The sequence below is a fragment of the Camelus dromedarius genome, chromosome 3, assembly GCF_036321535.1.
Source record: "Camelus dromedarius isolate mCamDro1 chromosome 3, mCamDro1.pat, whole genome shotgun sequence".
Taxonomy (NCBI): domain Eukaryota; kingdom Metazoa; phylum Chordata; class Mammalia; order Artiodactyla; family Camelidae; genus Camelus; species Camelus dromedarius.
In genome coordinates, this window is record NC_087438.1 from 55,195,349 (window position 1) to 55,267,437 (window position 72,089).

A 72,089-nucleotide genomic window follows, 5' to 3' on the forward strand; every position below is an offset into this window, starting at 1 on the left:
TAACAAGACAACTTTCAATGAATCAGGACAACTCACCTCTGTGACCATGCTTTTACAAGCCAACCAATCAGGATCAATCCCTTTCTTCAAAAAGTTAGCCAATCAAAAAGGAACTCATCCCCAAAAAACATACCTTTGAGTACCAAGGCACCAATTAGCAGCAGTCTCATGGAGCAATCTTGCTTCTACTGATAGAATTCATGCCTTTGAAATTCTGCCAATCCCTGAACTTCATGCTCCCCAAAACTGTATATAGGATCAACCTAACAGTCTGCTCTATGCTTTGCTTGGAGAGGCTGTGTGTGGGCTGTGTAGCTCTCCCTGACCATAGTAAGTAAAACAATTGAGCTTTACCTTTTCATTTCTGAGATGCTAAAGAATTAATTAGTGGACAGTAGTGAGTGGTGGACAGTTGGACTGAGAAGATCCCATTGAGAAGATGACATTTGAGCAAAGACAAGAAAACTAGAGAGTTGGCCAAGCAAATATCTGGAGACAGTTCTAAGAAGGGATGAAAAAGGAGTCCACTTTTCCTAGATCAGTTTTTGAGTGCCTCTCAGCATGAGGTTAATGTTTAAAGACATGGTCCCTGTTTGCAAACCTGCTGCACTACTTGGTGTTCAGTCAGAGACACAGTGATCTTTTCCGATACTGAAAGGAAAATTGACAGTGCTAAACGTATTGCGAGATAGACTGTGGGTCTCCAAAAATGTACCTCTTAAGGAATTTTGGGGAAAATTTGATTATATTTAAATATCATATGACTTACTGCCTTTCAAATGTTATTGCCAGGTAACATGCAATTCCATTTGTATGGAAGCATAATGTAACTAACACTATATTCCAGGTACAGTTAAGTATGTTAATGTATTTAATCATCATAATAACTCTACAAACTTACATAGATGCACTCCTATATACATGCATATATATCCTACGAAGTTTTCATTTTACTTATGAAGTAACTGAGGAACAGAGAGGTTTAGTATTACACATTTGGTAAAAGCAGAGCTTGGGTTTCAAATCCAGGGAGTCTGGTTCTGGAGTCTCAACTTCCACAAGGCTAGGCTACAGTGCTCTATGAATGCTTTTATGACTAAATATTGACCTTTGAAACTCAAAATGGTTACTTTTTTTCTTTCCCAAGCAAAGGAAAAGTTTCTTCTCATCTTCTGCCAGTCAATTTGAAGTCACTGAATTCACCAGGTAGCCAGAAAGGTGGTTACGTGTTGAGAGATTCAAAAGAAATGTTGAATGTTATAGACCCCTGATGTTGAGAAAAATGAAACACTCTTTAAGAGAATAGACAGACCTTCCTTGGCCTCCTCAGGTGCATAGAGATGGCACTTTCTGGGAATTAATCATCAGCTCATTCACCATTCTCCATGCCCCTCTGCACTGGCCCCATGCACCCTGCCCCTCCTAATGGGAGCACCTGAGTGGGTAGAACGCTGCTGTCTTACTTGTAAGTTCCTGGGTGCCTAGTACAGTATTTGGCAGATAATAGGGTCTCAAAATTGTGTTGAATGAAGTAATTAAATGAACAGAGGAGAAAAAGAACAAAATTGTGATTTAGATGATTGACTTTTTGTTCTTTTTTATATCTATGTATGAGTCAAATATACAATCATATATTATTCAGTAACCTGGAGCTGCTGCTTGTCACTTTCATGGAGGTAAAATGCTGTCCTGAAAACACCCATCACTTATGTCAAATCTTCAGATGTTTATCTCTAGGGCCAGTGAACTGTAGGTGACCTAAAGCAATTTTTGGAAGCAACAGAAGTGCTACTAAAACTAGTAGAAGGTGGTGGCTCACTTTCATGTGTATGGTACATTTGCTGCTTTTATTGTCTTCCTCAGAATGAGGAAACGTATGTGCTTTTAGACCGAAGAGTGGAGATAATGGAACGGTGAAAGAGAGGCCAAATTCTTTACTAGCTTCTAATGATTAACAATAAAGACAGTTAAAGTTCAAGGGTGTGCCCTGTGAGGCAGAGTTTGGCACCCCAGGGCAATCTTTGCTTCTTTGTGAAACTAAACTGGCTAATTGGTATCCTCCTCTAAAGACGCCCACACTGGGTCCCCAAGAGCCGTAAGTACCCAGGGCTCCCAGCTATCTAGCAGTAATGGGGACAAGAGGGGAATAAATTATCATTAAAGACTCACTGTCCTCCGAAGCTGGGAGTTTCGGCAATTGAAAACATCAAAATGTGCTAGGTCATTTAATAATTCACTTCCTGAAGTGTGGTCTAATTCTAATTGAAATGTATGTTCTAATTAGCACTTTGTGGGAAACTTAAAATACAACCACCCTTCTAAAGGTATCTCTTTGAGAAAGGCTGGCTTTAGCTTTATTGAATAGCTTTCCCTTCATCTTTATAACTTTGTAGTTCATATAGATTTTATAAAAATAACTTTTCTTGTAAATCTAGTAGAAGGTTGGGGTTTTTTTTCCTGCTAGGGTTTGTTCACTCTCAGAATTCAGAATCCAGACTCTGAAACAGAAGGTGAACATGAGTGCTTTGCAGATGAGTCTTACGTATACCTATGGCTATTTTGTTGTACATTTTACACATTATATTTAATGCAGTGAATTCAAGTGCTCTCCATGTATTTTTTTTTCCCTCCAGTTCCATGTGGGTTAGTTCTTCCTCTACTATTTCATAACCTGGAGGGATACATTAATAGGCCAAAGAATGACCACATACCAGCTTCTAGTTGTATAGTTAGGACTCCTCTGGCTGCAAGTAAACACATGACAGCTTAAACCATTAGGACAAATATTGCCTCATCAAAGAGAGAGATCAGAGTCAGGGCAAATTCCAAGTTTGCTCAATAGCCTAGTAATGTCATCAGAGCCCTAGGTTCTTGCTCTCTCTCCACTCTGCTGAATTCAATGTCAGTGTCATCCAAACGCTGGTTCTCCTGGTAGTGCCAAGAAGGCTGACAATATTAATCAAGCCTTTACTCTTTCTTATTCTTGTCCAGCAGGAGGGAGAAAAGAGAAACTTTGCCCACAGGCAAGGTCTCTGCCGTCAGCCTGGGCCATCTTGGGCCCCAGACCAATAAGAGTTGCCAAGGGAATATAGTCAACTTAGATATTCAGTGACCAATATGGTGGTCGCTGGCCATAGTGGCTCCTGAGCACTTTGAAATGTGACTAGTCTAAGATGATATGTGCTGTAAGTGAAAAAGACACAGTGGGTTTCAGAGACTTAATATCAAAATTGTATAGCATATCTCAATAATTTCTATACTGATTATATATTAACAATATAATCTTTTAGATGTTAGATAAAATAAAATAATTATTAAAGTTAATTTTAATGGTTTATTTTTACTTTTTATACACTGTGACTACTGGAAAATTTTAAATTACATATATGACTCTCTGTATTTCTATTGGACAGAGCTAGCTAACTAATTGGGATTTCTCCTAGAGTGGGGTCGGGGTGGATGGGCAGGTACACACAAAATTCAGGGTTTTCTTAGAAAGAGGGAAAATTAGTGTTCAGTTAACAATATGCCCTACCACATCTGGAGAATTACTTCTTTAGTTACTCTCTTGCAATTTTTATTCTAATTTCTAATTGGTGGCTAGCGGATATAGGAATCTGTAGCTACAGGTGGGTTTCATTTGGGAAAGGGCAGTTTCCTCTAAGCATTTTAAAGCTACAGTCACTGTATGGTCTGGAAGTTCAGAGATAGCAGAGATTTCAAATACTGCCTCATTTTCCTGCAAAGCCACTTATACCTGGTAACAAAGCTGGATTCATCTCCCAGGCTTGAGTTCTCTTCCAGTACTTGGCCTAGAATGATTTTATTTTGTTTCATTTGCAGTACTTATTATTATTAAAGCTATATGTCACATCAGCATCAAATGCATAAAATTGATTAAAAAACCTTGGGGATAGGAAAATCTTTAGTAGATGTTGTTGCCTGCTTTTCCATTCTCCACCATTTCTCTTTCTCTTCTCCTGTTTTCTCTCTCACACCCACAGGTGGATGGTTCTTTTCTCCACTTGCCTTACTAGGAGTTTATCTCTGTCTCTCTCTGACTGCTAATAGTACAACTGTTCTAAGAATGAGCATATTTGTAGAGTAATCTGGAGGCCTGTAAAATTTATCAGAGAAAAGTCACTGTGAATTCTCAACAAGTATATGTTCTGGTCAAGATTCCCAATCATAAAGTGATGCTCTTCCTTTGAGAAAGGTTTTCCCTCTCTCTTCATTCAAGGTGTGCACATGGGCAGAAATATGTTCTATTTTAGAGTCAGCTGATTTTCATCTGGTGTAGAGTATAGCTCAGGCTGTACCATGAGTTACAATATTGTAGTACTTCTGTAGTAATCAGTAAGTAGCCATGGCCTCAAGCCCCCAGATGACCTTTGGGCTCTCCTAGTCTCTCCCCTGCAACCCTGCAGGGCGAGGCAGCAACTTCTGGCACTGAGGGGGCCTCCAGTACTCTTTTAAACAACCTTGTCCATTGGTCAATGTTTTCATCCTGTCTAACACAATTGATTCGTTTTCCTTTTAGCAAAGAGAGGAAAGCAAAATGTTTGGTAGAAAATTAAGGTGGCAGCTCAATGCTTTCTCTTTGATAAAAACCAAAACTATTGTCTTTTTTTAAATTACATTGTAATTCAAGACCACTCTTGAAGCTTCACAGGAGAGCAGTGAGAAGACCACTGAACTTGGTGACACAACAGCTGGACTTCTGTCCAGACCCCGATACCCACCACCTGTGGGAACTGGGTAGTTAATTTCCCAGAGCCTCAGTTACCTTATGGGCGAAAAGTAATAATGACAGTTGCTGCTTTACAGAGTAATGAAAGTAGAAATGAAATAACAAAATGTGAAAGCACCCAACCCTGTCCTTGGTACACTGTCAATGCTCAGTAAATTCTAGTTGAATTAGAATTTGAAAAGCTAGAGAAAAACTGCTTGAAAAGACTTTTTGAAATTTTTCTTGAGGTAAAACATGTGCAGAAAAATGCGTAAATCATCAGAGTTTACTTCAGTGAATTCTCACAGAGGGAACACGTGTAATCAGCACCCACATCAAAAATAAAACATCACCCATACCCCGGGAGCCCCCACCCCCTTCCAGTCACCCAGCTCCACAGGGCTCTTGATGCTGAATTGATGGTCTGGTTTTGTGTGGAAACAGAGACTACTACACACGCCCAGAGAGGCTTTAATGCTGAAAAACAAAAAAACAAAAAAGGGCTGAAGTGAGTTGCTCTCCAGTTTGAATAGAGGACCTGTGATAAATTAAGCAGAGGACAGTTCAAGATTAGCATAAAATCACTCACTCATTCTGAAAATCTCTGTTGACCTGCATATCTGTGAACAAGACTGTGTTAGGGATCATGGCATTTGAAAACATGGTCCATGTTCTCCAGGATTTTCACAAAAGGAGCAGCATTAGCAAAATGGGAAAATCTATTATCAGTGGATCAGTGAGCAGTCTGTTTTCTTCTAGTCTACTGGTGAAACAAGCCTGGACTGGAGGAGGCCATGCATGCCAGGCTAAGGGTATTGGTGGGCTCAGTGGAGCACAGGGTGGCAAGGTGGAAATATGCTTATTGCAGAAGATGGAGGGAGGAACAGAGATACTGGTCACAGGAATTAATTAGAATGGTCTGGGGAACAGTGTTATCCAACGTCACATCAGAATCACCAGAGGACTTGTTAAACCGCAGGGTTTCTGATTCAGTGGGTGTAGGATGGAATCTGAGAATCTAGATTCTGGTCCTAAAAAGTTCCCAGCATGCTGCTGCTGTTACTGCTGGTCATGGCACCACACTTTGAGAATCACAGGTCTGAGCCAGTGGCTCTCAGACTTCACGATACATTAGACTCACCCAGAAAGTTTTTTTAAATACCTACACTAACACTCCAACTCTAAAACAGAGTCTAGGGAAAAGCTAGGCACTGCTATTTTCTAAGAGTAATTCTATTTTGTAACCAAATTTAAGAACCACTCATCTAGAGAGTGATTCTGAAATGTAGCTGCTTATCAGAATTATCCAGGGAGTTTATAAAGCAGATTCCCGGATACCGCCTAGCACATTCTAGTAAAGAGATTTGGAGTAGGGCCCTGGCATTCATACATCTACTCTTCACAGACTGGTCATTCTGATGCAGCCAGTTTCTGCACTGACTTTTAGGAGCTGCTAGACTGGAAAGAGAAGGAAAGACAAATCCTGGAAGCAAAGTGGGAAGAGTGGAAATAACAGAGCGTCCGTAGGATTTGCTGACTAGTTAGAAGGCAGATCAGGGGGAAGGGTCACTAGAGAGTGGAAATCTAGTAAAAGTCACAAGAAAGCCCTGGATGGCAGTCAAGGTGTTGCCATGGGAAACTGTGGGTGGCACAAAGAGCCAGTACTTGAGTGAATTCTCTTCTTGCTATCAGCCCGGCACACCCAGACACCCATCTTGTTGGACCCTGACAATCAGTGGAGCCCACTTCATGTGGAGCCCCAGGAGGCTTGAGTCTCTAACACAGGGTAATATTTGTTCATTGTCAGTGGGAAGCAATGATGACAAAGATAGCCAAGCACTTGTATCTCCCCCATGGGTGAGTGACATGGAAAGACAAATTATAATTAGAAGCTTGCTGGGTAAGCATGGAATCAGAGCAAAGGAATTAATTGTATGATTCAAATGTTTAGAAGCATCAGGTTGTGATAACTGATTCATCCTTCCTTACAAGCACATATTGGATGGGACTGACAAGACACACTCCTTGGTGGATGGTTCCTAATGGGTACAGGCAGTATTTACCCCAGTGACTGCCGTGTTTATTAAGCTCTGCAATCAAGAACAACAACAACAAAAAAAATCCATTATTTCTTTAGCTACATGAATACCCTCGATCAGATGAGTATCCCTTGCTTACTCATGGACACTATGTCTCTTAAGGTGATTTTGTGTGTCTCTCACCTGAGCAACAAGGTACCTATGTAATAGTTTAGTTCTTGGAGGACAATTCCATTTTCCTTAATTCTTCATTTCTGGTATAGTTCCTCAACTTCACTATTGCCACATGTAGTTCATTTTTACTCTCTTGATAGTGGTTGGACTCTTTATATATCAGAATTTTATATATCAAAATCAATATTTTAAATAAGAATTCTTAATTTACTTCCAAGGTTAAAAGAGACCTCATTAATCATGAGCATATGAAGGCTTCATACTCAGGTCATGAGGCTATAATGGCTGGTCAGTATTCACTGAGCACTCACCTGAAAGAGTGGGCAGGCAACTGTAATTAAAGGAAAAGAATTAAGCTCTACAGGTATGCATGCCAACCTAAACCTGCCAAAGCTAAAACCACATTTTAGCTTTACAGTTAGATTGAGAATGAAGCAACTCTTTGTGAAAGCCAAGAGTAGAACAAAGCACTTTTATCATGCTTGATATAGACAACAAAAGAAATAAACCCAAGCTACAGCATTGGGTTGACCTTTTTTAGGGGTGGAGGTGGGGATAGGGACTGTTGAATGTAGACACTCCAAATGCATAATGGTTGCTTATTAATATAAGGAGCAGCTTTTTACTAGAAGGGGAGGAAAACGCAGGTGGGGAAGGCTTGAATCTGCTTTCTATAGGAACAGACAGGATGTGTCTTCTCTGACCTCTTGCTACGCTCCTATTTATGTCAGGCCTTCTGGGTGATTGTGCTCAGGTTCTTATTTAAATCCAATTAACTCTGAGACTTGAGTAAACACACATGTATATCATCCAGAAGATAGTATTAAAGGATTCTGCATTTAGGCCAGAGCAGCTGTATCTTTTCTCTTATTTTAGATCTGTTCTTTTTCTTAGGCTTTTTTGGGGGGAGGAAATTGGCAGTAAATATTGGAGGTTTTAATTTCATACAAAACCAACGTGTTCCTCTTTGCTAGTCTTTCCCTCTTTTTGGTCTAGGTCAGACTTGTCTTAAAAGAGAGTTTCTCTCTTTCCAGAGGCTCCCATCACCCACAGAATAAAATCCACCCAGAGAGACTTCAGATCCCCTTTATGATCTGGTCCCCCCTTGCCTACCTTGCCTGATATCCTACCACTTCTCACATGGAATATTCCATCCAACCCAGACTCTTGCAGCTTCCGCAGCTCAGAGCTATTTCACACAGGCACGCTTTACCACCTTGTTCATCTTGCCCGCATTATCATCATGTGTGTTTGTGTGTGACTGATCCTCAGCCAGCCGGTGAGCTCTGTCAGGGATGGTCCCCCTCCCAATTGCCTTACACTCCCCAGTGGGTAGCGCGGTAGCGAGCGCGTGGCAGATGTTCTGTGAATGCCCGGTGAAAGAGTAAGGAACCATGTTCCTGACGTATCAGAGTCTATAGACCCTCTTTCATTGTTACTGAATAGTTTCTGGAAGGAAGATGATTGAGGGCTACCCTGTGAAGGGCAAGACTGAATTTACGATACTTGCTTACTCACTTTCTACCAAAGTAAACGATAAAAAGTCATGAGACATTACGGGGCTTGAGTTGGCATACAATGGCTTTGTACTTCATGGACAAAGATGTAGAGGGTTCTGATTAATTGAGAACTAAACTGGGAGCATAACCATTCTGAGAGCCAGCTCGGGGACCTTGGGCAAGCCACTTAATCTCAGTATCATCTAAATTGTAAATTAGGAGTGATGATAGACTATTTGCACTGCCTACCTTAGGAGAGAGGATGTAAGAAAATGAGAAAGTGTAACTTTTGTGGACACTTCTGAAACTGTAAACTGACAAATATAAGGCAATTTCCAGTGAGGAATGATTTTGCTTCCCTCCCCCACTAAGGGTTATTTGGCAATGTGTGGAGACATTTCTAGTTGTTGCAACTGGGAAGATGTTACCGGTAGTGGCCACGAATGCTGATTAAAAAAAAAAAATGCAATGCACAGGACAATCCCCAACCCCCTAGAAAATAATTATCGGGCCCAAATTGTCTCGAGTGCTAAAGCTGAGAAATCTCATGTAAGGTGCACTGTGACATTTCTTAACATTCAGTTCTGTTAATATTTTTTCTTAACATTTTTATCAAAGATGACAAAGGGTGACAATAATCCTTAAGTTTTACAAACTAACTTGGAAACTCATGAGGAATTTATTGAATTGTGGGTCATCGACCATTCTCTGCCACCTTGGCTCACTAGCTGTCAGTATTGAGTCAGATTCTGTTCTAAGCACTTGACCTGTATTAACTCATTGCATCCTCAGAACAACACTATGAGGTAAATACTTCATTACCTCTATTTTACAGATGAGGAAACTGAGGCAAAGTGATAAAGCTGGGTTGGAACCCAGTCTTGTTCCAGGTGTGGTGTCAAAGATTCAGCTAAAATGAAGTCTCTCCGTAATCCACCAGGAGTATCTCACTTCCTGTCTTAATTTTTTTCTAAGCTTGTTTGATTTTCCTTTCCCTGTCACCTTTGGCAGGGAAATTGACTCTGGTTTCCCAGGTCTTCTTAACCGAAGACTGACAGGTTTGAGATGTTAGACTGAGTGGAGAGGAAAACAACAAAAGCCCAAAAAGGGGCATAAGGAAACAAACCTCTCGAGAATCTGGGATTTGAGCCTGGCAATCTATGTACAGCTCTTTGCAAGTGGCAGGGCAATGGTTTTCAAACTCTGTGTATTCAAGAATCACCAAGGGAGCTGGTTAAAAATGCTGATTTCCCAGCGTCACCCTAAGAGCTTCTGACTCAGAGAATCTGAGAGCTTCCCAGGAATCTGCCTTTTTAAAAAACTCCCACATAAGCCTGATGCAGGCAGTCTAAACGCACACCTTGAGAAACACTCTGGTACATGCGGGACTTGGGGACCAGCCGCTAGCTGATCCCAGAAGAAGGCTTTGGTTTGCCTGCACGTTAATTCAAACCACCTGGGTGGGAGTGTATTTGTGCGTTCTGGTCCCTGTAATTCGCTAGCTTTAGGCCAAGGAGCTTGATTGAGAGGGCAGGGATGGGGAGGACGGAAAGGAGAAGAAAGGATGGGGCAATTACAGCCACTTCCAGGGAGGTGATTGTTTCTCTGTGGACAGAGAAGGAGTTGTCACCGGAGGCCCTTCTTCCTTCAGTGTCCCCCTAATTGGCTGTTGTGACTGTCATTCTGCCCCGAGGGAGTTTAATAGAATCAAGAAGAGAGAAGAAAAGGTTGCCAAATAACTTGGAGTAGGAACAAAAGAGGAGCAGGGCTCATTTCCACCAGCGCTGAGAGAAGCTCTGATTGGTCCCTTTTCCCAACGTCCTCTTTCACACCATCTCTGTGACCTTTCCCCTCCTTTTTCTTTCCTCCCTCCTGGGGACCAATAAATGCAGGTTGTCTGGACAAGCAGAGGTTTATAATTATCCAGGGAAAATTCCGATGGCCCAGAATTCTGCCATAAAGTAATGCCGTGCTATTGCAGCAGAGCAGGGACGTTTTAACCTTCTCGCCGAATCACCTTCTTTTGGAGATGAACACTAGGCAGAGGCTCTTGTATTCTGAGCATCTTTCCGGGCGATCAGAGTTACTTTGATTTTACTATCTGAGCATTATACGATATGCATTAACAATGTGGGCAACTTCCCTTTCCCTAAACTGACTCTTTTAAAGCCATTTCAGCAATATAGTGTAGCCTAGTGATTAAAACTGCCTGGCTTCATTCCTAGCCCTGCAAATTACCAGCTCTGTGACCTTGGAGGTTACTTTACATCTCTGAGTTGCAGGTACTAATCTGTAAAATTGAGATAATAGTAGAACCACACTCCCAACACACACACGCACACACACACTTCAGTGGATTGTTGTGACCACCAGATGAAACAATGTATGTAACATAGTTTCCCTCTGTCACAATAAACCCACAATGTTTGCCTCCATTGTCCAACTTTTTCCCCCTGAATTATTAATGTTTGATGTTTTAAACCTAATCTCCGGCCAAAACTTAGCAGAAAAACCCAAAGAAAAGAGAAACAATGAAAAAGGTGTTTCCACTCAATTCGTATTGAATTTCAGATGCTCATAACACACTGTAAGCAGAACAACAGATGACTTCCATCCAAAGGGAAGTACACATAACTTGAGAAGCAGACAGAGGAGAACAAGATAAATCACTCAGTTGCTTACCACACACATGGTGAGATATTAAATGTGGATTAGAAGTTTCTTACCAACAGTTGGGCCTCCCTTTCTTGAGCGGTTTTATATTTCCAGCCTGCAAACAAATGATATGTGTGGAAAATAGTATGTAATGGGCTGGAGGACACATTCAGGCAAGCCAGGAGACCAGGGGCTCTGGGGTTCTGGTGTGCTCGCTGCAGCGCTCTGCACGGAAACTGCTCCGAGCACAGAGCGCGGTGTTGCTGACAGCCGTCACCTTCACAGGCAGCTCCCTCCCGGTTGCAGCTCTAAGAGGAACAGCCCCCAGTCAGTGCTCGGGTTACCAAGCAACTTGTTTCCCATTGAGGCATTGGAGGAGAGAAAGTCTTGCTTTTAAAAACAAAAGAAAACCGAAAAGCCCTGCTGAGCAGACCTAATCATACAACCCTCCTCCGCCCCCTCTCCACCTTCTCCTTTAAGTAAATTAAACCTTAAGCTTACCTTTACCAGACAACACAACCACATGGAAAAGGAAATCGAGTTAGAAAGCAGGCTGCAATTTTATTCAGTGACTTCAAGCAATGTCGTAATTACTGCTCATAAATTTTATTTTAAAGTGGAACCTCTTATTGTGAATTAGATTGTGTGCCTCATTCCGCAACTGGATGCCTGAATGAAAAGCCATTGGCATCTGAACAATAGTTTTGGCAACTAAAATAGCCGGTTTTTAGTTTTGGACTTACAATTGCTCTACTGGGTTTTTTGGGTTTTTTTGTGTTTTTTTTTTTTTTTTTTTGGTATTATCTAAGTATACATGCTTATGGCAAAAAAAATTATATTTGAAGTAGTTAATGCAAAGATGATAACAAAGAATAGTTGAGTAGATCATTAGAGCTTCTTTTAAAAATTCCAGATTGATTTGTGCATATTTGCATCTTCCCTTCTTACCCCCTTAGGAGGACACAATGAGACATTTTTGGGTTCTGATTCTCGCTTTGCTTAGCATTCATTAAGCATTGATGTGTGCAGAGCACAGCGCGAGGCACTAGGGTTGAAACAGGAAAAGGAAACGAGAAACCTGTAATGACACAAGGCCCAACCACTCAAGCATACATTTCAATAGAAGAGATAGACTCATACATAGATAATACAAGAGGTGATGGAAGGAGGAAGCTCCTAATTATGTCATAATTACTGAAATGACTAGTTTCAAATAACCAAGTTATAGCATCAGTGTGCTAACCTTTCCTGGGATAAGGCAGGAGAGCAGTCCAGAGGGAGCGAGAGAATTAGATCTCCCAAGGAGAAATGAGCTTGGGTCTGACAGCATACTGACCCTTCCAGCCTTTTTCACATCATGGTATATTTTACAAGGAAAACCATAATTTATTTCTTCAATGCATCAAAGCAAAAGAACTTGTGTTGGAAGAGAGAGAATGGGGCACCAGTCACCCAGGTCTTGTCCAGCTGCTTCCAAGGCACACCTGTAGCCAGACATACCCCTGGGAGGCTCTGCACACTTGAGATGTACTGCTTACATGATCTCGCCTGCTGGGGAGCCAGAATCATATGAAGGAGTGTTGTCCCTACAGAGCTAACTCTGGTCTGTGTGATGTGGCATGCTTAGCCAGGCAAACCGAGCTGGATGGAACCCTAGCCTGAGCACTCACCAGTTTACATGACCCTGAGCAAGTTAGCTCATATCTCTAAATTTAGGAAAATGTCTCAGTTTAGGAAAATAATATGTAATACCCTGGGGGCCTGAAACAAAAAGAAAAATATACCCTCCTATATATATTTATCAAAATACCCTCCCCTATTTTGAATCAAGTAGAAAAAATTAATAGACGCTCTCCAGCAAAACAAACAAACAAACAAAAAACATGCCTTTATAAAAAGCCCTGCCTTTCGCAATTTGTTCACACACCATTATCAACCCTCATCAGCTGACTGGTGGGGGACGTGCTGACTGGGAATGACTGTTCCTCTTACACAATAGTACAGGGTTGTAAGATTCACAGCTCATTTTTGTTCCAAATTTTATTTTACTCCTCATGGAGTTTTTGCATTAATTTTGATTTTTAGAAATAATACATTTAAATATGTTTTTTGTTGAGTACTGAGTTTTTTGATGCCCCCTTAAATTTTGCTCCTGTAGTGAGTACAGCACCTGCTTCATGCTAATCCCGGTCCTGAAAATACAGACTTTGAAGGAGTAAAGGTGATAAAATGGCTTCACAAAATCGGTACTTAAAAAGAGTGGCCTTTGCTATCATATTTTACAATACCTGCAGAGATTCTGTGGCTGTTAAAGGACGTGTTGGCTGGGAAGCCCTGAAGCAGCAGTTTGAGATCACGCAGCTTAGTAAACAGGCTTGAAAAGATGGACAGTGTGTTCTGAGATCAGCCCCCAGATCTTGCTCATCAAGGAAATATTGATGATTCTCAACCAGGACGAACAAGAGAAGGGGGCTGGCCCAGCTAGGATGTCTCGTCTAAATTCTGGGGAGTCTCTTGTATATCCCAAGATGCATGCTCGCCTGTCACTTTATACCCTGGTGAATGATCACACTCAGATAGCTTGTAGTCTTTGTCAGCACCAAAAATCGTCTTAAGTACTGAGTATACCAATAGACTTCTAGAAAAAGCTCTGCTTCTCTCCTTTTTGTTTAGCAAAATGCTGATGGCCTCCTTGACTGTAGGCAGGCCTTCTGTCTCTCCAGCCAGGGAGGTCTTCTCTCCAGCCCAACATGGGATCTCGGTGGACAGACTTGGGGATTTTAAATCTCCCTTTGGCAGGAAGAGCAACTTCCTGCTAGGGGTCTGCCCCAAAGCAGTCCCTGTGAGTGGCACTGAGCCAGAGACAATGGGAGCAACCCAATAGCTCTTCCATTGAACCATCCCTCCCATGCAATCCTGTGGAAGCCACAGAAAATAAACCAACGTGAATCGTCACTTCCCTCTGCCTCTGAAAATGGTATTCTGGGGAAATCTGATGGTGAGCACAGTGAAAGCACCAGTGTGCTGTTAAATTTAACGAACACTTAAAAATTAGCACTTTGACTGTTTCTAACTACCCGCGTTTATTCTATAACGTGGTGTCTAGCAGAACAATTCCTTGGCACTGTCCCAATATGTTGCTGCCAGCTCAAGGAGGCTAGTAACTAGGTACTTTAGCTTTTTATTCCCTGGATTGTTCGCAAAGAGGAAAAAAAAAACAAACAATTTATTAAACGCCAAAAAATTTTAGTCATCAGAAGAGAAAGCACTTACAAAAGGAAGGCCTTGACAAAAAGTAACAGCTAGACACAACACAGGGCTTCTCACTTCTGATGAATTTGCCACCTAAATAGGAAAATACGCTCATTCCCATTTCACCTAGTTTCCACAGAGATCAGGCTGACAAACAGCCCAGCACCAACAGTTACCAGCCTTTGTCTGCCCTGGATGCTGGAGGCTCCAGGAGCAGAGAACCAGCACGTGGGAGATAAAGGATGCCGCGGTTTGCGTCCTCACTGGGCGCTGCCTCTTTCTCACTTCTGAGTCACTCAGGCGCTCTCAGATTTGCCTCATTGACTCATTTTACACTCTCGCTTTTCTCCTGTCTCCTTTCTCCTTTCTGTGTGCAGCAAAAACGGAATGCCAGGCGCAGCTGCGCTCCTCATTTGCTTGTTTAGATTTTAATTCAAAGTCCTTTATTACTTATGCTCATTACAAAGGCAATAAATGTATTCTAACCTATTCCAAGATAGAAAGATGGAAAGCAAAAAGTTAAAAAAAAAAATCATTGATAACCTCATCACCAAAAAAACCCGCCACAAGTAACATTTTGATGTAACTTCTTTCAGATTTTCCCCTGCCTCCCCCTCCTTATTTATTTATTTATTCTCTGTCCATTTTCTTCCCCTGCTTGTTTGAAATGCCACTTACATTACATAGCAAACTCACTAATACTTGTTGGTGTGTTTCTGGACTCAGTCCCTGTGATTTCTTTAGTATGGACTCATGAGAATTCTGAGCCTTTGAAATGCAGTTTAAGAAGGAGGGTGTGGAGTTGACAGTCTTCAGATTTGTCTGCTATGGCAGCTGGAGGTTTCAGGTCTCCCAGTCCTCTTAATAGACCAGTGTTTTTTTCCCCCAGGTATCTGGGCTTGTGCATGAAATTTCATTAGAATAAAGAATTGTGTGGCAAAAACAAAATACAATTAAAACTTCACATGTTCTGTTTCATTTTCCGGTCAAAGAGAAGATTGTCGTGTTATTCTTTGTAGCGGTCATCTTGGTGTGACTGCATTGATAGGACTGTTTTGAAGTGAGGATGCTTCTGTGTGGGTAACAAGCAGTCATTCTGTGTAGAACTCATCCGTGAGTACTGTAGGAAATAGATGTCCTCAGCAAATTCCTAAGCTGTCCCTGGGCACAGTTGTCCTTTTCTGATGTCCCCTGTTGACACCTCCCTCCATCCCAGGGAGAGAACAGGGTTCTCACAAGGTCTCCGTTCATTCCTGGCTGCTTGTACCATCCCCCAGTGGTGTGAAATTCAGACACACCCCCTCAGACTAGAGGAACTCCACAGTGGCGGAACCTGACTGGCTCCCCAGAGACTGCCCACCTAACACACTAGTTTTCTCGCTATGGTAACTGCCACCGTGAGAAACAGAAAACCACAGCGCCCCAGATTGCTCCTTGATGGTCTTTATAGGCCAGGGACAGATCATCATTCCTATTGTCATACCCTCCCCCCATCACATTCCCACACTCAGTACTGGAACCTCCCCCCATGACTCATTTCTGCCCCAAGAGTAACCATGTCCCAGGATTACTGAGACGAGAACTACTTTTGCTGGGTAGGAAAAACCCCTACTTTTATCAACCAAAATGTGGCCTTCCCTCATGACTAACAAGGAAAATAACAAAAAAGTTTTATGTTGGTATATATTATATAGTTTAAAGTGTGGATTCTGTCCTACCCATGATGATTTAATCATGTAAGCAAAGTAAACCAAAGGTCTGGGCATTTTCTGAGAATTCATTTGTATGTTTAATGGTCTGCCTCTCAATACTTTGGTTTCTCTCTTGACTTTACTACAGTCTTATTTGTGTACATTCAACAGATCAATTATTTAACTGTTTACTAATAGCACTTATTTGAAGATCTAAGATATACACCTCTGTTTTTATAGACTTCTTTATTTTAAATCTAGTTGAATTGACATAAAGTAGATACTACGAGGGAGTAGGTGTGGGAAGGGGCAATATTCAGAACTAATACTAACATTTATTCAATACTCTCAACAGTATATACGAATTATATGAAATTTATTAAACATAGGAAGAATAGAATATATTTTTGGAGGCTGGCTGACATAACAGGCTTTTGAAATACTTTATTGAATTGATATAGCTATAAAATCAATGCATATGTAATTTTTAAAACCCCAACAGTATAGCACTGAATAAAGTAAAAGTTCTCCACTTTTGGTGTAAGAGTTAGATATAAAATAAGGGCCAAGGATGTCTTTGGTACAAATTTCTTGGAAATTAAAAAAAAAATAACATATTTTGTACTTTCATAGGATCATTTTGGTGTGATGATGCAGAATTATCTCCGATTGGATGTCTACAGCAAAACCACACAGTTTTCATTGCTGTAGCTTTATAATACAATTGAATATGTACCAGGTCAAAGGCCCACTAATTGCTCTTTTTCAAAAACCCTCAGGATTTTAGTGATGACTCTAACTTGTTATTATTCACTTAAGAATCATTTGGTCAGTAATTGAATTAAATTCTGACTTTAGCAGCTAAGAGAAATGACAACATCTAAAGGCATGATCTTTCAGTGTAAGTCTATTAAATACCTTATGTGTTTTGCTTCTGTAAGGATCAGCAGAACCTATCTTGACCTCTAATGCTTAACGTTTGTCCTCATTGCAAATGAGAATTTGTGAACACAGTTGGTAGTTCGTTCCATTTTTACCCTGTTTTTCCCCAGGGAAGGTCTGAAAGCTATGAGCATGTCATCCTGCTCCATCAGCACCTCATGAAGGTGTTACTGGAACATAAATCAACAACGGCTCTCTTAACAGGGATCGTATGGTATGAGCTGTGGTCAGGGAAAAGAGGAGCCAAGCAGATGTGAAAAAGAGGAAGAACTTTTACATTACAAACTGGGAGGTGGGCTATTACAAATGGATTCTGTTTTACCCGCAGGCTGCTTTCTGTAATTTCAGAAGCTTTATTCAAATGCATCCAGACATGCAGTTTCTAGGGGCAACACAAACTTATCATCCGTTTCCCTTCCTCTTCTCCTTGACCCGATGTTCTTTCAGGTTGGCATGAGCAGGTACCCACTCAGAATACTCTGGTTGTGGGATTTTATTTTAAAGGTAAGTGGCAAAATGAGGTATCTTTAAGCTCTTTCATGTTACAAGGAATAGAGAGATTTGCGATGAGGGTTAAATATAAGGATGCCCACTGAAATAAGTGACAGAAAAAAAAGTTTCACACTGGTGTATATGACATATTTTTAAATGTGAGTTATCTGTCCTACCTATGAATATTTTGCTACATAAGCAAAGCAAACAAACAAACCAAAGTGTGCTTTTTCTGAGAATTCATTTGTATATTAAATGATCTGCCTCTCAATACTTTGATTTCTTTCTTGACTTTACCCTGGTTTTATGCAGTTATATTCAACTAATAAATTATTTTAATGTTGGCTAATAGCAGCTATCCATTCGGGTCTCAAGGAACTAGAACCGGATCTCAAATGGCATCAGAATATAATGCTTCCTACTCTCATATGTCTTCCTGGTAGGTCTCAAGTTATCTCTGCTTTCACGTCTTCTGGGACTACTTCACCACTTCTGCCCAGAGCTCTTTACTCTTATCCTCTTTGCTTCTGAGCATCTTCTTACTGCTGGTCCGGAGCATCTCCTTACTGCCTTCTTTCTCTGTCTCCCTCATCCCATGCCACTGTACTCTGCCAAATCTCTCTGCATATCTGGCATTCAGATTCATCCAGAGTGAGAATCTGATTAGTTCAGCCTGTCACCACCCTTACTAAAAAGCTTTTGTAGTAGCCCTGCCTTTGTATCATGCATCAGTCCCTGGCCCAGTTAACTGTGACCAGGGCAGGGTCACCTGGCAAAAAGCATGAGTCTCCAGCCCAGGGAATCCCCCTGCAGCTGCTTTTCTTAGAAAGATGTCATGCATATGGCAGGCCTTCAGAGTGGAAGGGCCTGATGAGTATGGGAAAGTTTGAGATTTTTATTCACACTCACTAAAGAGGTCAACACTTGTCCTGCCACGAATACAGGTCTTGACATTGGTCATTGAAGTGACAGAGCACCACAAAATGCAGCTCAAAGTAGCATATGCTGGCAGCGAAGATTTCTTGGCCTTCATCACTCAAATACATCAGTGAGTGACTCTAGCCAGGAGGGCGTAGCTGTTGGTGAGGATGGTATGTGACCTATATTTCCCAAGTCACACCAGCCTGGGGATGGGACATCAACATCAACATCCAAATAGTATTTGTCAAAGTCCATCATTTGGTGCTCAGAAGGAACTGCTTTTTCACCAACAGAGCTTGCATTTCCCAAAGGGTTTTTCCCATATGCTCAGAGAACTAAGCCTCTCGACTGCCAAGGCATGTCTGAATTCTATCCCTCTTTTGTCTCTACTCCTCGTGATGAAGACCCTGGCTGCAGCTGATGCCAAGAGTAACAGCTGTGCCTCCCGCCAAAAACACCCTTGCAGCTGCTGCTACTGCTGCCCCTGCCTTCCAGGCTGAAACTGCTCCTGCCTGCAGAAAAGGATGTCACTAGATGTGCACCCAGTGTAATTATGCCCAACCTCAGAGATGTAACATCCAACCACAGCTGCAGCCAACTCTGCTTCCACTCATGTTGCTGCTTTCATTGTCCATAATGTCACCACCATCGGTGCCACTCCTATTGCCTGTAAGCCTGATGCCTTGCACTCTTAATGCCCCAGAGGGATCTAAGGGGAAAAAGAGCTTTTTAACATTCACTTGCTCTTTCATTAAAATTTTATCATCCAAAAACTTGGTCATGAGTCCACAGGAGCTGGGCCAGGCATACTCTAGGTGATAAATTGTGTTCAGAATCATCCCTCCGTTCCAGTATCAGCTCGCTGGCTCCTCTGTATCTCATTTCTTTGGAATGAGCTCTTTCCCACAAACTTCTTAGTGCCTCATGTATCTAGGAATAAGATAGGCCTCAGGCATCCCCCAAGCTGCAGCGTAATTAGCCACTTGAGAGTAATTAGCTATACCTTGTTATATGATTAAGTAATTTAGAGGTCACCCAGACTAAAAGATAGTCTATAAATATGTGTTTAAGGTGATTTAAGGATATCCTAATATAAAAGGATGTGAAGAAGAATTAGAATCTTACCAGCTGTATTCTCCCAGTCTAAATAGAGAGAAGGGAGGTGGCCTTCCTGGATTATAGAAATGGGCAGACCAAGATGCAGGCAATTTTTACATTTATTCAACGTCATGTAGAGGAAGAAGACACTGAATGTGGCAGACAAAAATATCCCAGTCATTACTACTGTGTACTCTATTTTGGCATAAAAAATTTTTTTTGGTGGGGGGAGGTAATTATTTGTTCATTCTTGGAGAAGGTACTGGGGATTGAACCCATGACCTCATGGATACTAAGTATGGACTCTACCACTTGAATTATACCCTTCCCCAATTTTTTGCCATGAAAAGTTTCTTCTTCTTCTCCCCAATAGCCAGAATAAAACATTTCCTCAAGATTATTCAAGTATTTGCTCTATTTCTGTGTTCACCAAAACATTCTTGTGGGCTATTAAGTATGTTCACATTGAGCATTAATAAATGTGAGTTGATGTGAGTCACCCAAATGGGCATGTTATTTAGATACTTGAATATACAAAAAGAGAAGATTGACCTACAGATATAAATTGATGAGTTTTGACACAGATGAAGGCAGGAGAGTACATGAAATCACACACACACACACACACACACACACACACAGAATTTAGAAAAGAAAATAGGGCTGGAGACCCAGCCCCAAGGAACTCCAATATCCAAATATTGAAAAGAAAGGATGAATGTGGCAAACAAGATCAAGGAAGAGTGACCCAGGGAGGTAAAAGAAAGACTAGAAGAATGGGGTGTTGTGAAAAGTCATTTAAGAGACCATTTCAACACAGAAAGAGTGGTCAGTGCTGTACAATGCTCCTGAGTAATAAAAATAAAATGTGATTTTCAGAAAGTTAAATTATGACTTTCATAAAAATGTAAAATTCACACAAGTCAAAGAATTTGTTCATCTCATTAACTGAGGAGAAAATCAATATGATATTAAGACTGTTTCAGAGGAGAAATTGAAGACTAGAGATTTAAATAATCAAGATGTATGAAAATTAACTTCCTAATAAATAAAAAGCTGATTAGCATCCTACAGGGTAATAATCTGTAATGTTTAGGGGTTTGTTTTCTACCTGATGAAAATCAATTGCATCTATTCTCAACCAATTTAATTCATTGCAGTAGCAGAAATCATTTGTGTTTCTCATAGTCAAAAATGACTTGCATTATTATCCGGTTTTTCTACAAGTTAATCTCCACCCCTACGGAGCTGTCAAACAGTCTCACCGATAAAACCTTAGTCAAAAGTGCATACCCCTGTAGAATTATATGTTATATAATACATATAATATGTAATACCAGATGAGCTAGACAATGCCTGGCACTTTACTGAAAAGACACCCAGTCATCTCTTCTATTTGTAAATTTTGGATAATTTTTCTTAATAGTGATCATGTAATAGTGTACATTGCAGTGTACATTGCATGTAGCAGAATGCAGGTCACTAGTGACCTTAGCAAGAATACCTGTAGTTGAATAGTGGGTGGGAGTGGAAGGCACACTGGATAAGTTAAAGAATAAATGAGAGGTAGGAGAAGAGACACATGAGTGCAGGTGATTCTTACAAGACTGTGGAGAGAATACAGAGCAGTAGTTGGAAAGCATGGAGGATCAAGTTGGGTTTTTTTTTTTCTTTTTAAGTTTTGGAATGATCAGACATATATGTCTTGCCTGTCCCCAGCTACTTGAACTTTTTGAATTTCTTCTCATCTTTCATTTCTAAGTCTTCAGATGCTCTGAAAAGTTCTGTGTTACTTACACAAATTCCATAGAAGCTGGGGTGAAGGAATCGATGCAGCATGAGCTTACATCACTCCAACTGGTCCTCATGCCACAAATACCTTAAGAAAATTGACTGCAGGACCCTGACACCCTAGGCACCGCTAATCAGACCAAGAGTGAGTTTCAGGCTCAAGAAGAGACACTCTATAGGTTGGCCAATAATCAGTGAGGCAGCTAACATAAGAGCCCTCCCTAGAAAGTTAATACCAACTACCAGAACCATTTCTTGGAAAAACTGAAAAAGAGATATATAGAGTAAATAAAAATTAGAAATGAGAGAAGGAGCTGAAAGACGCAAAGAAAGTAGAAAAGACGCAACCACAAGAAAGTAGTAGTCTAAAAGTAGAAAGAAGAGTTTGAGGGGTGGAGGAAGTAGTGGCAAAGGCAGCAGTGACAAAGAAAGAGATAAGGTGCATTGCGTGCAGGTGTGGCAAAATTGCTAAGATGGGTAACAACAGCCAAGAGCCATGAGCTTCTGAGGAGAACTCTACCATAGTGTCCCTTGTTTGAGCCTCCAGAGATGCTCTTGCAAGTCCTGATGTTAAAGGTGCCAGAGTACACTAGTTTTTAACAGGAAAATATACAACCACTTTTGACTGACCACCTTTTCTGAACTGAGATTTATCACTGTATAATCTGACAATGAAAACATGATCATGGATCTGAATATATGAAAGGAGAACTATGCAGAGAAATCCACCCTCATGTTTAGTGTTGGATGCAGAATTTGCTTTCTGTATCATATTGAGTAAGTGTACACTATATTTACTGACTATATCCTACTTTAAAGTTTTAGAAAGTTACTCAAACTAAACTCTTTACTGGGAATTACAGGCACTCTTGATTCATAAACATCTTTGTCTCCCTAAATTCGTGTTCTTGTATATGATACTTACTTTAAATGGGAAATTAGACATCACTTAGTTTCTTTAAAAATAATAATTTTTCTGAAACTATAGAGAATGTGTCTTTTGTGAAAAAAAAAGTATTTATGCCATCTTTTTATTTCCCCCAGGGCTATTCAACACTGTGATAGTCCTTTATCAGCAGTGTTTATACTGCATGATTTTGTTTATTTAGATGCTTGTAAAGTGTAAAATTACGGGTTTGGTGGTTTGCAGCTAGAATTTATTTCCCCATTTCCATTCTTGCTTTTACTTGAATTTTGAAGGGTTTTTATTTTGTTTTGTTTTTTTGGGGGGGTATATTTGTTTTCTTCAGTAAAGCAGATAAAAAGTATGTAAATTCCCTAAAGAACTCGCCAGAGATTGATAACTGGGGAGAATTCCTCTCCATCTGAGAGGTGCACAGTTATCAAGTCAAGTTATAAAAGGAGCAGAGCTTGGGTCGGGCTGGGGATTGGACTTGTAATGTCTATGGCTTTTCCGCACAAGGATAGTTCATCCGTTGGCCCTTCACCTCTCCCAGAAGAGATCCTATTCTCTTTTTAACTTGGGAAGCAACTTAAGACGGTTGATTGACTCAAAGTTGGGGGGGAAATTAGTTTTAGTTCATTTATTCCTTTCATGAGCCAAATATAAACCTACTTTGAAAGAATAATCTGGAGCTGAGTGGTTCACTTCTCTTCTTGTAAATGGGTGTGTTGCTACGTACTCTTGGACAGGTGAATGCCAGCCTCTGTCAGCTTCCCAGATTGCTCTCAGCTCACCCTGACCTGATGACCTCTATACTCTTAAATCTCGTGGACTCTTGGGAGCCAGTCAACTTGCCCTCCAGAAGTCTGTGTGCAGTTATAACTATTGAACCTAACTCAATCATGCGCAGCTATATAATGTCAATTATATTAGTTTTTGTTTTTGTTCACTTTGTTTTGGAGGACTGGGAAGGTCTGGTTTTTGTTTTGTTTCTTTTTTGTGGGGGAGTTGCAATTAACAGAAAATCAATTTGAACTAAGCTAGACAACCAAAATAGGAAAGAGGGGGTTATTGTTCATGGAAACTAATGAAAAAACAGGAAAGATACAAACGCATCTGGGTTTGAGTCAACAGGAATCTTGACCTGGATTTTGCAAGGTCTCTCTCATTCTCATTCTCTCTCTCTCTCTCCCTCCCCCTCTCACCCTTTCCCTCTCCATGACTTACCTCAGCTCTTCTCAGGGAGTCACCTTCCTTCTCTTTCACTGAAGTCTTACCTTCTCCATGGGTCAGGAAACCACTGATGGCTTTTCATTTCCCATTTTGTGCCTCCTGTGTAGCAGAGAGGGACTGAGACTCTTCTTGGTGGTTAAAATTGCTCAGGGAAGAGCTTTGAATGACTCAGCTGGGGAGGTGCCCACCCCTGGACTAATCAAAGGACTAATCAACAGTACTGCCTTGTAAGAATTTGGTGATTTTCATGGGAACCACTGGTTGGATTGGGGAGGAGAGGCAGGAAGAGGAACAAGTCCCCCAAAAGAGGGGGAGCAAGGGTGCTTGGTATCCACAGACAGGAAATAATGTATACCCGTTAGAGAAATGTGGCCTAGCTGTGTGGGTACAAGGATATTCCTTATCTGCATGTGAGTGAGTGAGCTGACATATGCTTATTGGTCACTGCCCCACATCCACTCCCAAGATTAGATTTTTCCCCTTTTAAGCATATGGAAAACTAGGCTTATTTGTATATACTTACTGGTAATTAAGTTTTTTTGGTATTGTGAGATGTTATCCGATTAAATTCAACGTTTTACTTCATGAATTTGTTGGTTAATTGGTTGATCCTGAACCCCCGAAGAAGTTTGAAGTGACTTAGAGGAAACACATTCAGACTCTTTCTATTGTGTGTGATATGCCCTAAAGTAAAACAAGTTTTCCACATAGCCAGTGCTGAAAATACTGTGATTTCAATCACAGAATCAAAGCTTCATCCTGAAACCCACTCTGTAGAAGTCTCATAAAACTGCCGTTGGAGTTCCTTTTTATTTTTTCTGACTTTAAAGGTTATGTAAGCACTGTGCAGTCCGTGGCTCTTCCAAATATTGGACAAAGGAAAACTTCAGAAATCTCCCAGGAATTTCCTCTGGTTGTAAATTAATAAAAAGGATGGAATTTTTGACAGTCAATGGATAAATTTAACAAATGATTACTCATTAAAAACATACGAAAAGAAACCAAAGCCACCCTGGCTTTGAAAATTGGCCTTACTAGCAAGATTTTCTTCCCCTTCCCCTTTTGCTCTTATTTAGATGGCTTTAAGGCAAAATGCTCTATTGAAAATTGAGTGAAGCAGTTCTCTCTGCACATGCTTCTTACTTTCCTTTCCCCAGCATCCATCTCATCCATCTTTGAATGCATACTTGCAGAGAGGCTCTGTCTTGATGGGCAGAGGAACACTGCCCACCAGGGGGCAATTTGGCACTATTTCAGCCATGTAGTCCACAGACACTTGATGAAACCTACTAGGTACCAGGTATGGTACCAAGTGCTGAGCTACAGTGCTAAACAGTCAGGACAAGGACCAGTCTTCATAAAGCTCATAAAATTCTCCAGCTTCTCTTCTTCCTCCTGCTGTCAAAATTCTGTCCTTGAACTTCTCTTTTTACTTGATTTCCTTTGATCATCACACACAATGTTCCTTGTGTGTAACTTCCAAATCTATAGCTTCGTGTATTAAGTGGAGTCCCATAGATCTAATGGCACATGAAATGTGTCTGCGTTTCTGGTTACCGCTTCAGACTCAGTATGTCTTAAAAAAATGAATCACCACCATCTGCCTTCAGTGTCCTTCTTGCTCCTCGTCCCCCACTTTTGATAATTACAGTCCCGCTATCACCACCCCATCGCTCAAACTTAAAATCCCAAACATTATTGCAATGGCTTAAACAGGTCCTTTTGCTTCCAATGTTTCTTCTCTGTTTGATCCTATGAAATATTGGTGTCAGAGGAAAATTCATGAAGAAAAACCAATCATTATTAACTGAGATCACCTATAGGAAAGAACTCAGTAAATTATTAAGTGTCTCATGTTAGTTTCTTTCCATGTTAGATATTACTTCTCCAGCTGAGGAGTTTCCAATGACTACCTACACTTCTCAGCTCTGGGACTGAACATTTGAGGACCTGTCAAATCTACCCCTTGTCTATTTTTCCCATTTATTTGCCTTCAAGCTTTCTATGCATTGGACAACTGGAATTATGCACTATTTCCTTTACAGCCACATCAAAAAGTCTCCTCACTCATGCTTTTCCTTTATCCTGGAACACACATCTCCCAATCCATCCCTTCATCTCTCTCTTCTTGCCAACAACAATTGAACTCTGCTGGGAGGAGAGTTTCTAACATGGGAGTCATAGAATTCCACATGGCACAGGATAACCGTGGCTTCATGGGTCAGTTAACATAAAACTTTGTTTGAAAATGCCAGTCATGAAAATCTATGAAGAATTTTGGGAGGGAGAGAGGGAAAAACGTTCTATGGGACTTAAGCAAAAGGCAGCATATGCTAGTTTTAGAAGTGGGGATAGAGGGACTGTTCCTAGAGCCCGGTTGTTTGGACAGTCTGGAGTTTTGATACCAAGAGTTAGGGGAAGATGAGTTAGGAAATACAGTCATTTGCAAGGAGGGATGGAGAGGAACAGCTGCAGGGACTGAGGACATGTGACAGCTGCCATGGAAAATTCTCAGGCTTCAAGTCCTTCGAGGTCTCTCCCAGTATACTAACCTCTTCCCTGTGGATTTGCCGTGGATCAGAGAGCTAATAAGATCTCTGAATCACATGAACTGGCTACAGATTTTTCAATAAAGAGAAAAATGAATAAGTTTAAATTCTGCCAGTCTTTATGTGTGGTTCATTTAACTTGCACAGACAAAGGACAACTGCAATCTGGAAATTTCCCAAGGATTTATTGTTTGTGCTTGTCAGCACACCTGAGTAAAATCAAACTCCTAAGAATTATCCAGTCTAACTTTACAGGTGGCTTCAGGGAGAAATAAATATCTCAATGCTTAGGGGCAAGTCAAGTGTAAAATATGCTTTGTGAAAAGGCCTGATGAATTTTGACATGACATGCTTTATTCTAACAATGGATGATCTGATAGTAAAGGGCCCTTAGGCTTTTGGGGCTCATTGGTGTCAGTTTGGGGAGCAAGGGTAAAGATTTTATCTTCAAGCTTTGCTGTTATAATTTACTTTGTGGGTCTTTTTAGAAATGTTCATAATTCTTATTCCATAAAAACAACAAAAAGTGGATCTGCCATGCCATTTTTATATGCAAGATCCAAGATTATCATCAAGGCATAAACTTATTTTGTGATATTTAGTCTGTGTGAACTCAATTTGGAAAATAAATATAAAAGTTAGAAGTTGATTTCTTGGTTATTCATATCAACTTCCCATTTGTATTTTGCAACAGAGTTCTTAAATTTGATATTTCTTACACTGAACTCCTGATCTCCCTCCACCAACCTGCTCTACCTGAAGATGCACATGTCCATCTCAGTAATGGCAATGGCATCCTTCCAGCTGCTCAGGCCATGACCTTGGAGTCACTCCTGAGTCCTCTCTAGTATCTGAACATTCAAATGATCAGCATGTCCTATTGATTCTATAAAATAGACCCAGAATCCCATCAATCACTTCTCATTTTCTTCATCACCACCTTCCTGGTCCAGCAACCAACATCTATGACTTACTTATTATAGTAGCCTTACTCTTACTCCGTACAGTGTACTCTCAAAAGAGTAGGCCAAGTGATCCTTTAAAAACCTCATGTTCCTCTCCTTAAAACTTTTCAGTATTCTCCCATTTCTCCCAAAGGAAAAGTCCTTCAAAATCTTTCAAAGCTGCCAGGCCCCCTTACCTCACCATCTCGTTTACCTCTCTGACCTCATCGCCTGGGACTCTCTCCCCTGCTGGACTTCAGCCACATTGCCCTCCTTGCTCTTCTTCTGTTCTGAAGGTGCTAGTGGCAGTCTCTGTGACTCTTTCCTTCAACCTGAGTTTTCTGTTTCTGACCCCATAGGAACTGCATCCCTAGCATAAGAACCACCAGCCTTGAAGCTAGCAGTGGACAGTCATCAGGAGAAAACAGGTCGTACCATTCTCCTTTAGATTCTTCTTTTGAACTCATTTGTTTCTTCTAAGTATGAGGAACAACTAAATCATTCATGATGGAAAGAAAAGAAAAGGAAAGTGGGAGACCCAGTGGTACTGTAACATTAGGAAAATGGAGCCTTAAGCCACTGATGAGATTGCTTACAAAAGTACTTCATATCATTTTATATTCTTACCTTTCATTAAAGCTAGAAATTTCATATGAACCTTTCTATACCATGTAGAAGAGAGACACGTGTATATATACGTGTGTAAAGACTATGGTTCCTAAGCACCCAACTAAAGCTGCCAGAGTAGCTTCTCTTCCAGTTTCCATTCTGGAAAACGCCAGTCAGCTTTGGCAGATAGAAATATTTCATCATTGAAACCTCTAGCCTATGCAAACAACCGAATAAGATTACCAATTTTAAAGTCTTAGACACTGACCAACGAATAAAAGAAATCAAACAGCCAAAAACTGTGTGTTCTGTGAGGTCCAGATTAAGAAGAATTGATGAAATTCACCAAAGCAGGCCTTGCTGTTTTAAGTATGTACTATACATTTTCTTAATAAAACAAGACTGTCCACATGATTCATCTCTACTGGCTTTTGAGCAGATTTTCAGGATAAAGATTAGGTTTCCAGAACTGACTACAAATATGTTCATTCTTTGGCAACCCAGGAAAGGAAACCTAATGATGCAAAAATAGTCATAGAGCAGCCAGGAAAGAAAGAGACCAGAAGAGCTGACTAGACGGCAAAAGCTACACTCAAAGAGCTTGAAGTCAGTATTAAACACCTCCTCAAACTATGCTTGATGATTTCGAGGGGTGTGGGCAATAGAGGAGTGTCTGACATTGAGGCTCACTTGTTTTTCAGATGTACTGTGATGTCTCCTTGACCTCATCAATAAAACTACACATTATCTGCACATTATCTGTCTTTTCTGGTCAATTACTAGGTTATTTTAAACTGATCAAATTTTGTCCAGAAATTGGCATTCTTTTCCTATGATTTCCATATTTCCCATACGCTCAGAGTTTCTTGAAATTCCTAGCAAGAATTCTAGATATCACAGTGTTAATTTTACTTCTTGTTAAAAATCTTATGCTCTCACCATTCATTCTAAACCCCCTGAGCTTACCTTTTTTTTAAGTTTTATTGAGTTTTCAGTTTTAATCAACAAATAAAAGTATAAGATATTGTAAAGGTAACAATATTTACCTTTCTTGATTTCTCAATAGAAACATTTTAACTTATTTTTTGATTCTTCTTTTGTTTCTTCCTATATCTCTATATTATCAACTTACATGTTAGCTTTTGATTGGTTAATTTTAGTCATAATCTATTATTAGCTTCCTGCTGTGATGCATGATGATTTCATCAATTTTCACAATTATACTGCTAAATTCTAATTTTCTTTTAGTTGCCTCTGTTGTTTATTTTTTGTTTCCATCAACTATAAACAGTATTCTCGACTCTGCTTTACTACTAGTCTTCTCCATATTTGACCATGTGTACTTAAACATTTATATTGTCAAATTTAATAACGTTTTATTTTTGTTCTGTGTCAAGAAACATTTCTTTATATGTAGTTTGTTATGGATGAGCTAACACCTATTGACTTTCTATGTGTTAAGCACTGTTACAAGTGCTTCATGTAAATTTACTCATTTAAGCTTCACTAGACTATAAAATAGATAACTATTATTATCTCTACCTCACAAAAAGGAACTTGATAAATATAGAAATCAAGTAAATTTCTAGATTCATATAGCCAGTTAGAATTTTAGAAATGGTGCTTTTAACAATGGTACAATGCTATCTCTTAATGTTGTCTATTAAAGTGGAAAGTCATTAACCACAATTTACATTCTAATAAGAATGCAAATAGAATCCATGGCAATGCTAAGTGGTTTGCTATGATTATACTTAGTTTCTTAACTAGTTTGTTTCCTTGGAATTCCTAAGTGCTTTTTTACCCTTACTTTGCTTGCCTTTCTGTCTCCTGTGTTGTTTTAGTATCTCAAGAGCCGTATTAGATCTCTTTTTCCCTTTGATACCTTTTCTCAAACCTTCCATTATCCTGCTCCAAGTTGTTCTGATTTCTCCCTGGGATGGATCACCACACAGTTCTCTCCTGGCCTGGATCATCTGTTGGCCTCATCTCACACTTTCCTCTTTCTTGGTTTACTGTCTCATTTTGCTATAGCATATCCTCAAGTAACGTCCTAAGAAATAGTGGCAGAAACTATCTTTCAGGATACCACATTTTTGAAGGTTTCTTAAATGTGTTCTTTGGACAGTTGGTTTGACTGCTTTTAGGATTCTAAGTTGAAAATAATTTCTACTCAGAGCTTTGAAGGCATTGCTCCATTACCTTCTAGCATTCACAGTGGTTGACTGGATAACCAATGCCAAGCTCACCCTTGTAATTTTGTTGGTGTGCTATTTCTCCTCCTTGGAAACTACTAGGATAATCTTTCTCCATGGTATTCTAAAATTCTATGGCAATTACAGTAGGCTCTAATACTTGAGGCACTAGGGCATCCTTGGACTTGTTTAGCCTGGAGACTTGTGTTTTCCATTCTAGAAAATCTGTTTCTGTTTCCTCCTTTCTATCTTCTTCTGTTATTTTTCTAAAGTTCCTATGAGCAGGATGTGGCGCTTTTGAATAATTATATATGTGAATATATATCTTAAATATTTTCTCTCATATTTTCTGTCTTTTTAGCTTTTTAATTTTTATTCTAGAAGGTTTACTCAACAACCTCTTCTAACCCTTCCACTTTTTTCTTTTCTATTTTTCTAGTTTCAGAACACATATTTTAAGTATCTAGAGCAATTTTGTTCTCCAATTTTTCTTTCTTAATTGCATCCTGTTTTTGTTTTATGGATGCAGTATCTTCTCTGATTTCTCTAATATTAATTAGAAGGGTTTTTTTTTTCCTGAATTCTGAATTAGCCCTATCTCCTCTAAGATCATGTTTTTCTAATTGTTCATTTTGATCTTTGTCTTTTTTGTTGCAGGGTTTTCCATGTTCCGTGTGCTTGTTTTTCATTTATACTTAAGCACAAGGCCACAAAAGAGTCAATCTGTGAGCTCTCTGGGGGGTGAGTGGGGCTTGTCAACTGGCCAGCTGCACTTTAGGGTGAGTGTTCAGGAGCCAGCTCTCACACCAGGGGACTCGAAAATGATGGAACAGCAGCATTTGCTCCAGTGCCCTTCCTGGCTGTCTTGGTTGTTTTTAGACTATTCATTCAAAACCATGAGAAAAGATCTTCTCCTTTTTACATTTGTTTGTTAAAGGGGTGCACTCCTGGCTTCCAGGAGCACTATGTGCAGGGGAAGGGAAGGCAGTGGCAGGGTAGTCTCTATTTAATACCTCAGTTAACCCCCTATTCTGTGCCCCTTGCTTCACTCCTACTCTCCACGGTCCCTGCAACTCTTAGAGCCACATCTCCCCAGCGCTGTGTGGAGCTGATGCATTTCCGTCTTCCCGCAGCTCTCCCCTCCCCTCTCAGGCTTTGGCTTCATCTTGTCCACGTCAGCAAAACCCAGTCATCCTTGTACTTCCAGGAACTGTTGAGCTCTTCATTCTGATCATGGCTCCCATCCCATTCTCTTCACTGTTGGGAGTTTATATTTTTAATGTTCAGACCCTTCACTAACAGAACATGCTAAATGTTGTGGTTTGGCTATTAGACATTTTTGGTCAACCCTTTTTTCTTACAATGTACCTCTCTTTAGCTTTCCAGGACTGCAGATATTCCTTTCCAGTTTTGCTCATTCTTCTATCACAGTTTAATTAGATCAGACATTCTGGGGTGAAGCTTAGTTACGCGTGTCTTTTTGGACGCTCTGTGAGTGATTATCACATGCAGCTGGGGCTGGAATGACTGCTCTTGCTGTAAGCACATTAAGTAAGAGGAGGCACGTTGTAGTCCATCTCAGAGTTGCTATCTGTCTCTCGGTGACCTATTTCAGACTCCCTGCTTTGGTAGACATTTTTGAAAGACTTACTTGATAATATACTAAGTCATTAAGTAAAGTTTAGAGAGTGCCGTATCAAACAACTGAAGTGTTATCGTCAAGGTCTGTTAGTTGTCACATACAAGTAACTGTGTGTGTAACAGTTGTAGGATCAGGATGTTCCTGAGGCCGGCTTTTCCATGGTCTGATAGGACAGAAAAGCCTCCTGTGACGCACATTTACAAGAATGCAGATTGCCGGGCGCTCATGCAATGAAGTAAGGTGATGTCACTTCTAAACTTCCCATAAGGAAAAGTATGTATTTATGTGTTAAACAGGTATCAGTTCAGTTAATTCTGCCGGTAAATTATCATTATGGTAAGTGCCCCCCAAATACTATTGGAAATGTGGATTTTTAATGTGTAAGTTTATAAAACTTCTTCTTAAAGCATGAGTGTATTCTCTTGGCTAAAAACCTCTGCCTGTGCCCCACCTGTACATTAAAGCTGCCATTCCCTGCAGGATAAATTTTCCCATTATGAAAGAATTTTGAAATTCTAGTATGCATCACCTGATGAGTTTATTAAAAATGCCAAATTCTGGGCCTCATGCTCAGAAAATCTGATTCAGTGGATGTGGATGAAGGCCTGGGAATCTGCATTGAATAAACTGTGGAGGTTATTCAAATGCAGGAGGTACTTGGACCTTCCTTCGAGAATCTCACTCTAAGGCATAGAGGAGAAAGCAGCAGATTAATTAACAAGCCAGTGTCTTCTGATAAATACTTTAAGAGGAAATAGAGCAGAGAAAATCAGTACGTAAAGGTCTCCAAAGTACCTGAGTCCCACTAGAGTTAAATAGATGGTAATTCTTCACATTATACATGTAAATGAACCAAAAAGATACGGAAGATGTTATCAGGTTAATTTCATTTCTTTAAGAAAAAGTCATTTATTCAGGTAAAGAACTTCTAATTATCACAATGCTAAACTTTGAAATGACAATATTTTCATTCGCTTTGTGAAATACTAATTCAGTAGAATCATGTTTCTTCTGCATACTGGATTGACATGTCTCTCCCAAACACAAAAGATCCCCATCCTCAACCTGCCCTTTTCAAATAAATAGCAGTTTTCATAGTTGTCTTTTCCCAAGAATATCTTATTCTCTGAACTTCTGTCTGTTTGTTCGCTGTGTCAGGACAAACTGCAGACTCAAAGACAAATGTGAACAGGTAAACATGTTGAAACTGGAAGACTTGATTTGCTGTCAACTATTTCACTCGGAGGAAAGATCACCAAGGGGAGCTGTATGGTTGAATATAAGGATTCAAATAGTCAGTATTAACATTCAGGCTACGTTATTCATTTTTGAAGAATGTGAGCTATTTTTCACTGTGTTATTGTAAATGTAGGCAAGTAGAAACCTGCAAATTCAAACCGTGAGGGAAGTAAAGGTGACAGAAGTCTTTGTTAGATACTTAAGAAGGTTGGCCCATCTTCCTCTAATGTATATCCGCCAGACAAGCAGTTATGATTGCTTTACGGATACTAAATTCTGCAGGGAGGTTACTCATTCTGATTGAAAAGCCTAGTGCAATTGCACCCAAAATAACCATGGCCAGATGCCATGTGAAATTTCCCCTAAACATGACTGTCTTGCCCACTTCCACAATTCCAGACAAGGGTTGCTTCAAATCTATTCACCACTCACTCTATCCCTCTACTGGTTAAACCAAAAGCCCTTGGCTTCCTTTCCCCTAAATTGTCCCTGCTAGCCTACTTTTCTCACCTGGCTGTGAATTTGTGGCCAATATTTAATGCCTGACCTATGGGCTGATTTAGCAAAGCTCAGATCTGCTCACTTTGCAGTTTTAAAGATACTTTGATCCCAAATGATTAGCTTCTTTTTGTACATAGAAATGTCCTCAATCACTAGGCTAGCCACACAGGAGGGAGGAGGAAATAGAGGAGGTAAAGGGAAAAGGAAGGGGTCCCTGGAAGATGTCTGCTGTGAGCCAGCACTGGTTCTGCCCATGAACCCTTCACCCTCCTCCTTCAATGGAGCTTGGACACAGGCACAGGTCTTTTCATTCCATTATTTATCTTGTGATTCAGATTTCATTTTTTAAAAAATAGGATCAGTTCACCTATAATATAATAATAGTAATATAATAATATATAATACAGTGTGACCAAAAATAAAACTAAAATCAAGTGAAGAAAACTTGGCTAGTTCACTTATATTTTATGGGGTGATGAGAATATAGTAAGCCTTAAGCCAAGTGAATATCAGTGAATCAACCATCTTCATCCATTATACATGCGTGTGCTGATGGCCCATTCTACCCGGCACTGAGTTGAACTAAAGGTCCTACTGTGCTCTCTTTGGCAGCACATATTACTAAAATTGGAATGATGCAAAGAAGATTAGCATGGCCACTGTGCAAGGATAATATGCAAATTTTTGAAGCATTCCATATTTAAAAAAAGAGAGGTCCCACTGATTATTATATTCATCTCACTGAAACTTAGAAAAAATGTCATCTTAATTTCTAACCACCATTCGAGTTTATTTTAATTAAAAAAAGCTTTTCACTTCTTGCCTTTTATTATCTGCTATATAATATTTTCTATGTTTTCAGAATCTTCTGTGTTGGTTGAAATGTCATCAGCCCTCAAACTGTGGTTGATGTACACGCTGGGATGGTCCTGCCATCCAGGGGCTTCAAGTCTGGTTGGTGAGCTAGATTAATCAAAAAATGATGATCTAACCTAGTAACCATGTTTGTGATCCTGAGTTGAATTTTTTACCTCATAAGTAATGACAACAACAATTTCCTCATTTTTTCGTGGATACCAATGGCCAGCATTAGAGAGATGCAATGTAAGTACAGTAACACAAAATACACATCATCTAAATATTTCCATTCGATTTTGGTTTTTTTCTTTTAATTATAACAGAACATGATTTTACCTTTTCTTATTTTACAATACTTTAAATTACAGTACAGCTAATGAATGAAAAAATCGTAGGGCTCTTGTTGGCCCTATGATTGAGTTTTCTGCATCCAGGAGTAGAAACAGGCTGCCCCACACAGACAGCTAAAAGCACCACAGCAGGGGAGGCTGAGAAGAGGAACTGATGAGGCAATTAGGCCTTGGAGAGTGAACCAAGTAGTGTCAAATAAATGATTTAATTCTAGCCTTTTTCATTAATATTAAAAAACTTGAGGATGGGGGAGTTGGGGCTGTCTCCTTCTAGTATCCATAAATCATGTATGTAGCATTAAAAATTTCTGTTGCCTATTTAGGCTTTAAAAAGGTAGCTCAGGAATTAGATTAGCAATAAAACATTTGAAACTAATACTTAGGATTTTGACTCCTAATAGAATGTTTTTACACTACCATCTACAATAGCCTGATCTTCAGCAAGAGATAGTTTGTTGAAAGGAAATTTCTTATAGGACATAAAGGCAAATAATGATCTATTCTGGGATGCCCAATGGAATCCTTTAGCTTCAGTCTTCGAGATGCAAGAGTGAGCAGCTGTCACAAAGAGTAAGTTCTAAGCAGAAACAAGGGCATGAACACAGGGACGAGGCGGAGGTGAAGGAATAAGGATTGTCTCTCTCTTCTCCCCTGTCCTGCCCCAGGCCAAAATGTTCCCACGACTCATTTCAGAATCAGTTATGAAGTCAGAGGCAGGACTTGTAAAATGGCTGGATATTCACGAAAGTGCTGCCCTTCATAACCATCCAGAGCAATTGCAACCCTTGATCTCTGGATTCACAGGGTTTAGAAACAGTTGTACATGAAGAGAGACGCTAAGCTGATCAATTATTTTTCTAAGTCATTTTCTAACTGTTATATGATAAGCCTCATGACAAAACCTGGCACAATTAAAACACAACTTTACAAATTGCTTTCAGATATTATTATAAGAACATCAATAAATAGTTGATAAAACTAATAATGTAATAGGGAGATCAGAAATTGAGTTACTATAATTAATAATAGAAATTACAGAAAACACGCCATTCAGTGAAAGTAAGTGCTATTTAACACAGTCTTCTTTTCTGGAAATGATGGATGACAGTATCAGAACTTCAAGAAGCAGAGGTAATTCTGTGAAAAACCATCAATGAGACGGGTAAATGAGGCTATCAATCATTTATTTCTAGGTATTCCCATTAACATTTACAATCTGATCAAACTTTTGGCTCTCCAGCTGGTCCCCGTAAATTATATTTGCAACACCCCAAATTTGTATAGTGTTCAGTCTCAATTAAAAATAATTTGAAATCAAATTGGCAAGGGTGTGGTGGGTGAAGATTGAAATGCAAAGCAGTGTGGGCCAGAGGGTAAAGTTAAATTTGAACCAGGGCCACAGCAACTTGTTATAAATATGCTTCAAATGTAAAGTCTTTGCCTTTGCCAAATGACGTGGGAAACTGAGGAAATTCTATGGGGATAATGAAAACAAAGAGATATCCCAAATTGCCTTTTATTTGAGGGATTCAGAAAATGCATGTAAAGATTTTTGGTTTTGTTTTGGCTTGAATTATCTAAACATAATTTATCAATTTCTCTACTTTACATACTCTGTTTCCATGAAGTCTTTAGAGTAAGAGATAAAAGAACACTACTTAGAGGCATGTTTGTTGAACAACAGCTAGAATGAGTTAACAAGTCTTGTCTCTCCACACACACAAAGCCCACCATATTTCCTTCCTTCTTTTCAGTTCTTTCTTGAGAATATCTGAAATGTTAATTGCCAATTATTCTATTTTAAAGTAATCAAATACTATTTAAACATAACTACACGTTTTACATAAAAGTTTTCCTTGTTCAATTATTATTTTTTTAATTCATAGCTTTTTCTTATACTCTTTTTTAAATTTTGCTCTAACCTATCCTCTAGGAGTTCTTTCTGAGAAAGTCTGTGGGTGGTAAACTTCATAAATCCTTACAGGTCTTAATATTAGTTTGTATTCTTAGTTCAAAATTGTTTTCCAACAGAAATTTCGAAGAAATCATTTCACTATTTTCTTGCATTCAGTTTTGCTGATGGAAAGTCAATAGAATATATTGATCTAGTACCAAGTAGGTAGATTCTGGAGCTTAAAGAGTGAAAGCAGTAAAAGAGTTCAGGGTTTTCACAGTGAGAGATTTATCTGAGCCGGGAGAGAAGAGTGGAAGAAAGGGGATGACAAGAGCTTGAAAGTGGACAGTCAATGGACATCTTGACAAGGTCAAAACATAGTTGACATGGGCCTACAGTGTAGGTTTGATGGTCAGTTTTGTGTGTCAATTTGACTGGCCCATGGTGCCATACATTTGGCCAAACATTATTCTAGATGTTTCTATGAAAATGTTTTTGGATGAGATTAACATTTAAATCAGTGTAAAGCAGATTGCCTTCAGTAATGTGGGTGGGCCACATCCAAGCAGTTGAAAGCCTTTGGACTTGAATTACAATATCAGCTCTGTATATTCATTATGTCATTTAAACTTCATAATAATTATGAGATAAGTACACTAGTTAGCTTTATTTTAGAGATGAAGAAACTGAAACTTACAAAGGTGAAACAAATTATCTAAGCCCATACCACAACTAAGAGGTGACGTGGTGCTGCCAACCAGATATGCTTTATCACTTCACTTAGGTCTTTGTATTTTTAACTTGGACACTGATGTAGAATAATCTAGAACCACTACCTTATTCTTCTTTCCTGCCCCTCTACGGGATCTTGTCATGTGTTACTCTGTTCCTCAGTCTTCTTCCTGGACTCTAGTGACCCTGTGTCTCTAACTAGATGTTCATTCCTGGGCAATTCACAGACTTCACCGTCTCCCTCTACAAGGCAAGGGAGTTGGCCCAAGTGGCCTCCATGCCCCTTCCTGCCCCTCATCCTGTGAGCCTGTGCATCAGCCTAACATTTACATCAGGAGTTTCACTTGTTTTCCATCACTAGGTAACAAATCGCCACAAATTTGAAGGCTTAATACAACATGACGTTATCATCCAGGTTTCTGTGGGTCAGGAGTTCGGGCATAATGGGACCAGATTCCCTTTTCAGGGCCTTACAAGGCTGAAATCAAGAGTCACTTGGGACTGTGAACTCATCTGAGGCTCAGGGTCCTCTCCCAACCTCACTCAGTTATTGGCAGAGTTCCCTGAGGTTGTAGGCCCTGTTTCTTTGCTGGCTAAGGTTGGGAATTGCTCTCGGCTTTCAGAGACCACCTGCACTTGGCCTGACACGTGGCCTCTCCACAGCCACAGTTTGTGTTTTCAAGGCCACCAGGAAAGTCTCTGATTTGAACTAAGATCCAAAGGAAGACTGTTATGTTCATACAATGGGATTCAATATAGCAGCTAAAAATAAACGAGAAAGAACAACATGTATCAGAATGGATGGCCCTGTAGACCATGCTGTTTGCGGAAAATCTCCTCTCCTTGAGCGTGGGTGTGTGAGAAAGGACTTTTCTGATCTGACAAATTCCCCCCAACACCTCCTTGCCCTGTAAATATATAGTGAGTTAGATAGATGGATAGATAGATAGATACATAGATAAATGAGGTCCCTTAATGAGGCACTGTCATAGCACTTGGTATTCTTCTCTGTCATCTTTTTTACTGTTTGCAATTATTTTGGTTATTTGGTTAATTTCTCTCCTCCCCACCAGTTTATAAGCCCCATGAAGAAAGCAGTCATGTTTATTTTGCTCACCACTGTGTCCTCAGTTCCTAGCACAAAGGAGATCGAGTCATATTTGTTGAATGAAGACTGTTCTGGGGCAAACATTTCTAACAGCATGGTTTTAATAGATTTATATGGCTGTGTGCATGGGTGAAACGTGGAAGGGAATTTCAAAGTCAAAACCCCTGTCAGTAAGAGCAGGAAACTGGAGGTTGGTGCACACAGGGCAACAGACTTTGGAGCTGCAATAATCCTGGGTCCCAGCAGTTGACGGACAGCCATTGCTTCTCTTTTCTCTGTCAATAAAGGATTAAGTGTGTGTGTTTATGGGGCCCAAGGTTATTTTCTTTTGAGAGAGTTAATTGATGGAAGGTTAAATAAAGTCACAAGTTTTTACTTAAAGAAAATAGTGAAAATGAGGAATTACTTTAATTATGAGCAATGTGTCAAAAGAAATGTTTCCCAAATTGATCTTTTCTGGGAGTGAAACAAGTCTTCCTATAATTCATTTTAACTCCTCTTAAAAAAGGAGAGGGCTACATTCTACCCAGTCCTTCTCTTACACACACACACACACACACACACACACACACACACACACACACACACACAACACACAGTATTCAGCCGGCTCCTGCTTAGATTACGACAAACAACATGAATTAATTACAGGCATTAAAGCTTTTCTTTCCAAGGTGTTTGCTTTCCCAAGATTAGTTTTCCCGTGTTAGCTGCAGGAGGCACCCCTTTCTGGTTAAAGAAGCAGCTTATTCTGGAAAGTGACTTTACAAGCCTTAGTACTGCTCCCTCTCCTTTAAAACAGCCCAAATCCCAAACCTCAAGGGTCAGAAATATTACACATCTAATTGTGTCTTTTAAAGGCAGTTCGACTGAAATACCCCTGGAGAAAGAGAGCAGAACAATCTTGGAATGGCTTGACTGTTAACATTTGTTCTTAATCTACCAGAATTCTCCTACTCATGTTCACAGAGTTTCTGAGTATTCTCTGAAGCATTTTCAGAGTTGGAAATCAGTCCAATCCTGTAGCAGAGGAGGATTTAAAAGGATGGAGGAGGTGTCCTGTTGGTTTCTTTTTTCCCTTCAATGTCAATGAGTAAGAAAACCCCAAAACTCTCTTTTTTAGAGGTTGGTGTTTGGGGTTTTTTTTTTCCTTCTTGGTCTCCCTAAGGGAAATGTGTTAGGAGGGGGAGGCACTATAGAGAACTAGGAAGGAGAAGGGGATGTATGGAAAGAGGAGGATCTAAGATTGAGGATGGTAAGTATAGAGTGAAATTGTCAGGATTTAAGTAGCTTCCTCTAACTAACCTACCATGAGCTCTGTGTGGTGGTGTACAACGGTCCTGCAATCTGAAACCCCAGGAAAGGCAAGGAGAAACAGTGGGTGGGGAAATTTGAGGTTTCCTATACAATCAATTCTGGCCAAGAGCCAGAATCTTTCAGGGTTTTGCAGTCATTTTCAGATTGGCCATGTTTCTTTTTTGTTTTGTTTTAACTTTACACACTCATGCAGATTTTCTGGAAGTTCAAGAAGAGAGTTCACAATGTGTTGGCCCTGCCTGGTAGGATTTGTGATAAACAGTAACCTTCTGCAGACTTTAATAACAATTGGACAAAGCACACTCGAAAGAATCCAGGATAACTTCATAGGGTATTAAGGAGTTGTCAGTATAAAAGTCCATGAAATGTTAGGTCTGTGAGCAATGGCAGAGCAGAGGAGCAGAAAAATAGTTACTGAAGATAAGTGGCTAAATCTAATGCTGGATGTAAGGCAGGCAGCAGGGGATAAAATGTCAAAAGAAGCAGGTCATGGATCTGTATCCCTGGCTCAGCAGAGGAGGTCAACCAGATGTATAAAAGCAACCAACTAAGGATCTGAAAAGAGTATAGTGGGTCTTTTCCTTCTCCCCCATGCAAAGAAATGGACATAGTTTTAGCAGTAAGTGAGGAATAGATATTTCCAACTCTCCACATACCACCCAGAGTACTAACACTGATGATTTGCTCAGGGTCAAATGAGTATCTTTAGAGGCTCTCAGCATTGAAAATATTATGAGATCCTCCCCGCTGGCAATTTAGAATAATTCCTAAAGAGTGAAACATAACTTGCAGGAATACTAAAATTAGGACAGCTTCCTTCTAGATGTTGTGATTGCAGAATCCTGGATGAGTGAATTGGAGCTCAACTTCTCTTATTGGTGTGGGGTGGGTGGCTCAGCTTTGTCGTTGGTTTCTACCCCCTGGACTCCTTCCAGATCCAAACAGGGGCTGAGAAAGGCAGACACAGAGGGACCTGGGCACCGGATCACTGTGGAAAGCCCTTCGGAATCATCTTCCCTCTGAAGTGGCCACTGATCCCAGTCCTCAGTGCTCCTAGGTGGCAGGGAGATGTGAAGCAGCCCTCCTCCCTGCGTGGACTGGGCTGCTGCCTCTGAGACAGGGTGGCTGGAGGTGGAGCCCTGACGGTGCCACGGTGGTCACTTAGCAGCTTCACTTCCAGGCTGAGCAGCAAGACCACTGAAGGGAAAATGTCTGTGCTTGAAGTAATCATAGGCTTTCTCCTCTAATACCAGTCTGCCCTGCCAAAGTGTCAGCAGCACAAAGGGCCCCAGTATTCTCCCTCCATCACCGCGTAAGCGGCGCATCCCCCTGCTGCTTGGCCCCCAGCTCCCTGTCTGGACAGCAACACAGCTGGGCTCTCATCTAATGAGGGGTGGATTCAGGCTGATTACTTTTGTTTGGCCTTCCCTGATGACAACAGAGTGGGAGGTATTTGACATTTGTCTTGTGTTCGAAGCCCCAGTGAGGGATGACTCAAGAACATTTCCTTCTCAGAGCAAAGGCTGCTGGTGAAAAATCATATAAAAATTTTTTTTCTAAAAAAAGGAACATTAAGAAAATGCTCAGAACTTTGTACAGAAAACATGTATTACTGGCATTAGCAGGAGAATAAAACAGGATTAATTTTAAGGGGTCAAAAAGAGAAAATTATCTGAATATGGTCAGTAATTGTCTTAGAGATAAATTGCTCTCTTTTCCTCTCTCCTTGGCAATCTCGACCCCCAGGGCCCCAACTTTCACCTACAGGTTGATGGTTCCCCAAATCTATATTCTTAGTCCAGTCTTTCATATGGACCCCAAACTCATATATATCCAACTGGCTACTTGTCATCTCAATAAATAAATATATCACAGCTTCCTCAAACTTAATGCCTGAGACACTGAAATTCTTTCTTCTTTCATGACTTTCCCCAAATCTCACCCCCTTCTAGATTCTTTCCTCCTTTATCATGCAGTCAATCAACAATCCAAGTGTTCCTTTGTCATTTCCCTTTATCTTATCATTTCCTATATCCTATCAATTTTCTCCTGGTAAAAATGATACTTTTCAGTATAGTAACACTAATACTTATTAAGCACTTATGTTGTGCCGGGCGCTATTCTAACTGCTTTATATATATTACTTCATCTGTCCCTCACAACAACTCTAAGAAGCAAGTGCCATGAGAATCCCCACTTTACAGCCGAGGAAACTGAGGTACAAAGGTGTTCTATAACTTGCCATATAACATCATACAGCCGGTAACTACAGGAGTAGGGTCTCAAACCCAAGCCGATAACTGCAGAGCCTACGCTTTCCATCCTAGTGCTATACTGCCTTCTAAAATTATTTTATACAGATTTATTTATGAATACACACTGCCTTCCACCCTCAGCTCTTAGATAAAGCTCTGACCACAATGTATCTGAATGATCCTTCTTCAAGAAATAAGTTCCTAAAGCACAAATGTGTTCTTGTCACACTCCCGCTTAATTTCAGTGGAGTCTTAGGAATAATTCTCAATCATTTTCCCAACTGGTAATGTTCACATATGTGTTGCTGAACTGGAGGCAACGTGCACAGGTTTTGCATTGTTGGTTAGCCAGGGGTAACACTGTGACGGCGGCATTACCACTCAGAACACTGAACTGATGTGACTGTGAGGCATGGAGCAGGGGTGCAGGTTGCTAAGTAGCCTAGAGAAATGTCAGATCGGACCAAGGAAAGCTCATGTCTGTGGAACATGAGGGACCTTTTCCTTCTTCATATAATTGAGGCAGGATACAGTTTGACTCAAACTGTTATCAAAAAAGATCTGCCGTAAATAAGGATGCAAGTTCACATCTCTCCTGTCCACCAGAAATCCAGTATGCAAATGTGTAAGAAACTCACATGTGTTAGGAAAACAAGTCTAGAGGATGAAGTTCAAAGTCCTTCTCGTGTCGACAATGCCATTTGTCTAATCTCTGGTCTTATGAATTGTTACCCCCTTCTCCCTTCACCCCAAACTCCAGGTATAAGGACCTTTTATGTTCGGAGCACACATGGCTCCCTCATGCCTCCCCATCTAAAGATTCTATTTCCTGTGCCTGGATGGTCCTTTCTCACCCTGTCCTTCTGGAAAGTCTGTCTTTGTTTTTAGGGCCCCACTCAAAGATCATCTCCTGGGCCTCCCCTACGCTCTGCACCGCATAGATGAGCTGCTATTCACCCCTACAGTACGTTCATACACTCACCTAAACTACATCCTGTCCCAGTGTGTATCACCGAACACTGAAATCAGTGACTTCATTCTTCTGTCTTCCTCAGTAGACTGTGGGCTCCTTAAAAGTAAGGGCTTTGCTCTGGTCATCGTTATATACCAATTCCGAGCATATCGAATAGCATATCGTAGGTGCCCTGTAAACACTGGAATGAAGGAGAAAGACAGTTTCTAATCTCTTCCATCCATCAGGTCACCAGTGTGCTGTGTTGGCTTAATGACCTGTATAGTACATTCTCCTTTACTTCATTATTTTTATACTGTGAAGGAGAAAACACCAGAAGCTCTGTTTCAGCTAGTTCCCCCCCCCCGCCTTTTTTTTTTTTTTTCAAATAACACGAAAATACTTATGATAAAAAGTGCCAGGAAAGGGCCAGAGAGACGTTAGTGGAATCTCAGGATGAAGAAAGGAGTTTCCATGTGCCAGCAACTTAATATTTTCCTGCCTCAGCTGTCCTGCCAGGGATTGTAATTCAGGAACCGATCTCAAGCTGAGCAAAGGAAAAAATGAGATGCTTAATGAAAATGTCCAAGTGTTATCACCAGCTATTCTGTGAGAGGAGCAATGTCGGAAGCCATCCACACGTAAAATGGACTTCTGTCGAATTCCAGCCACCTGCAGCCTCATGAGGACTCACAGTACTTACATCTCCCAAGGGAGCCTTTTCAGTTTTGTGCTCTTCTTTCTTTCTTTTCTTCTTCAATTTTATTTTCTATTGAAGTATAGTTGATTTACAATGTTAGTTTCAGGTGTACAGCAAAGCAATTCAGCTATACATTTACATGCCTATATATATTTTTCAGGTTCTTTTTCACTATAGCTTATTACAAAAACTGAATATAGTTCCCTGTGCTATACAGTAGGTAGTTCCTTGTAGTTTTGTGCTTTTTCTGATGCTAAGAAAGCAGACACTTGTGATTTACTGCAGGGCAGTTATAGAGCTGAAGTCAACTATTTCCTAGGAAATCTAAAGTCTGAAATGAGAAATTCAGAAAATAGCAATATTTTCTATGTTAGAAAAATATATATCAGAAAGCTTAAGAAATAGAAAAAAATAGTAATTCTGGTTAATAAAATGTAGGGTAATGAAAGCCTGAAAACCCTTTTGTTTCCAGTATATTTTTGAAATGTCTAAGCTGTATAAGTTTTCTTTTTTACCTTGGGAATCACGGTATAGTGACTTGTGAGAGAGAGTCTAATTCTAAATAAATATTATTGATTTCATTGAATATATTTTTGAAAATTTAGTGTTTGGATGTTTGAGGTTACTGGAGCATATTCTAGAGAAGAAATATACCACAGAAGCAGGTTTAAAGGGCTCCAAGTGAGAAATGCTAGAGTCTGGCTTTATCAGTTAAAAATTCTGTGACCTTGAGCAAGTCATTTAGTCCCCTCAAATCTCAGGTACTTCATCTATAAAATAATTGTAAAAGAGTTTCCTACCATTCCATTCCATATGTTCCCGCCTCAACTCCTAACATGGGAATTCACCAATACTTCTCACCTCATAGGAAATTCTTTGAGGCCAAACACAATGATTTTCTTTCTCTGCATTTTACTTTTCCTTTCCCTGCGAAGAAGAAGTGACTTAATTGTTGGATGCAATTAGGGAGAGTCTTATATCTATCAATCTTGGTTCCTTTTTTGGAAGGGATAATGCGTTAATTTTCTCTGTTTATGTGTGGCTGTTTCTGTTTAAGGTGGAAGACTAGTATCTTTATTTTCAGTTATTTCAGAATCAAGGAGAGGGGATAAATAATTAACTGATAATCTCCAGTGATTCCAGCAATAATATTTGTGATGTTAATTCCAGATCAAGAAGGCAAAATGAGCAACAAACTTCCCATCAATCTCAGGGCTCTACAGGAATTTCAGTGATTCTAAGATACCATACAGTAGAACAAAAGCAATTTTATTAACAGAAAAGATAATGGGGGCATGGACGTAGTCAAATCAGAACAGAGATTCTAACAACTTTTTGAAAGTCAGGAAGGTGTCAGATAAAAGGCAACTTACATATGAAATAGAACAGAGCAAAGTGAAGATCTAAATCCACTGACTGCAGACTCCAGTGGAGGTGGAGGTGGGAGTCAGTCTTATTGGAAGCACCAGGTTGAAAGTGGCCAATAAGGCAAAGTGGGGAGAATAGAAATAGGGCAAACAGAAGATTATCTGGAGTTCTTTGTACCATGTAGCTGCCCAGCATATCTCTCATCTCTCCTTCCTCACATCAGAGCAGAAAGTCAAGCAGTCTAAAGTCTCTTTGATCAATGACTTGATTCTAACAGGGCATAGACGTGTGAAACCTCTTTGTTCTACTATTTAGAGAAACAGCAACCTATTGGCTGATGTCCAAATCACTCACCCTGGAAATGAATCAGGTTAGCTGACAGGCCTTTGCCCACATGCATAAAACTGTCAGTCAAATTTCAATGCAGTGGAGGGTACTTTTTGAAGAAAAAAACCTATTCACACATGAGCAGATGAAACTTATACTAATCACTTAGAATAAAGAGTTTTATTCTTTATTCTTAAAAGTGGTTGAATAACAAAACTAAACAAACAAATAAAAAAAAGAAAACTAGAAACACAAAAGAAAAAGACTAAAATAATAAAAGAGGAAAATCAACTCTGCAGAAAACAGAAAAGAACTTAATAATAGTTAGCATTACTTGCTTAGTGTTAGGCATTGTTCTAAGGACTTTATATATATTAATTTATGTATTTTTCACAACTACCTTACCATATATATATCATCACTATCCTCATTTTATAGATAAAGAAACTGAGGCACAGAAAATTACAGTGAATTCCCCAAGGGCATACAGCTGGTAATTGGCAGAGCCATGATTCTAACAGGGGACCTTGGCCCTAGAGTTTGCTCTCTTAACCAGTTTGCCAATTCTAAATGATATCCTACCATGATGGAAGAAGACATTATTACATTTACGTAGTAAGAATGAAACACAATGAAAAAGGAACAGTGTAGCTGCAAAAAAGATTTTAGGTATGAAAAGCATAATAGCTAAAATAGAGAAAATATATAAGCATACTGAAATTTATATAAGACAAAGACTGAAATTTAGAAGACTGTAACCAGACATGCCTACAAGCTCATGCTTACATAGATTAGCCAGGAACTGAACATCAAGTAAGTACCTTCCCATGCTGGGATAGTGAGGGCTACAGAAATGTGTGCAAGATCTGGCCTTGAGGAGCTTGCAGACACTCCTGAATCTATATACAGGGAGAAAACAAGCAAACTACTTCAGGAGCCCGCAGCCCTCGGCAGCTTGCTATGGAGGGGATAGCTGAGCACTAGCTCCCCTTCTGTAAAGCTAATAATGATTCCTCAGGAGCACCGAGGGATCCCTCCTCCTCCCCATCTCACAAGCCACGCTCCTTCCCACATAACACAGGCTCACCCCGTGAGGCTTAGTGGAAGGGGAAGTTGCTTCTCAGATAAAAGAGTTACCATTTCAAGTCTCAAGCAGAGGAGCTCTGCTATGTGCATACAGATGTGATACAGTGAAGTTTCTGAGAGGGAGAACGACTCAGAGAGTCTCTGTGAGGAAGGTGACAACTACCTTGTGCCAACTCTGGTTTGCTGGCTTCAAAATCCCGTCCCCACCCCAACCTCCCAACACACAAACAGCTGGTCAGGCATCATGGAGATGCTGCAGGAGAAGGTTGCCCGGGCTGTATCAACTGCCCGGCTCTCCTGGGTACATCCAACTCACTTCCTTCCCATCCATGGGGAAGGATCATCTATGGGAGGTATCAGTATAGGAAGATAATTGCCTGGGTGGTTGAGGTTCTTAAAAGAGACAACAGAATCCATTTTAACCCTTAGTAAGCAAAAAAGGATTTATTAGAGCTAGTTGAGTAGATTTCAGAATTGCCAGAAGACCAGAAGGCACAAAATCTGAGAAGAACATACAGGAATAACCCCCAACTCCTCATCACACCAGTGGACCAGCTTGGAAAAGGACGTGATTTACCCCAGTATCATAAAAAAGTCTCCTCTTAGACAGGGAGGAAGTTGCTCCCACCCTACTAACCGGAGAACCATGCCAGCCCAACCCAACTTGGAAAGCTGCTGGTGCCATCACCAGCCTTCTCCATTCTGTCCCAACCAGCGAATGCCACTAGCTTGCCTGCGTCTCATGTTCCATATTTGTGGATCCTGGACTCACGTGGGCTTCCCTGGGTGGCAGAACAGAGGTTCCAGTTCTTCACCTTACAGAGAAAAGGGGCTAAGACACATAGTACTTTAGGCTTTTTGTTGGGAAGGTGGAATTCACTCTGTAGGGCAACCATTGAAATGTAGAATAGCTCAAATTGATGGAGAAAGAAAGTGGAATAAAGGTTACCAGGGGCTGGAGGGAGAGAGTAGTGGGAACACTTGTTTAATAGGTGCAGAGTTTCAGTTTAGGATGATGACAAAGTTTTAGAATGGATGGTGGTGGTAATGGCTGCACAACAATGTGAATGTACTTACTGCCACTGAAATGATCACTTAAAATGGTTAAAATGTTTAATTTTATGTTACGTATATTTTTCCCACAATGTAAAAAGTCCCCCCAAAAGATGTTTAATGATACAGAGGCAATCATGAGTGCAAGATATTCACTGCAGTGCCAATCTGTTCACTTAATTGGCAAAGTGAATGTATAGACATTTTAGGAAAATTATGAAGTACTTTATTTAAACCATCTGACACAAGTGGAATCTACCCTAATATGGAAAGATGGCCACAGCAGGAAATTCCTTACAAATTTCCTTTGTAAACCCTTGCCATATTTAACAACCCACATTAGTAAAAAATTCTTCCTTATATCTAACCTAAGTCCCTCTTGCTACATTTTAAAACATTTTCCTGTTTCCTTTTGTGGTGGAGATAGGGGGTAATTGGCCAGCATTTTGCATACTTCATCTTTAGGTTAAAATGATTCCAGTTGTTTTAACCCTTCCTGGAAGGCTGTGTTCTCTATCCCTTGATTGCATTTTCTCAGACCTCTGCTGAATCCCCCTCTCCATCTTCTCTGCAGTTTCATTTTGCCTTTGGGGCCTGACTAGGAACTGAACAGTGCAAAAAAATTAACTCAATCCTTTTTCAACATTATCAACACCAATTTCTAATTTGGAAACAACGCTGTCAGAAGTACTCGAATTAATACTAAGTCATAGTGAGTATGTTACATCCTGAGAACACTGATAATGAAAGAGAAATTATCCTGACGCCTCCAGGATATGGGAACATTATTAAGGGGCAGCAGGAAAGAGCAAACCGTGGGTGCAGAGCAAGGACAATGAGTTGTGCTGGATGGTTCTACTGAAAGAGGGAGCAAAGCTACACTCCTATGTCTTGGATATGTGTGCTCTGGGGGGAAAGCTCTGTGTGTGGTGAGGCAGCTCGGTTTCCTCCCTAGGGTGGTAGCGTCTGTGCACAGCAGCTGGGAGCTGGAGGAGGTGGGATGAATGAACCATTCGAATGGAAAACACCAGTTCTGAAGATGACTCTGTCTTCCAGCTGCCAAGGAGGGGCTCTGTCTCTCTGATGGGGTGAGAGCAGGTGCAGATGTTGGCAGTGTGGAGAAACTCAGATCAGCCAGGGCAAGGCCTCCGTGGAATCAAATACCAGTCACACCTTGTATCTGCTCAGCACATGATGGCCTACAAAGCACTTCCACAGTCTTGATTTAATTTATGGCACACATCGTCCTGTGATGTTAGCAGGCCACACAAGTTATCGCCACTGTCCTGGGAAAGAGAGGCAGGAGCACACTACCAGAAGAGTGAGGACAAGCCCCTTGCCCTTTTGCCTCCTCCTTTGGTACTCTTTGCTCCGCACCACTCTGCCTTTCCTGCCAGAGTCCTCAGGGCAGGCATCAGGGAGTGCTTTGTTGAGATTCTTCTGTAAGGAACAGAGCGCTGCTTAATTGGCTAAAGACTTCCGGTATTTGAACCCAAGCCATGCACAAAGCTTGCTCAGAAACACTAAAAGGAGGTGGTAGTTAATATGATGAAATGGCAGGGAGGAGGAAGTTGGCACACTGAAAGTTACCCTGTAGACACACCAGTTAACTGATTACCCTCAGAAACACAGTTTTCTCTGGTTTAGAATTAGATGAAGGTCCTTTAATCTTTGTTATACTCCTTGGTAAATAACCATTGAACAGAAAGAAGACAAATTCTTTAAATACATGTGCTCTTTAATGATATAAAAATATATTCAAAGAATTATTAATGTTATTTCCTATTCACAATGTCCTAACCAAACATTACCCCACCAGAATAAGCTGTGTACATTGAATTGTTTGTGCGTCAAATAAAAGCTGAATACTGTATTGAAACCAAAGAAAAATTAGGTTTTTTTTCCCAGTAAGAAAGGGCTCCTTCTTCCCACCCCCAGAGTTTCCACCCAGATTAGAGAATAGTCTATTTTATTTTAATGAAGCTTTTGGCAAAATGTTAACCAGCCACAAATGTGGCCTCTAAGCCGAGGCACCAAAGAAATGGATACTGTTCCTTTGAGAAATACACAGTTTGTCCAACAGATGAGAGGAAACAGAAAACCATAGCTGTGTCAAACCCGTAAATTAGTAAATCCAACTGTCCCAATGCTAGTGTGAAATTTCTCATAAATCAGCTGCTATTGTCACATTGCACAATATCACTTTTTATTTTGACCATATTTTGTTGTGCTTCTCAATATAAATTAATGGCTAGCCTAGTGTGCTCAGTTGTTTACTCACTCAGTACTCTTATGGGAACATGGAAACATTCAGCCCGTACCAGTCAGTCAGGCCACGTGAAACCGCCAGTAAAGAACAAGACAGGTACATCTGGTCCCTGCCCCACAAGGCAGTCATATAGGCAGCCAGAGCCAAATCTTCCTGCCCAATTAGAAGGAACAGCAATTAGACATCCTGGACCCAACTGTGGAAGTGTAACTACGCAACAGAATGGAAAACTTACTCTAAATCCCACGAGGCTTTCCGTGGAAAAGGACAGCAAATGTATGTTCTGTCATTTTATTGTGAAATCTGTCATTTTAACCAGAAGTTTGTTCTTAGTCTTAAGGAGATAATTTCTCTTGACGATATTCCTCATTCCATATAAATTTTCTTAATGTATTCTGATTCCTATAGGCTTAAAATTTCAGCTGTGAGGTGATGGTATTTACAGTGGTTTGTGGACTCATGTTCTCCATCTCATATATGTCTGAAGACTATTCAGGCTTATTTGCTCAGTGCCTCAGTAGTTATAATCTGTCTACACAGTGTATCAAGGTGTTCATGTATCTTAGTTCATCATGCAAATAAGGCCAGGTTGCATGTTCAGTCCCTCTAAAAGCCATGCATTTTGTATAATGCTTGGTCACCCTTGCCCAGGCCAGAAGGGTGACTGGGCAAATGTGGACGGTTCATTCCCAGACCTGCTGCCTCCAGTAAAAACCGAGCTCTCGGGATTTACTACATGTGGCTCTGTTCCATTCCCTTCACCTTGTATCCTCCTCATCTGGCTGTGTAGCTTTTGAAATTAGCCCATTTCGTACAGCCAGTGAACTCACAATAAAAACCCATCGAACACCACGAAATCAGTGTGAATCCCAAGCTTCCACTAAGAGCCATCTTCACTGGCTGCACCACTTCTCTGCCCTGGCCTGGACTGGGCACCCTTTTTTTGAATTTATGCTTGGATGACAGTTTCTCCTCCCCTGTGACCATGATTCTACGCAGCTTTTATTAACTGAGCAGAGCAGAGGAAGCAACTTACACTAGAGCCAAAGTAACAGGTGGCAGAAATTCCCTGAGGATGTTAAAGTGAACGTGCGATCCCCTCTCTGTGAGAGAGAAAGTCAGTAGAGTGACAAGTCTGAGTTCTGCTTCACTACACAAAATATACAATCCCTGAGGGCTTTATCTGAAAGGAATCTAAGGACCAAAGAAATACCGTACATTTCCGCTCTATAAATGAAGAAACTGATAAACAAAGAGGTTAGTGATGTGATTAATGCAGGTCAGTAGTAGAATAATGTATTAGCTTCCTATTGCCATGAGATAAAGATAACCTCATTTTATTAGAGTTCTGGGAGTCAGAAGTCTAAACTGAGTTGGCAGGGTTGTGTTCCTTCTGGAAGCTTTACAGGAGTGTCTTGAGGCTACTGGCTTTCCTTGGCTCATGGCCTCACTTTCCATCTTCAGAGCCAGCAGCATAGCATTATCAGATATCTTTCCTCTCTGACCCCTGCACCTGCTGTCACATCCCCCTCTCTGAGTTATCCTTCCCCCAACCATCCTGATGATTAATAATCTCCCAACTCAAGGTCTTTAACTTAATCATGAATGTCACGTTTCTCTTACTGTGTCAGGTAATATAGTTACAGATGTTGAGTATACGGGGAAGGTGGGGAAGGCAGGATATTATTCTGCCTACCACATATAACAACCAGAAAGTCTAGACCTCATTAGTGACTAAGAATCTAGCCAATAGATGTGTTAATTTTGTTTAAAATTTTTTTTGATAATTATTTACTAGATACAGGATACTGTGACTGACAAACATGGCAAAGCAAATCATAGGGCTGAAATTCTCTTCAGTTAATTTGCAAAGATACACTTTCAATGTAATTCAGGAGTAGAGACGTCTTAAGATCCTTTAGAAAGAAGAAAATGAAGCATAAAACTGTGTTGACATTAAGGAGACAAAGAGCTCACAATTCTAATAGCTGTAAAAATGATCTTAAAAATCAAAAAGAATGGGATGAACAACACAATAGAAAACACAGGCAAAATAAGCAATTTTCATAATCAAACATACAAACGGAAAATGCATACGTAATAAGAAATCCTCTTTTATTGCATATAAACAGAAAATGCATATATAGTAATAAATCTTACTCTGATTGGCAAGATTAAAAAGATAGGTGATAAAAGTCTTTACAACGGCCTACAAGGCTTGCATGGTCTGGCATCTCTCCCTCTCTGATCCTTCTCTGTCTCTCCCTAATCTAATCTCCTTCTCATCTCTACCTCACTTGTTTGCTCCAGCCCAAAAAGAAAAATGGTGTTTCACACACTGTAATAGAATAACCTTGCTGTATCTACTAAAACTCAAATATATATACCATTTGACCTTGCTTTGGAAGCATGTATGTTTTGGTCCTCTGGGCTGCTATAACAAAAATATCATAAGTCTGATAAATACGATTTTAGCTTGTAAACAACAGAAATTTAGTTCTCACATTTCCGGAAACTGATCAGGGTACCAACGTGGGTTCTGGTGAGAACTGTCTTCCAGATTGTGGACTGTCTGTCTTCTCATAGCTTCCCATGAGGTGGAAAGAGAGATGAGACTTCCCTGGCATCTCTTTGATAAGGGCACTAATCCCATCCATAAAGCCTCTGCGCTCATGACCTAGTTACCTCCCAAAGCCATCTCCTCCTGATACTGTCACATTGGGGGTTAGGGTTTGATAACATGAATTTGAGGGTGACACAAACATTCAGTTCATAACAATGTAAATTATAAATTAGGTATTTATTTACTATACTTTATATTATTTATAAAATAACTATATTGCAGTACACGTGCTTTCCAAAATATCTGAAAATGACTGGAAGAGGAATGAATATTATTTTCCATGTAGCTGGTTATTAACAGATATAAACTATTGTAGTCTGTTTCAGTTGCTACAACAAAATACCACAGTCTGGTTGTCTTATAAACAACAGAAATTTATTTCTTACAGTTGTAGAGGCTGGAAGTCTGAGATGAAGGTGCCAGCATGGTCAGGTGAGGGCCCCCTTCTGAGTCGCTGACTTATTCTCACATGCCAGAAGGGAGGAGAGATTCTCTGCAGCCTCTTTTGTAAAACACTAATCCCATTCGTCAGGATTCTACCCTCTTGATTCAAGCACTTCCCAAAGGCCCCATCTGGTAATGCCATTCCATCACTTTGGGGGATTAGGATCTCAACATATAAAGTTTGGGAGGACACAAACTTTCACACCACAGCATAAACCCAGAGGAAACATTTCTTCAAATCATCTTTTTATTTTCCCTTCAAATCAGAAAGAAAATACCTAGCAAAAACTGGCTTTGTCAAGATATTGGAAGATCTCACTCCTTGTAGTCTATGTTTTACTACTCAAAGTTCACACTGTCTGTTATATACATTATGCTCAAAGCCCTTTGGATATTTTCATTACATTATATATTACGTAGAGAAGACTTAGGCATCCTTAGAATTTTTATAAGCATATGTTCTCCTTTCCTAAGAGGAAATATAGATCTCATTGAAGTAAATTTTCCTGAAATGAAATATTTTAATGTATAAGTATAGTGAGACTGCATCTGAAAGCCACAAACTTTTGCTACAATCTTTAATGTGGCCAAACTAATCTACAGCAAATCTTATTAAAGAAGAAGCAATAACAACTTTGTCTTATCCTTTAAGAAAACTCAAAGAAAATGGTCTCTGTAGGCATAATGTCTTCTAGTTTTTACATGTAAATTATTCTTGCTCTCGCCAAAATGGTTTCCAATCATTGGAGTCACCAGATAAAATTATTTTAAGCAACAAATTCTCTATTTTTATATTGAATAGAATTATTTCCAAACAATCATTTCCAAGGTTGGTTTTAATGTAACTCGTTTCTCTATAGATTCATACATGCAATGTTAAGACACTTTTCCTCTAGTTAAATATATAATAAAGATGTGGAAGATTGAAGTAGCATGATGAATAAAGCATCTCTCATTGAAATACACATTCTCCTCACTCATACTATGTGTCTACAGAATTTAGTTCTAAATAATTTCATGGGATTGCATATTTTTATCGCCATTGCTTTAAAATTGTTCAGAACTCCATGGTTTTATAGTTCAGGGTAATTTATTTTCTAAGCTATATATTATATATCTTTATCAAACCAACTGATAACGTACTATGCAGAAAGAAATTTCTGACAATGAAAAACAAATGACTGACCTTTCTTTTATATCATTTAAACATTTTTTTCAAACACCTTTTTTACTCATTAGATTATTTAGTTTTCCCAACAAAGAGAATTATTTTAAGTTAACATTTCTGTTTGATTTACCATCACTTTGGGGAATTTGGTGCACCTAGCTCAGTGTTTCTTGAATGTCGATCATATAACATTTTAAATGAAGAAAAAAAACTCCCAAGAACCATTAATATTAACTATAACTTTTATTATGGTTTAATTGTGCATATACCAAAAAATTAATTGCAAGCTCTGTTGTCTCACAATTGTGCTACCACTATAAAATCAAAGTAGACAAATCAATGTAAACAAAATTTTTAAAATGAAAAAATTAAATTGAAATTAACAGATTATGTGAGAAATTATATTTTGTAGAAATGAAATCACCATCCATAAGACTAATGGAGAGTTCACATGCCAACACCTCTGTGGGCCTTTTGAAGATTCATTTTTCCTTGCAAGTTTTTTCAATTTGGAATTATCCCTAATGATATAATTTGTTCTTTACTTAGTGGGAAGCCATCATTTCTAAATTAAGTTATCTTTTGTTCTTTTTCAAACTAGCACACAGCAGTGACGTGGTACTTTTTGGTGCCAATAAGAAAGTTGACAAAAGGGTAATGCAAGCACTAAATCAGATGGTGGTGTTCGGCTATAGTCATACAGAATAGCAAACTAAGTTTCAACTAATTTTATTTTAGCTTATTGTTGAATGTAAAACACAGAATTTTGAAAATTACTTTTAGTGTTCTTTCAAACCCCTGTTTGAGAAACATTCTAAATTTTTGGAACCCTAAAAATTCCCTATAATCATATCTAGATAACCAGACTTGGTACGTTCTTAGTGAGCCAAGTCTGACTTTATAACATCCCATGATTCTTGTCCAGTCTCACACTGTACACAAGAGCATTGTTTTGTGGCCTCGTTTTAAGACTTACATCAGTGTGGGACTCTCAGGAACTTAATGTTCTACCTTCTCTAAGAGTAATAAAAAGTCTAAATGGTGAAAACTCAGGGTATGATTCTGCAGATTTAAAGGGGAGTCAATTAGAAGATTTCCAGACTCTGGAATATGTAGCTGGGGGTAAATTCTGAACCCCAGTGGGCAGATGGAGAACTTTGGAGGTGGGAAAGAATAAGAACATTAAGAACTGTGAAGACATAAAGTGTAATTTTCAGTACACATTACATATGTAGGAAGGGAGGTATGCAAATAATCAGTGGATAGGCTGAGTCACTGCAGAGATCGAGGTCGCACTGTCCCCACCCCAGGCACTGAGGCTGTCTGGCCTGCGGGCTTTCACCAGGTGCTCGCTCTCACACAGACAGTTCCCTCAGGTTCAGGAACTCGCAAACCACTGGCTGGTCACCAGTGAGTGTTCAGAGATGCGTCTTTATGAGAATTATGCCCTCTTCTTTACCTCCCATCCCTTCTCTGTCTACTTGTTCTGGAAAGAACTGCCATGGACACCCCTACAAAGTAGTGTCTTTTCTAAAGGAAAATAAATAGCAACAGGCACTTGACAGGTGTTTTTCTCCATGAGACTAGATGGGAAATATTCCAAGTCTCTCTTAAAAAATTAACTTAACATGTACGCCATGACTAAGTTAGAGCTATAGGCAGAATCAACTAGTTCTTGACCATATTCTGACTACTAAAAATAAAAATTGAAAAAAAAAATATGTATTCAGGTTAAGAGTTCCAGGAACTGGTTAGTCATTGTTTTCAGTGCTTTGTCATGGAGAGCACTTTTAAGCAATGAGAACAAATAAAAATACTGCCCCAAACAACATTGTTTTTATCAGAAAAATATAGTAAAAACAGAGCCAATACAGTAGAAGTGAATTAACTGTACAAATGTTATCATGCGAGCCTGGTTTATTGACAGAAAGCCTCAACAAAACTATGATGTCCGGACCTAGAATCTAGGATTCCTAGGAGTAATGCATTATAACTAACACAAGTGACAGTCTATCCCTCCATTTGCTTAAATTTTCTACACTAACTTAGTTCATTTTTTTTAATGGTGTGTGAAAGATAGGTTTTATTTCCAAATTATGGTATTTAGTTCGGTGCTACTCCCAGTCCGTAAGAATGAGCAATAACTGGGGGTGTACTGCTAATACCCTAGAGAGTTCTGTTGGCTGTGTCCTTGAAGCAATGTAGCAACTCAGCACCATGCGTCTGGGATAGTTATGGATCACACATGGGGCAGATATTATCCTGTTACCGTTTGTTCTACTTTAAGTTTTTTTGACATGATGCCCTAAGATTTTATGATGAACTGCAAATTTTCTTCTTTTCTTATTCTAGATGAGGAGACATTGTATGACACAGACATTTTCAGATGCACAACTCACACATATACTTCCTCATCCCTACTATTTTTTAAATGTCTGGATGGTAGACTCCCCTTGCACTTTACTCTCAGAAGTGGTCCTTGCTAACTAAGGAAATCGCTTTGGTTCATATATTGACCTGCCAGGGCTGCTAAACAAAATACCACAGACTTAGTGGCTTAAACAAGAAAAATTTATTTTCTCACAGTTCTGGGGGCTGGAAGTCTAAGATCAAGGTGCCTGCAGTATTGAGTTCTCCTTAGGTCTTTTTCCTTGGCTGACAGATGGGCATCCTCCTGCTGTGTCCTCACGTGGTCTTTTCTCTGTCCATTAGCATCCCGAGTGTCTCTTCCTCTTTCTGTAAAGACCCCAGTCCTGTTAGATTAGGGCCCCACCCTTATGACCTCATTTAACCTTAATTACTTGTATTATCTCCAAATATAGCCACACTGAGGGTTAAGGCTTCAACACGTGAATTGCTGGGGGCATACAATTTGGCTCATAACAGTTCATAACCTTAAGGATATCAGGGGCAGGTGTCTCAGTAATAGATAAAAAACAGCATCACATTTCTCCTCTAGACAGTACAAATCTTTTCATGTATGTATAATCTTAACCCCAGGGTACCATATCATGTCATGTGTCTTTCCAAGCAACATTATAATGGACACAAACACTCCCAGATGTTCTCTGCCGGCTGAATCAGCCTAGAGCTGGCTTCATCACCCCTTTTCATACCAGAGATTAGAGAAATAATTCTATTCTATGCTCCAGCTGGATAAATGAATAAGTGACTGGAGTTACTTCAAGTGGTTATCTTTTTGTCTAACCAAAAATTAAAATATGGCTTCATAAAACAAAGAAGACCGAAATTATCCAGGTTAGAGACTATAGACCACTTTGACAGCATGATCTCTGATGGAAGGAGAGCTAAAGCAAGCCAATAAGCACCTGTAATGATGAGGATGTTATAATATCGCTGTCCTAACAAATGTCCTCTAAGTTAGAGCTAGAAAGTCTCCTCCTGTGCAAATGAAAAGTTTGCTGGGATAATTAATTTTTCATAACATGATAGAGTCAGACCACTTGTTCTAGAGGGAAGGGACTAGGTAATGAAGACAAGGATGAAATCATTCAGTAGACTGACTGAAGTCAGAAGAAGAAACCCATGCTCTAAAATAATCTTCTCCGAGTACCAAAAAAATGTAAACTCTGTAGGCTTCCTATCCCTTATCAAAGTATGCTGGAAGATACACAGTGGACAAGCCAGGTCAGGAAAACAGAGAAGAACAAATGCAAGTCTTCCGTTCCTCTTTATTAACCACTTGAGTTTCATCTTGAAGTAGAAGAGAAATCAAAACTCCCCTAAAACAGTTTTGCCCTTGTCAGTTACTCTCTAGATCTCAGCCCAACTCCCTCCTTAGTTCTCTGAATCAGAAAAGAGCCACACAAGACTATGAATGCAAATAAAACCCCATAGACCAATAGGCTGAATGTTGATTTTGTGTAATTAGCCAGTCCTGAGAGCTTTCAGTAGAAACTGCTTTGATTTTTGACTTTTAGAAAGTTGTTCTACCAGAGGATTATTATGGTAATTGAAATTAGGAATAGAATTATGGTTGAACCCTAAATAACATGATGTGGATGCTGAAACTGCTATTTAGCTGTTACACGGGACAATTTGGAACAATGGGAGGGACTGGGTGTACTTGAGAGGGCTCTAATTTTAATTTGGGGATTGCCAATTTGTTAGCCTTTCACTGCTTCCTTAAAGGAAATGCAGGGTCTTAAGGAACTTGCCCAAGGCCTATATTCTAGTAGAAAATTATGAGCTTCACTTCCTAAGCAGGAGATATTTAACTTTTTCCTTCTTTGAGGGTAGTGCAGACTTCCATCCACAGGTCTCAAAATCTCTGCTGCAAAATGCGAGATTCTCTATGATGGTAAAAGCTAATTACTTTGGGAACAATCTCTTTTACAAGTGTTTGCATGGCTCGTTATTATTCTGAAAAAAAAGGGGGTATGTAGGAGTGCTACTCTAAAGACGTGATTTATAGGCCAATGTATGATAGAAGATTAAGACCAAAGTTCGATTGTCATAAAGCATAATTCTGACAGTTAATTGGGTTTTATCTTCATCTGCAGACATTTGAATGAATGGTTATTAATGGCAAAGAGTTGTTATATATCTTCATTAGATGATGAAGAGGATAATTATGATAATTGAAATCAGAAGTCACAAAGAATCAAATTAGAAATTAGAGTCACAAGAAGCAAATCAGTGAAAAGTAGGAAACATTTATGTTTTGAAAAAAAGAATAGATGTGGCCTGTCAAATGTTTTCCCCAGACTGACAGTACATTGCACTTTGGCCCCTACCTTTTAAAAATATAAAATACATTACATATAGGCTGTGATATTTATACACAACAAAGCTAGGGGAGGGGCCCTGTTATCTCCACCTCTGAGAGGTAAGCACTATTAACAGTGCATGGGTTATTTTTTCAAATTCATTTAATGTATATATTGTCTTACCGCTACTGCTGTAAGAATGGGTGTACTAATAGTATATGTTGCTCTGCAACTTTTTTTCACTAAACATATTATGGGCAACTTTCTATGTCATTTTATGAGGGAGGAATGTATAACTCACACAGATATGCTAATAAATGCAATAGAAGTTTTTGGAACGAACACAAGAAACTATAAACTATGCTTTGCTCTACAAAGTGAACATAAAGATGAGGACTATGATCCCAAGACTTTTAATTCTCCATTGTTGCTCTCTTCCAAAGGATTAAAATATCATCCATAACCGTGAGGAATTTTTATCATGGATAGCTAGAAAAGCAAGTGAGCAAGAAAGAAAAAAGAGAGAGGCTAAACTGAAAAGGGTAAAGCAGAAAAACAACTCAGATTACCTGATTGTGATTTTTATACAAAAAAAAAATGAAAGATCAAATATTGAATCTGTTCAATCATTGGCTATTTGTAGAAAAATCCATAAGCAGTAAAATTTTATCCAAACCCCCAAGACATAGGCTGCGGTACAAACCAAATCGACACCCCTCTAGTCCTCTGAGACGCGTTTTCATCATGAGCTGCCCGAGCTTGTTTGCTCTGTTCACGTGCTCTCTATGACTAGGGGGGATAACTCGAATCCAAAGGCCATTTTTTTGCGACCAGCCTAACTAATGACTCTAGTGAACAGAAAGTCCAGTAAATTCCCTGAGAAGTTTGATTTCTACAGCCTGTTTTTGGGTTCCTTTTTATTCTGAGGGAATGCCTGGACCCAGTGGAGGGAAATCTTTGTTTATTTGCTGTGATCTTACTAAGAGCTCATTTAAAGTAAAGATCCCAGCTGGGGACCTGCATGTGAGGACAAATACACTAAAAAGTGTGATTTCTTGGCATTGTGCTTCTTTCCAGTACGTGGCACAGGGTCTCCTTTATGAAGACTCCAGTGAGAAATTTCTTCCTGGTCTCAAGAACAGTTGAAAGCAACTAAGCAATTAATTTGTTTTTACGTTAGGGACAATGTGGATTTTGCAATAAGGCCTGGGTTTGGTTTTTACATTATTTAAAATGTGTAATGTAGATGTCCCTAGACCCCACCAGCCTAGGGGCACAAGTGAGTCACATTAACATTAATTCCCAAATACTCCTGGCAGATAGGCCTCAACCCACTACAGAGACGACCCCTTGCTCCAAGCCTTTCTGCGTATCCCCCAGGGTGAATCACATGTGTTTACATTCATTGCTTTTTAAGTAGAAGAAACCAACTTTGTTAGTTTAAGCAAAGAAAAAGAAATTTATTACAGAGATTAGGAGATGACCTGTAGAACCTGTGGGCAGGTATGTACCCTGGCCTCAGAAAAGACTGGAATCCGAGACTCCACTGTCATCAGGAAGTTCCCCCTGTCTTTCATCTCTGCTTTTTTGCTGCATAATTGTCTCCCTCTCTCTCTCTCTCAGCTTCTGCTGATCCAACTCAGTAATAGAAAATAAAAGCAACTGAGGGTCTCAGATTTATATAATGCAGGTCCAGCTACCTGGAGAGAGACTGAAAAATATTTCTTAGTCCCAATTCTGCATTTCCGGGGAGGAGACTAAGCTGATATTCACAGCTTGAACAGAGTACCCACCTTGCACTGTGGCAAAGGTGACAAAGACATGTGGCCTTGGAATGGCCTGGTGGCTATGTGGCGGGAAGAGCATAGTTTCCAGAAAAGAGGATGGGCAGAGCTATGCTGACAGCAGAGGACAGCTTTGGGGACAAGGGACAGCCCGACAGCCCTCTGCGAATGGCCACTATCCCCCAGTGGCCCCAGAGTGAGTTGCTAGGTTCATGGAAGACTCTGTTCTGCATTGCCCATCTGATCCAATTGCTAAGCAGTTGTAAAATATTTCTAAATGAAAACAATATTTACTAAAGATGTGACCAAACTGTCACCTTTGATACTGCTGATTGGTGAAAAATCCTTCCAGAAGAAAATTTGGAAATACATATTTTAAAAGCCTTAAAATACAAAGATCTATCGACCCATTTCTGGGAATTTAAGAAAACAGATGTACATAGAGGTTCATCACATAGCAAAATTGTTTCTAGTGGAAAATTGGTATAATGTTAAGGTGTCATAGTAGTCAGATAACGTATAGCACATTCATGTCATGGAATGTAAAACATCCATCTAAACACACAGCGTGAGTATTTATTGACCTGGAAAGATAGTTATGTATAATACTAGATTTGAAACAGAAAAGAACACACAGCATGATGTAAAATAGTTATTCCTTGTTGAGCAAATATGATTGATTTTTATTTTCTCCAGATTGGGTAATTTATGTTCTCTAGTTTGTCGTCAGTAGTCATATGTCACTTGGATAATATATTTTTTAGGCTTCTGAAGAATCACTCTAGTGGATACAAGTTTTTCAATACATAAATGTTACCCCAGCATTGGAAACAAATATGGTTGTACATCCTTCTTTAAAAAACAGAACAGCTCTCATTGTTGTAGAGGCTATGCTGTACAGCCCTCTAGATATGAATTTCATAGCCAGTATTCAAAATAAGAGGAGAGTGAGAATAAAGAAAAAGTGAACAGTGACCTAGTTACGAAACGGCTCTCTTTTGTCAGCTCTCCGTCCTTCAGTGTTTCTCCGGCAAGGATGCCACCACTCCTAGGCACGGTTTGGAAGTACTTGGGTGGAGGACATTTTTGGTTGTCCCGGGGACTGGTGAGCACATTTAATGGGTGGGAGAAGAGAGGCTGACTACGCCACAAGGCTTAGAAAGTCCAGAACAACATAGACTTGTCCTGCCCAAATGTCAGTTGCACCCTCTACTGAGAAACTGCTAAACTAAACCTCTTTGTATAAAATCCAAGGTCCTCACTCCCTAACCCTGCCTATTTTTCTAATCTCTCTTCCAGCTTCCTTTCCTATTTTACACCCTGCCCCATCCCACTTTAATTCCTTTTCCCCCCTGCCCCATTCCGTAACCATATCAAATTGATGGCAATTTTCTTAGAGTGCCAAGAAGTATTATGCTTCTCAACCTTCATTTGGTTTAGATTATTTGCTCTGCCTAGAATTCTCCTTTCATCAAGTCTTACTCCTTCTTGAAGATTCAGCTCAATCATCTCCTTTGCAGAGACTTTCTTTGGATCATAATTCTTCCCTCTTTTTGCCCTCATTGTTAATCGTATGCATCTCTACAATAACACTTAAAACACCATCTAGTATTTCATGTCCATATGCTCCTACTAGAGGTACAAGTTCCTTGAGAGCAAGGAGGGAACACTTATTTCTGGCTTAACCCCAAGCATGAGAAAAAAAATCTTATGTTACTCAGCAAATGTTTGTTAGCTGGGGAAAAAAATGAAATCATCTTCTCTTTCTGTTTGCATTGAAAAAAGAGAGAGAGAAAATCAATTCAGTCAGTAAAAGAAAAAAAATAAGGTTTGACTTCTGCCTTCAAATTATTTTCCATTTCAATGAAAGTAATGTTGACATCTGCTTCACTACCAAAATAATTGTGGGAAAAAAGCAAGAAAATATATTTATTGGCTCTAAATTGTTCCAAAGGGCTTAATTACTAAGAAACCCTCTTTTGTGTATTGGTACGAGATACATGTATCTTACTATTGGTAGTAAAGTCTATTCTATTAAAATGTAGATCTGCTGGCAAAAGCAAAGTAAATTTAAGCTACGAAGAAATTTCAGTGATCTTTATGATTAAAATTCAGAGAACTCCAAGGAGATTCTTCCATACTGGCAATTGAATCTTCTTGCTTGCAGAACTAACATATGGTATGTTAGTATGATCACTGACCTTAGGGAACTGAGACATAGAAACATATTGAGCAAATTAAAATTAAGAGTCTAGGGCCAAAAAAGACAGTGATCTCACTTTTGTTTTACAAGTTTCGATCTTTAAGAAACGTTTTTCCCCTTCTATTAATATAAAGTGTTTAGAAATATATTAGTCATTTACTAATAGGGCATCTATTAACTAGGTTCATATTTTAGGAGACAAAATTCTCTATTCTAATTAACAACTTATTTTGTCCTCCATCAGACATCACTCTTCCCCCTTGAAAATGATAGAACTACAGTGTACTAAGCACTGTGTATGTTACTGTGGCAGGAACAAAAAGTAGGAATTCAAAACCTCCCTTGTAACTGTTCAGACTTTAGCAGAAGGGATAAAACAAACATGTAGATAAATTAAAAAGTGTAATGGTACATCAGAGGAGAATCTTCTGGCTGCAGGATACATGATACAGCGTTTGAGATAAAAATTGAGAGATGGCTAAGTTTTGGACTGCTTCCTGAGTGAAGACCATGACAGATTCAAAAGAAACAGTCCTTGCAATCATACTGATTTCACAAATAGTAAATTATTTTATTTGAAAATCGGGATACATCTGTTCTTCATTTTAAAAATTATGAGTGGGATTTTTGCTTTGGGTCAAAATGCAGTAACAGGGACTGGATCTACCCTCCTGCCTGAAACAACCGAAAATCAGAACATACCTGAAACGGTGGTGTTCAAGACACTGACCATCAATCAAGAAAATAAGAGTGATCCCTGAGAGATGGGAAAGAAACAAAATGAGAAAATTGCCCCAGTTTTATTGCCGGGGGAGAGCTTACAGGCCAGAGCACAGAGATGGAGAAAAACGTGGGCAGAGCATGGCAGGTTCCCTAAGTTGAGGAAATAATGATGAGAGTCTGGGGAAATAAAAGCAGCAAGAGCTGGAAGGACAGAAAAACACAGGAGAAAACTGCAAAAACGGAATTCTGGAGGCGCTTCAGATGGTCTCCTCTGAGTATTCCACAGTGTTGATGTGTGCATGCATGTGAGGAAAGAATATCTAAAAGAAAAAAAATATAGTACATGGCACTTACACAGGGCAAGAAATACTGTCTGTCCCACCAGTCAGATAGAAAAACCTCATAATTCAAAAGGCATCATGGATTACTTAGAATTATCTTACTTCAAGAATAAACAATTAGTCCTAGTTTAAACATGGATCTAATCCTGACTAACGAATCTTAAAATCAAGACCCGAAAGGATCATACAATTTCCTAAGGAATTTAAGAGCACCCCAGAACAAACTTCAAGAATATTTATAGGAACATAAAAATACCTAACACCAAACACCAACGTGACCTAGTTAATATATGTGAGATGCTGCTAAAGAAAATATATACCCCTAAATGCCTAGATTAGAAAAAAAAAAAAGGGGGGTCAATCTTGAAAAAAGAAAAGCAAATGAAACTGAAAGTAAGTGGAAAGAAGAAAATTGAGAGTAGAAATCAATGAAAACCAAAAGCTAGGTTTGGTGGGGGGGTTCTTTTTTAGGAAGATCAGTAAAATTGATAAACTTCTATCCAGTCTAACTAGAGAAAAAGGAAAATATAGATATTACTAATATAGATATTACCAATATCCTGACAAAATTTGCTCATTTTTTCAGTGAAACTATAACTTCTTAGTTGGTATTAAGTGCTAAATGATCTCTGAACACAAGTATTTTCCTGCTTGTCTTGCAACTTATTGAAAACAGGAATGTCTAAGTTGTGTGTAAGAAAAACGTACAAAATGTAAAGCAGATTGTCTTATCAAAGAAAGTGAAATCTCCCAGCACCAGGAGACTGTGTCTGAAAATGAAACTGCCAATGACCACCATCATTCCAAAAAATAATTGTTCTTCGTCAAGTGACAGCAATTGAAAACCTGATTTTTCTTTGAATGAACATATGCTTTACCTCAAAAATCTTTTGACATTTTACTAGGAACTGAATAAAGTCTTTAAGTGCTGAGACCTCAAGTGTAAAAAAACATGTCCCCATTTTTCTCTGGTCTTGAAGATTGACCTGCACATCTTCTAACTGTGCTCTCAACATTTCTATCTATATTTGATTGCTTCAAGGAGAGAAAAAACAGGAAATCCTCTGAGATTAGTCAAATAACAAGCATTCTGTTTAGGGCTTATTTCCATCTTTGGGGCTTTATAAAGATGGCAGAAGCTTGTGGTATAAATTTCTCAAGTAAATATTCCCTGATTATCAAAATTAGATTTCTCACCAGCATTTTGCATTTAACATCGGGAAGAAAGGTGATGTTTATACAGGGAAGCTGGGCAGTCACTCAGGAATGAGTTCCAGATGCTATGGCCTTGAAGACCTTGGCTTCCACGGAAGGTCTTTGTCTTTCATGGTACAAGGAGCTCAGGAGGATAAATTTCCTTTCAAAGCCAAATGACTCAGTCCCTTCAATAGCTGCAACTTGAAAGAAGAGGATTTACTTGCCCTGTCAGGTTATGTCAATCCACCGAACAGGACCACGGTGCAGGCAGCTTTGTCAGAGAAATCAGAACATTGCAGAGGAATCTGGATCCATGTAATATCCATTCATTACAAATTCTGCTGCTGTTTTCATTCTGCTGCTCCTTTGTCACAATTTGAAAGAATGGGCAGTTTTCTGTAACTTTAGGTTCATTTCTTCCAGCTGCAAACATGAAAGATACCTGTATCTACATTTATATTTTAATATGATCTGTCTCATTATTTTAAGTTTCCCTATCCTGGGCTCACAAAGTCTTTGTGGCTGGTTAACTCAGCTGATTAGAGGTTAAAGTTCAGGGCTAGCCAGGTCAAAGTCATAAATGTGAAGTTTAAGTGAGGGCTTTCCTGATTCATAACTGAAAGTTCAACATTTAACCCCAGAGAGTCGATATGTACTGTTGTTCAAAAGGAGGAAAGAGTGAAAGGGTGGGTGGCTTAATATCAATCTATCACAAACGCAGGAAGCAGTACTCAGAAAACATGTTTCCTGATAAATAGCCAAAATGAGCCTCTTTGCCCCAAAACAATAAGTTACATTTAAGCTAGGAAGTCATCAGTAGTGTTCACACTAAAAGCCAGGCAATGGGAAAATCTGAGAATGGTTGTGCTGGATGCTACCTGAGGATCTCCCTGGTATAACCCCTTCGTTTGGCTGATAAGAGAACAGATTAAATTTTGAGTAGAGACAGAGGCAAGGATTATTGAATTATTTCCCCAATGTCTGTAAACCAGAGAATAGAACTTGATTTTTCTGACTCTTGGTTTATGGTACTTTCTACCAAACTAAGGAGAGGGTGTACTGTGGTCCCAGCCCGAGCCCAAGAGGAATGACTTTCTGGCCGCCACCTGAATTTGAGGAGGATATAACCAACCTGCCTCCAGATGTAAAAGGGAAAATAGAACATTCTTTTCCCTTACGAAATTTCCAAATCTGAAGAACTCTTTTCTTGATTCTCATTAGAAGTCTTTACTTTTCTCTTAAGCTCATTGAAATTTACATTTAAAATATTTCTTTCTTTGCCTTACTGCTTCGCCTTTCTCCCTCTCAGAATCCAAAACCATACCATTCTCCGTGAACACTAACCCCAAGGTTGTCTTCCACGTGTAAAACACCAGCCCGCCTCTCCTTGCACCTGTGGGCACTTGAGGACCAGTGCCTGTCCCTGCCGGTGTTTCCACTCTCTTCACATAGAAAATTCTAGGAATTTTCTAGAAAGAGAATGACTCTCCTAGAAATACTGACTTTTAGCATATCTCTCTGTGAAGGTAAATTCTCCTTTCACCTTTCAGTTGTGTAACTTGGCAGGATGTTGACAATAATAACAAACATGGAGACCAGGAAGTTGTACAGAAAGAAAAATAAAGTAAAATAGGAATCTAAATATTGAGTATATACATGACTTACCTTGTTTTCAGCCAGTTAGAGTCAACTTTTTTCCCTTGAATAAGTTGAAAACAAGTGAACAAGAAGGGGATGTAATGGTGTAACACCAATCATAAAGTCTTTTGTTTAAATCACCATCAAACTTTTAAGTTTTACTTTCTAAATTTGACTTTATACCTCCATGATAGCTAATGGAAGCTGTAAATAAAAGAATTGTGTAGATTTTATTCAGATTTACAACATTGTAGCTTAATATTAATATTACTCACAAGCTTAAAACAACTATGATGGGATTTTTTTTTTTTGCATTTCTAGAAACTTTTATTTGAAGAATGTATTCCACAGTTAAAGGTTTTGAAAACCACTATAGTGGATTTCTTTCTGATTGATTTAGACCAGTGGTTCTCAAACGTAGGGAGCATCAGGGTCACCGAGAGCGTTTGTTAAACACAGATTGCCAGGCCTCCACCCCCAGAGTTTCGGATTCAGTGGGCCTATGTGGTGTCAGAGAGTTTTCATTTGTTAAGAAGTTCCCAGGAAAGGCTAGTCCTGCACATTGTGAGAACCACTGACTTATACCAACACAAGTCTGAATTTTTTCATTCTGTTGGTATAAAGAGACACCTTAACACCTAAGCAACCTCAGACTGACACAGACCATTTGACAAGAATCAGATTTGGATTTTTTAAAAAATGCCTGAAGAAAATCATCGTGGGCAATTTCACTTTGCCTCTCTTCAACGAAGTTGCTTGACCCAGGTGAAGTCCAGGTGACTCCCAGACAGATTGTCAAATCTAATTCCCAACACTAGGATATATGGAAACTACAATAATGTGTTTATAAATGCAGTTGATCTTGGGCATCCCTAACAAGTGTCCTTAGAAACTAGCAGTTCATAGCTCAAATTATGTTAAGTGCTGCATAATGTTTGTTATGTGCAAATGGGAAATACTGAAAGATGCACTCAGTGGTTTCATTATTAGGAACTACCTGGGTGGCACCCTTCACTCAGCCTGGTTCTCATCCTGAACAAGGTCAGTCCTTTTACCAAGTAGTCAAAATAAATATTAGCAAGATAAGAAAAGAAGCAAACAATGAGGAAAGACTTATGTAAATAATTGCCTTGTAGCTACTTGTAGAATTACTGAAGCTTTTATGCACAGTAGAAATAATCCTAGTTTTTCTTCCATTAAAAAAGCAAGAATCTGTGGAGGGATGAATTGGGAGTTCAGGATTTTCAGATACACACTACGATATATAAAATAGATAAACAGCAAGGTCCTACTGTATAGCACAGGGAACTATATTCAATACCTTGTAATCGCCTATAATGAAAAAGAACATGAAAAGGAATAGGTGTATGTATATGTATGACCGAATCACTGTGCTGTACACCAGAAATGAACACAGCACTGTAAACCAACTACATTTTAATTTAAAAAATAAATAAATAAAACAGAAAAACAATGATCTGAATTGTAAATATAAATCAGGCTCATTTACTTCCACCAGGACAGAGTCAACTTCAGCAACACAGCTTGCTGAGATTTATTACACTAGACAACAGCTGGAGAGCCATGAAAGCTGTCTGGGGAGTAGATAAGCTCAGCCTAACTTGTGAAGTGCTACGTCAGCTCCAGTGTGGTCTTGATGGCTACACGTTCTTCCCAGGACCATTTCCTGAGCAGAAGTCATCTGTTCTGCAGTGCGTTTGAGTCCCTTTTGTTAAGACAGTCTATCTTCCGAGCTGCAGCGGCAATTTCAGGCTTTGCTGCATCAGATCTCCCCTAAAAGGCCAGTAACAGCCATGAAAGAACTTGATAATTCAAGGTGAAAAGGCCTGATTATGAATATCAAAACCCTAAGTGCCAAAACGCATTTTCAACAGAAGACTGACAGGCCTGTCAAGCAGTAATGCATCTGTACTTGCATCTGATCTGAAAGCACTTTCAACATCTGCAAAGACCAAAGAATTTAAAAATCAGCTGAAGAAAAGTTGTCATGGAGCAAAAGATTAACGACACAGCCAACTGTCTAGTTCTGGCAGGAGAGTCTGTCACCCCAACTCGTCAGTTGTCTCCCAGAATCAGACATTGTTTGGAATAAGCTCTGTCTTTAGGGTTACAAATTTGTTTTCTTGCAAGATAAAGTAAGGGCAAGAGGGGAAAAAAGAATGCATTTCATGTCTTTTTAACTGCAGCGAATCCACAGGCACTGGTTCAAAAATGGAACTGAGCTGTCTGTCAACTTGGGTAGACATCTCCTTTGTCAACACTTCTGTGCCCAGCTTCTCTCTGATCTGCTTATGGTATCTGTAATCATTTCTTAAAATAAGGGGTTGGAAAAAGATCTCAGTTTCATTAGGTCAAAGTCTCTGTTGACTAAGTTTGGACAATGGAAACCAAAAATATTTTAACCTTGAACTTTTTATTTTGCCTCTGCATAATAAACCTACACTTGAAGTTAATTGAATGGGTCTTGCAAAGGCATATGCCAATTAGAGGGAAAAATTAAATGCTTCTCTTATTGTTACCTGCCCATTACTCTCAGCTGGCATTGTGTCTGGTACATGATGTGGATTCACTGGGTTTGACTGGGAATTTGAAGTAATCTTATTATACCGTATATTGTAAGTATTGTTAATGGATCAAATATATATGCCTTTGTAAGAAAGAAAACTCTAGAGTAATTTTACACAATTTTCCAGATACGTTCCAGTCCAGTTTCTGTTGTAATTAACATAAGGAGAGCTCTCTTGAAGCTATTTACCGAATGAAATGTCTCTAGGGGTTAGCAAATTGCATGCTTTTGAGGTAATTTCCTAAGGAAGAAGCTTTTATACCTTACGACAAAATCTCTTGGACATCTCCTACGGAGCTACAGTTGACTTTCATAAACAACATAATGACTACATGTCAGAGAAAGAGTGATAAACTGTGCGTCTTCAAAGTAATAGAAGGAGCCCACGAGCTTACTTTCTTTCTGTCGACACGTATAACCTAAAATTAGCCCACAAAGACATTTGAAAATAGATTTTCTTTTGCAAAGATGGGTGATTATTTTCAACATTACAAAGCAACTGCAGCTTCCTTGTTTAAAATATTCTGTTTATTACTGTTTTGTTAGGGAAGAAGAAAATTCTTCAACAAAGGAAGGATTTTGTAAAAAATACAGACTTTAATAAAAATCATACTACATGCTACAAAGGAAACAAGTAAAAAAAAAAATTCTTGGTCAAAGTTCCCAGGAACTTACTAATTATAGGCTATAAAAGGATAATTCACATATGTGAGCCCAGATCCTTTGTATCAGAACTTTGGAAGTCCTAAATACTCTTCACGTGTGTAACTAGCATCCATCATGTGCAGCTCTGTCCTATCTTCTGTCCATCCTTTCTACAGTGCTTTTCAAAGTTAGTATGAATAATTGTCACTGCTGTTCATGACACGTCAAACATCTGATGGTAGCTTAGCGCGTGTGTGTGTGTGTGTGTGTGTGTGTGTGTGTATCTCAAGTTTGGGAGTTCTGTTTTTTAGTTTACTGAGCTATTCTAACACAACCAAATATTGTAAAATAAGATTTTTAAAAATAGCTATCCCGCTAAAAGCAATTTCTATTAAAATATAAAATATTTTGAATGATCTTGTCTCAGTAGTAAATATTTCTAACCATAATAGAATCAAAAGAAATAAGCATACTATCTTGGGAAATTAATTCAAATTAAAATAGGTTTTAGGTTCCTAAAGTTTAAAAATAAAGTTGTAGTTGAGAAATGGGGTGTCATAATAATATTATATTTGCTTTCTGTAGTGTTTTTTGAGTTTGAAAAACACTTTGAGATATATTACCTTTTCTGTCTTCATCATAGCTTCATAAAGCAGACAGCGCAAGTCATCATTTTCCAAATCAAGAGGCTGATGCTCAAATTAATTAAGTTACTTGTCCAGGTATATGCAATGCTCAGCTGTGCCTCTGATTCCAGCCAAGTCATGGCAAATTTCAGTATAGATTTGGACCCACTTCCTGCTAACAGTGCCCATCCTCGGTTAAGCGCTGCTAAACAACTAGCTTCCTTCCAGAGGGGCTTCTCAGACACTCATGTGGAATGCCAGTTTCAAGGGAGTCGTCCCAGCATTCAGTTATGAGCCACCAAAAGCACGAGGGAATAAACACCACGTGGGGCAACCTGCAAAAACTGGGGGAAGGCAGACAATGGATAAAGCTTCTTCCTTTCACACTCTACGTAGATAATTCTGAGAAGCCTTTTAAAAGGAGCATTTTGTGAACCTTTGTAAGTCTCCTGAGATCAATGCAATATAGCATTCTATAAGATCCTTAAAATAGCTTTCTTTCCTTCCATTTTCCCCTCTTCCTGGTCCCCAAATTCTGTTCGCCAGATCATATCCCAAAATAAATTTCCCTGTCTTGCATTCTCTTTGGAAAGTAAAATCTAACTTAAAATAGTCACCTAAATAAAGAGTTGGAGTAGGCAGTTGGAAGTAGTACAGTTTTGGAACTCAAGAGAGAGGTAGACACTTGAGATGCATAGTTGGAAATAATTGTTTAAAAGTAGTATGTAAGGCCTTAGGAAGAGATGGCAGGAGAAGAGGACAGGAGGAGGGGATCCCAAAAAGAGAGAAGAGCTGCAGACAGAACCATAGGGAAGAGCGACATCAACAAGAAACATAGAAGAAAAAGATCTAACAAAAAAGAAAGAGAAAGAATATTCAGAGAAGTAAGAAAGCCAGAATAAGGTAGTCATGGAAGCCAAGGAGTTCCTACAAGGTGCCATTTTCCACCTGTGTCAGTTCAAAGGTGCCCAATATAAAACACTGAAGAAAAGTAGGAAAAACCTGGAAAGGAGAAACAATGTACCATGCTGGACACACATTTGTCCCTTGCTGAGCTACAGAGTATAGCACATGAGCACACGGACAATTCTGGTGCTTCTTCCTGGTGGCTGGTAGATGTGGTAAATACAAATTTCTTATTGTGACCTCAAGGTGAAAAACACAGTTCACTATGGGTATCTCTATGTTTTTTCCTGAGCATGCTTTACGAAATAAAATGCCAGTTATTCAGGAAGTTTATCACCCTATCTGGATAATCACAAAATGATCTAGAATATCATAGCAAAATAATTTTTCAAGACTTATTAGTTTTCTTATTAAAAGTATTTGCTGCAATTCTATTTGTGTGTATATGTGCTTTTAAAAAGTTTGGGAAAACAAGCCAATATAACAGTGACAATCACTGGGTGTTGGGATTACTAGAAATTTTTAATTCTTAAAAATATATTGCTGTATTTTTTGATAGTTGGAGGGAGGGTATGTTTTTCTCTTAAAATGAATACAAAAACTATAGAAAATGTAAAAACCTAAATTGAATTATGTAAAAAATATTTCTTTCATAAATTGTTGGCAGCCTAAAACATCTTGCCTTCAATGTGTTCTCAACTCTTCTATTTCCAGCCCAGATAAATGGGGTTTTGTTCCAAAGCAGTTACCTGCAGGCGGAGGGAAAGTAGTACAGAAGTGTCTTCCCGCTGGCTTAGCGCAAACAGATGAAGGCAGGAAACTGTATGCTAACGCAGCTTTTGCTGTCTGTGGATTAAAATACATTAGTCCTTATTATAAACATGTGGTGCATCAACTGTGGATTAATTTTCCCTTTAAGGAGAGATGTGAAGGGAAACTGACAAAACTTAATCCTAAAATGCCTAATTCTGAGTCACAGATATTCTCCTTAGAAGGTGATGGTTGAGTCTGTTTTGACTTTTTGTTTTTGTTTTTGTTTTCTTTTTTCATTTGCTCAGGCCAGTAGATGTGTCAGCCTTCATGCTATCATTTGAAATGCTGAACGT

The 72,089-nt window shown here is 39.4% G+C and overlaps 1 non-coding gene across 1 annotated transcript; it reads left to right on the forward strand.

Annotated features, from left to right (window-relative positions):
* The first annotated feature begins 33,695 nt into the window (after positions 1–33,695).
* Positions 33,696–33,803, forward strand: LOC116152427 (U6 spliceosomal RNA). Its single transcript, XR_004136058.1, has one exon. It is a non-coding gene; the product is annotated as a U6 spliceosomal RNA (small nuclear RNA).
* Positions 33,804–72,089: the final 38,286 nt, after the last annotated feature.